We start from the raw sequence: 72,089 nt of genomic DNA on the forward strand, positions 1-72,089 counted from the left end.
TCCTCTTATAGTTATCTCCAAAACATATTGCTGAAACTGATTTGTAGATCTGATAAGTTATTTGAGTCATTTTTAAAGGGCCAATAAACCTTTAAAAAAATCTACAAGTAGCGTTTAGAGATATTTTTGAATAAAGTTCAAAAACCTAAAGCTGCAGACACTTGGGAAAATATCCTATTTACGTCAGTGAGGACCCACTGTGCAAGTGTCTCAAGCCGCATAGAAGATTTTAGCCGCAGTCAGTGAGCCAAAAGTCCTAATGAGTGTCTGCATTTTTGTAATTCAAGAATTGATTCAATAAGATGGTGAGGTAGCAATCCAGGGTGCAGTGTCTAAATTCCTTCTGATCAAATAATTGACTTCTGTTGAGCAGGGACAGCCACACACTGATCGAAATTCAGTGGCTTCAGAAGGAATTTCAATCAGTGTTTGGCCAGCTTAAGTCAAGAAAAAGTTTGTGATTCGGACAACATCTCTCTATATGTGGCCATCTTTTGGTGAAAATATAAATAGATTAGTGGTAACAGAGTTTTTTGCCATGCTAATTCATTTTGTAAGCAGACTGTACTTAAACATGGTATAGGTTGTTTGCATTATGTACTCCTTTAAATAAACCTTTTTATTTTTCAGATCCAGTTAAAAGCAGCTAACGTGAGGCTTCCACATCTACCACGGGGCTCTTACTCTGCGTCAGCGCCGCGGCAAAACGTGTATGAGATCTGCGTGTGTGCCAGTGGAAAACTGTTTTTGTCTCAAGCCGGCAGTGAATCCACCTGTCAGACAAATAACAACATCTGTCTGTAAGAGACTGGCAAGCCAAGCTCCAAAGTCCTGGAGCATGACTGTATTCAGACACAGGAAGCCTCAGAAACAATATGTGTGTGCGTGTGAATATATACAAATATATATATAGATATATATATCTGTAAATCTATTTTTCCCCCATAGAAGAGATTGTTCAGTACCAGAAGCTCAGGGTGACCATCACTTGTCTTCCCTTGTTCCCATTTGCTGTTTCTCAAGGACTGCAATTCAGAGGGGGCTACTCACTAAACCATAAGATACCCTAAACTGCAAGGTATAAGATGACATTGCACATAGTTATATATTGTGTAGGGTTTTATTTATAAAATTAGCAGATTTGCAAAGATGACATACAGAGTCTGGAGTGTAAGGGCTACTACAAGAGTTTATGTCACATAGTAAAGGTTTAAGTAGTCCTGTATTTAAAACAATTTCAGGGTTGGAAGGCGAGTGATGTGGGCAACCTGTAGGCAAGAGTATACCGTACTTACTTTTATACCCTAATGTGAAGATCCTGTTCCATAACGTTTCATCCGTTTCATCCTTGACCTGCACAGAGAGTCATTTGTCAGATGCAGTGATATTTTTTTAGGAATTCTCTTATGGAAACCTTCACAGAGATAAAAAAAGGTAGCAAGTATACTTTTGCACCCAGGCTGCCGTTCTCTACCAAAAGAGTATTAAAATGTATCTAAAGCTATAGTGAATGGCTAAAACGTCTGTCATATTTTTATTTCTGCATCTGTGTTCTTTTGTGAAGACTCCCCTTCACTTACTGTCCCAGCAGACACAAAAGGGAGTGAAAAGACATTTGGTGACAACTATAACATTTTGTATTGCTTATCACTTTCTGTCCCAGTACCAATGGTCACCAGGACAAACAGCGAGAGAGAATCTCTCCAGTGGGTGCACAGACAGCTGTAAAAACAGAAGAGAGACTTTAATCATGCTCCATCCAAAACAATAAAAATTTATATATATACATTTTTATATACATTTTAAGAGTTTTGTGACTGATTTTTTTACAATCTCGATTCCAAAAAAGTGGAAACGCTGTGTAAAATCTACATAAAAACATAATGCAATGATTTAAAAAATCTCATAAACCCATTGTGACAGAACTGACCCACACTGTGCTTGAGTGCTTCCATCAGTATACTGCTTTGTCCAGTCTTGAACATAGATATCAGATATTATAGCCGACAAATAGCTTGTATGAGATCTGGAACTGTTTATTGAGCAAACTCACACAGAATATATACCCCACAGGAGGACATCCTGATCATTTTACCCTAACAATACAAACTGTAACCAGAAACATAATTAACATAATTAACATGCGCTAGTTAACTAGTCACTTAACCCAGCCTGGATGACTAGACTATTCGGCCCCTAAAACAGTGAATACAAAGGACACATTATTACAAGTATAGACACATCCCACAAGAGTTTGATAGCAGATACAATAGGTGTTCCAAACAACAATTACCCATGGCATCCACATCTAAGCAATGCTTTTGATTAATCAGGAATTGCAGACAGTATGGCAACGGTCTACAACAGGCTATATGGCAAAGCTCAGACAATGTCCCATTTGAAGTAATCCAAACCACATTCTCAGTGTCCATTAAGTAGCTGTCCATCATTTTCTCGGTCACCCTGTGCCCCTAATAGACACAGGGTGACTTACACGTAAGAGGGGCATGGGGTGCTGAAACAAGGGTTTCCCAACCTCTCCAAGGGAATCTGGTGGCCACGGGCCGACCACCCAAAGTGACTCCCATCACACCCATATTTTATTTATAATAGATAATAGAAAACATAACAAATGTTTAAACTGTTTTAAGAAAAAAATGGGCATGGGGTGCTGAAACAAGGGTTTCCCAACCTCAACCTCTCCAAGGGAATCTGGTGGCCACGGGCCGACCACCCAAAGTGACTCCCATCACACCCATGTTTTATTTATAATAGATAATAGAAAACATAACAAATGTTTAAACTATTTTAAGAAAAAAATGAGGTAATTTTGAAATTGACATGTGTCTACAACATGTCTCAAAAAATTTTGGGACAGGGCAAGAAAAAGCTGGCAAAGTACAACCCCAATTTAAAAAAATATTGGGACATGTTTTCCACAGTGTAGAACTCCCTCTTCTTTTAATAACACTCTTTAAATGTCTGGGAACTGAGAAAACCCGTTGCTGGAGTTTTGGGAGAGGAATGTTGTCTCAAATATGCCTGAGCATATACTTCTCTAAAACCTGGATATACAGTATCTTTCAGCTTGATGGGGCTTTTCCAGATGTGCAAGGTGCCCATTCCGTACGCACTAATGCATCCCCATACCATTAGAGATAAAGGCTTTTAAACTGAGCGCTGATAACAAGCCAAAAGTTCCCTCTCTTCTTTAGTCCAGAGGATGTTGTGCCCATGATTGCCAAAAAGAATGTACATTTTTTAAATCATCTGACCACAGAACAGTTTCCCACATTGTAATAGACTATTTTAAATTTGTTTTTTCTCAGGGAAGACAGCGTTGTTTCAGGATCATGTTCAGATATAGCTTCTTCTTTGCATGCTAGCACTTTACCTTGCATTTTGAATGGCACAGTGAACTGTGTTCACAAACAGCCATTTTTAGAAATATTCATGCAATGATATCCATTAAAGAAGCATGACTGTTTTTAATGCAGTGCCGTCTAAGGGCCAGAAGATCAGGGGCATCCAGTATTGCGAATTGGCATATCCGATTTGATTCTGCCCGCAAAATCCAATTTTCTATACGTCTGGTGGATTGGATGAAAACAGACTGACGGTCTGTTTTTACCCAATTTTCCCATAGAGGAGAGCGAGACGGTGTCCATCTCCACTCTGCACAGTGAGTGAAGACAGACCTGTCATCCACCTGCTCAGCCGGATCAGCGGAGTGATCTCCCGCTGAGCAAGCAGATTTCACAAAACCGAGGCGCACATGTGAATGGGGCCTAAGATGCTCTTTTTATACCCAGTCATATTATTGACCTGTTGCCAATTCACCTAGTTCAAAATGGCCTCACTTTTGTATATTTCATCAGTTTGATTTGTTTTCCATTTTTAATAAAATATGGGTTTTTGAGGTTTGTAAATCATTGCATTCTGTTTTTTGTAGATTTTACACCAACTTTTTTGGAATTGGGTTTATATTATACAGGTATCTAAGGCAGCCAATTAAAACAGCCACCCAAAGAGCTTTATTAACTTTTAAACTTTAGGTATATGAATGCTTGTGTTTCAGTAGGCAACATAGCAAGATGCCAGATAAATATTTCTATTTTAATAATAGGAAAAAATCCATTCAAAAACAAAGGAAATCTGTATAAAGGTTGGTAAATTGGCTTTAAAGAATTGGCATCCATTGACCCACCCATATGTGCCCATTTACTGTCCTGAATTGCAAATACAAAACTTCATATCTTGCTCATAGTGGGGAAGCAAGCACATACATTCAAGTGGGCCATTGGATGCAAGTTTGCTATGGTGTGTGCAGATTGACAATCCACATACTGGTATTTGCTTAACAAGGTTAAGTGACACTGGACAGAGACATTTTGTTTTTGTACCTTTTGTGCCACCACAGCCACAAGACTGCATATAAACTTACTACTAGCAATTTGCTAGGACAGAAGTACAGGAGTTGACACTGCTGGTCTGATTTTTGAAATTCAAGTTCCAAGGCCATCATCTTTATCCTTGCTTTACAATACACTGGGTAACTGCCCCACAACAACCTTGCAAGTCAAGAGTCCTGATTCCAATCCCTATGTGCTTGTTCTGGGTCGAACTTACTAATAGCGAAGAAAGGATGAGGATGACAGCCCTTTATCTTGCACCTTTAAAAACAAGTCGGCAGTGGCAACTTCCATGTTTCCTACCTGCTATTTTCTTTTTAATAATAAAAATAGTTTAATGAGGAATATCTAACAAGACCTGACCACAGTTGAAAATACCACTCGAACAATATAGCCAATGCGACTTCCAGATTTGTTGCCTCTTTTTGTCTAGCACAGTCTTGACAATGTACAGTGACAGAGCCTATATTGTTTCCTTTGTGCGCTATTGATCGTCATTGATTTCAGTTGCACACAAGTTTCCTCCTTATCTCTCTAATGTTATAGTGGTTTAAATCTGATAGGCATTTTATTTCTTTCTCAAAGGGTTATTGTCAGACCAAATACGTGGTTTAAACCTGAGATTTTATCTAATAATTAGCGTCAGTATAATGGCAGATGTTAATAGGGAGCATAGAGAAGCTTTGGCCTATTTCTTGCTTTTATACAGTGCCCTGATCCGTGCTGTTGGAGAACCAAGGGAATTAGCAGGGAGCATAGAACGCTCCTCCTCGCGTATCATTAGCTGGTCTCTGTGCCACTCATTTATGTATAGAGCCTGTAGTACCTGTCAGTAGCTTCCAGATCCTTCCCATGTTAGTCTCTTTTATTGTATAATTTCTGGTAGCTTACATTGTCAAGCATACAGAGTTTTGTACATACTAGGAAATATTACTGGGAAAACAAATGGAGGGGGCTTAGTACACGGGCATGGTCATGCTGGAACAGAAAAGGGCCTATACTAAACTGTTGCCACAAGGTTGAAAGTTCACAACTGTATAAAATGTACATGTAGGCTGTAGCATTAACAGTACACTTCACCGAAACACCTGAATTAAAAAATGTGGTTGGCCAGGTGTCCGCAGACAAATACAATAGGGCCAAATACATACAGATTCATTTCACCAGAGTCCAGACATTTTTTCTGAGGGTGGTGCTCCTAGAGAAGCAATGTACATCTGGGCTTGGCATTACAAGGTGTTACATGCACCATTTGAACTAGGGCATGAAAAAGCCATGTTGCCACACGTGGCCATATATACTGAAACAGGTCAATAAATTACGGTATATGGTGGCCACTTGTTGAGTGTTGAAGCCACCCAGGAAGCACTTCTTTTTGTGCTTCCCTATGTGTTTCTATCTGTCCTGGTCATGTATGTAACAAAGCATCACAACAACAGATTTCGTATGTGAAAAATACCTCTAACAGTGGGGTACATGAGGAAAAGGGTAAACTGTGGCCATCTCTTCCCATCAGCATGTCATCTGAATCAAGAAAAAAACTTTCTGCGACCTTAATATATTCTGTGTTTGCCAATCAACATAATGTGATGAATGATAAATGGCCACTGGCCCATCAAGCACTGGACTGCAGGAAAGAAAGCAAACATTTAACTGGGTATATGCAGACATTTTGTTAAATACTCGTAAAACAATCTGATGATTTTTCATTTAAATTTTATTCATTTAATTTCTTTTTCTAATATTTTTCTGGGATTTTCATGTATATGTAACTCCCCTTATCGCTCCCTAATAATCTCTTCAATCTGCTCCATAATGCATAAGGTCACCCAGAGCACTGTAATACATAGAATACTGGACTGAACCATCTCTTATCAAAAAAGGGGGACATGTGCCTATGCCTTAAGACAATGCACTCTGCAAGGAAAAGCACAGAGGGGAAGTTTCAAATTTAACTGTTTGCTGTCTATGTTTTGTTTATTTTTTTGTTTTATGTTATTTGGGGTGGGTGTTACATATGGAGTACAATGAATGGAGTTTGAGTGATGTCTGAGTGGTGTGATTTCTTATGAAAAGATGCTTATTATTTTTTTTTTTTTTTTTGTATGTTCGATAATGTTACAGGTTACTAGTTCAAAATGCTGCTACAGTCTTATTACATGGCTATGGGATACTTAGAAAATGGCTCACTATCATGTGACCTGGTTGGGGAACATGGCATAAGTCACATGACCTGTCCTTCATTTGGCTTTGTCTTTTTGGACAACTCACCTTGCCTTGTTTACTTAAAATATAAGTTCTCAGCAAACGATAAAGGTGAAATTAAGTACAATAAACATTTCACAACAGAGCACCGACTGCAATCAAATCATAACCAATCCATAAAAAATAAATAAAAATATAACCAATAGGCAAACCAAAAAAGTCCATACGATATAAAAGTCCAACAAAATGTGATAGAACTGGTGGATTATTAAAATAAAAAAACTCAAAGCTATACACCATATATCCTCCACCACAGTGTTCAGTGCAGGTTCCACTCCCTAAGGAATTATGCTCACCAGATAGTATTGCCATTCACTCTCTTGTCTGGCTAGTATCGCTTATGCTGATCTAAAGCCGCTCATAATCACCAATCTCCGTCCAGATATTGTGATCGATCTCCACATGTGGGGAAAGAATCAAGACAGAGCCTCTGATAGTGTGAAATTATTATTATGAATGTAATGCACTTACATCAAATATATATAAAAAAATAAATAAATGTGGAGATCAATCGCAATATCGGGACGGAGTTTGGTGATTATGAGCAGCTTTAGATCAGCATAAGCAATATTAGCCAGACAGGAGAGTGAATGGCAATATCTGGTGAGCATTTTTCCTTAGGGAGTGGAACCTGGACTGAACACTGTGATGGGGGATATATGGTGTATAGCTTTGAGGTTTTCTTTATATATAATACACCAGTTCTATCACACTCTGTTGGCCTTTAAATCCTATGGACTTTTTTGGTTTGCACATTGGTTATTTTTTTATTTCAATTACATGGTTTGGTTTTGATTTGATTGTAGTTGGTGCGCTGCTATGAAATGTTTGTTGTACTTAATTTCACCTTTATTGTTTGATTTTATTTCCATAAAGCAGCAGCACATAGAGATTATTCAGTATTATTTCAGAAGCGCAGTGCACATATATTAAGAATTTCTCAGTAGTTAATACAAATGCTAAGTGGACTTTTTTTACAGGGCAAAGGATAGCGTGTGAAAAAAAGTGACCCAGAAAAGACCGATAAACTATCACCTTTGTTCTGACTGCTATATACCGATAAAAGGTGATGTCTGATTGGTTGGTAGAGATCACTTCTCACCACATCCTTTTCCAGTGTTTCAATAAATAGATTTGAACATATTTACAAGTTTTGCCTGACAGCTTTTAAGTGATTTTATTGATTGAGCCCATTTTTTACACTGGATTTAGGCTGCTTTTCTGGTAATCCAAGAATGGCCAAATAATCAAAAGCAGAAAGAGGGCCTCAATACACTGCTGTTGGCTTCTGTTGGCTTCATAGGCTTGAAGGCAAACTATACTGTTTTATCAGCTAGCACACATCTTAAGTTCTTACCGTAATGTTCACCAAAAAGTTATTTTTAAGAAAATGTCAGCGTTTTCCCATGCTTGCGCTTGAATATTTGGTCTTATTATTTCATACAAGGATTTGTAGTTGCACCCTCTAGAGGCCATCTGTATATCAGGGAATGTGGTCAGCATTTACCTAGAGAGACACCATCATCTGGTTAAACAAATGATGTCAAATATTTTTAAGAAAAATTTAAGTTGTTGTAAACCTTCTCATATAGCCAGTGAAGTGACTGGCCTCAAGTGATACACAGATATGAAACAAATTGAAGATAAAGTTACACTCTGCAGAGCTCAGTGAGGAGAGCTCTGAGAGCTAATTGGAGGGAAGGGACACCCCCTTTCACACAGCACACAGGAATAGAGCTGAGGCTGTCAATCAGCTGGTGCTCCCTCCCCTTTCACCTTTTTTCTCTCTGTGTCAGGAAAACTTGTCAAAAGTGATTTGTGCTAATAGAAGGGGAAAGAAGCAGCAGAGAGAAATGGCACTGCTCTAAACTGAGACCAGTACACACTACACAGGGCTATGCTTTGTTCATATTTCATGTCTGAACTTTACAACCACTTTAATCTTAGCACCTGTATTAATAGCTGCAGGGACACATTAATCACGTAGCAGAAAGGTGGGGTGGTGGAAAGGGTACAATGAGGGCATGTAACTGTGTGGTAACAAAGGCATCTGACACACCCAGATGTGTCAGATGTTAAGATGCTTACATCAGCTGTAGGCCTGCAAGATAGCAAAGATTGGATTTTAACAATGCTGTACCAGTTTGAATTTGTTTAACCTAATGATTCTCTGTGTTTATCTAAAGGAACTGTAGAAAAAAAAAATATGGTTTCCCTTGAAGTCTGACCTTTCCAACATAATGGCTTCCATGAGCACCGCCATTTAAATGAGTGGACTATAATATTATGTTTCATTGATAGTAGCACTGTGTTGGACCTTGCTATATGAGTGTTACAACCTTTGTAAATACATTTATAAATCTTGTTAGCTTTATACAAAATTATTTTATAGTTAAATTTACCAGATTCTAAAGAAAGTAAAGTAGAGGAGGTCAGCCTTCTTTATGTTATGAAACCAAAAGTCACTTTTTCCAATGTTCTGGAATCCAAAAGCAATGAGGTTACACCTATTCATCTGGGAGTAACAAACATTTGATTGCGAGACCTCTTTTGCGCACTAGACCCAAGGGGATGCCCCATGACTATGTAAAGGAAAACTGAGACACAATGAAATTATCTGTATAGGTGTTTGATTTATCCATTTTTTAGCATGTTTTTTGACACTTGTTCCCATAAAAAATTACCTATCCAGACAAATGACATAAACAGAAAGTGCAGCAGGACCCATTAAATCATAGAATACCTACAGGCTTTTTTTTACAAGGTAGCACAAAGATGATTAATGTGTAACCTATAGTGACCAATTGGATTTGACCATCATAAATGTAGGACAGTCAGGAAAAAAAAAAGAAATAATCAAATTGCACTTCGTTACCAGTAGGCTTACGTTTTAACAATCACTTTATTCATTCAGATAGATCACTGTTTGCCAATGGCTCTGCATTCCATGTGTTAGGTATATCTTAAACCAAAGACTAGCAAAGGCCAACTTGTCATAAACGAAAGGGTTGTCCAATACTTCTAAGGTGAAGATGAAACCAAGCAATCTCTTTACCTTTAGAAATGTCAAATGAGAATTCATGTCCAATTTGTAGTTTTTTTTTTACATTTATCATAAATCCAGTTTCGTTGGATATATTGACATTGCCCTTCACATAAGTGACCAGAAACCAGTGTTTGCAATATGAGCTATTAGAGCCTTCCAGCTCACTTTATATTTGTAGCAAGATACCTGCTTTGCATATAATATGTTCAGCAGACTATGTGAGCCATCATCCCTGCCTCCAGTCCACCTCTGGTTCCCTCATTTCACCCAGCCTCCCAACTTCACCACTATGGACCTCCAGTATTGCCAAGTCCAGCTCTCTATCATAAATGGTTGGGGAATAGGCACTGAAGGAATTAAAAGCAATTGTTTTTTGAAGTACTTTTGAATTATATTCATCAAACCATTTAATTTACCAATGAGAATTTTCGTACGGATGTCTGTTTGAGAATATTCTAGTGTATGGAGTTCTTTATTGGGGTGAGCAAAGGATAGTGATAACCAAGAAAGCTGGCTAAAACAGACATAGATTCTTCAAAAAAATTCCTCACCCTCCTCTTCAAGGTCAGGGAAGAAAAACCCCAGCTGATTCAGTTCAGAGCTATCCTATCAGTCTTGATTTTCTTAGGCCCATAAAATACTATGTTAATTGTGTTAATAAAATGGCTACTCTGTAGCAGTTACAGAATTTACATACGTATGAGGGAAAAAAAAGAAAAGCATAAATGTTAATTAATTTACATAAAAATGTGCTTGCATTAAAAAATACTACAACTAGTTCTCTAAGTAGATAATAATGATTGTGTACCTTTAACAAAATCCCTGCTTGAACTTGTCTTTGAGTTCTTACCAGGTGAAGGAGGGAATTCTGTTTGTTTAACTACTGCCATATGTTTCTCAGCTAGAAAATGCTTTTATTGTATTTGGATATTATAGTTGACAGTAAAATCCATAAGTACAGCTGGTAAGTGCCGACTTGAAGGATTAGGCTATACTTTGGGCCATAGAGGCTTGTCTCTCGTCCATCACTCTAACGTCTTCACATTTTTTTTTTTTGGACATGATTGACAACCTTTTTCCTATTTACTAGTTTCATCTTTTTAAGCATCCATATGTCCGCCACTTCCTGTACAAGGCATTTTATGCTGTTGCCGTTGGATCCAGCAGTTTAGCTGAGTGTTGTGGATTTCAAGGTAACCATAGAATAGAGTCAATTTATGGAGGGGGACGGGGGGCTTTTGTTCTATTCTCCTTGGATGCTCGAGGGCCTTGTCCCTGAACGGTCTGTCATTAGAAACAAATTATTTCAAAAGCCACCTTGTAAAAGAAGTGTAATAACACTTACCAGTTCTGCCTCTTATTGTCCTGATTATCGCTCACTTGAAGATCTTCATTGACCAAAAAATATTCAGTATGCAAACCTTTCCAGATTTGTCAGAAGCCTGCTCCCCCAGCTCCAAACTGTGGTCTCCCCACTGGTCACTATATCACTACAGCTGTGCAGGGACACAGTAGTGACCTTAAGGTGGAACCTGTAGAGAGGGCGTTCATGCATCTGACACCTGAAAGTCTTGGATGCTGAGGTAACTCTGGCCATTGTGGCTCTCAAAGGGAGTGAAGATGAGAATCACGGGTGGCGGTACTGGTAATATTACTGGTTTCTTACAAAGGGTCTTTAGTTTTTAAAGTGACAGAGTACATTTAACCTTTTTACTACCACCAATGTATGCCATTCGCCAGCAGCAGCGGGAGAGTTTTAAACACTCCAGGCTGCTTAAGATTTAAAATTGTATTTCATTAATTAAATGAATGCTGCCATATTGAAATTCTGATAAGCAGAATTTCATTTTGGTCGTATTCATGATCATTAGCCACTAGATATTACTGATGTAATTTAAATCTGAAGAGGTCAATGATCACAAATTATAACCCGTATTTATTGAAAATTCAAAGGAATTTTATTTATGTCAATTATGCCCTCAAGATGCACCCTTTTAGAGGTGTAGATTTAAATTGCCCAAAGCTTTTAAAAAAAGGAATTTCAAAGGATGGGTCAAGTTTAGTAATCTATGACAACCAATCAGTTTTCATCTTACCCTCTTGAGATTATAAATAGATGGAATCTGGTTGGTTGTTGTGTATTTCTGTACTTTGGCTTTGGCTTAGAGCAGGGATCTCCAAACTTTTCAATACAAGGGCCACATCATATATTTTTGAAACACCTGCCGGACAAAAAAAATCCCCATCAGAGCCCCCCTTTTCACCGGTTTCCCCTCATATATCAGGGTTTCCATTAAAGTCCTTCCTACATCTGAGTTACCCTTCACATCGGAGTCCCTATCATATTCCACCCCTTACATCAAGTTCCCCATCAGAGTCCCTCCTTAAATCAGAGGCGGAGACCATAGGCAGCCTCTGCTGACCTTAGTACCCCAATCTGTGCACATTGAGGATTCACCACTGACCCTAGCTACAAGCCAGATAAAATCTTGTAATGGGCTAGATTTGGAGACACCTGGTCTAGTGTGAGGCTTATAAAACACGCTCCGTAATCGTTACCTTAGTTAGTACATACTATGACTTGACAAGGTGCCATAAAATTTACAATGACATTGATCTTGAAGACCCATAAAGACGTAGAGCTTATGAACAAAACAATTGTAGATTTATCTGTGTGGGCCCCAAGGGAATTTATTAAAGCTTAAAGAAAATCACTGAACTCCAGCATAACATTGTATAGAGAAACAGGGGAGTTTGTGTGTCTGTGTGTATGTGTTTGTATTCAAATGTTGATGCGCGTCCAGTATTTTGTCCATTTGGTATTGGGGTTCGAAATCTTGACATTACTACAACTTGCAACCCCTTCCCCTCGCATCCCACAATGCACTAGCACATTGTGGTGTCTTCTTTCACCCAGTAATCATAGTTCATAAAAAAGAAAAAAAAAACCTTACATTGGGTTCCTTGTAAATTAAATCCAGTCCCATCTATTAGTCACATTGGACAATATGTTTGCTTGAAATTGATTAATGTCAATTCATAAAGTTGTCCTAAAATATTACAATCCAGACAATACTTCTAAGGACAGTACCATTTGTCTTGATGGTTTCTTTGTCACCTGCAAACAATAGTGCGACCGTTATGCTCAAATAGCTAATATTTAGGAAAAGCAGCGGAAGGTTGAATGTAATTGCCAAAATAAAATGTGTCAAAGTTTAACCCTAATGATGTGGTACAGCCATTTTAAAAGGATGTTTGGTTCCTAAGGCCTACAGACAATTGTGTAGCCATTTTGAGGTGTCAGTTCATTGTGAGTTTGTTTGAACTGTCTGTAGACCAGTAACTTCACTCAATAATAAATATACAATATATTTATAAAGCACTTAAATCATAAACAGAGGAAGTCCCCTTCTTTGTGGTGCCCCCTACCATAGTTTTGAAGGTCCACACTCCCAAAGAATGTGGTCACTTTTGCCTCCTGTGGACACTGGGGAAACAACATGGTGATACAGAGTCAGTATTAGAGTACTGGTACCCTAGTGTTTATAGGAGGCACCTGAAGACCAAGATGAAAGGTTAGATCTTGTCTTAGGCCACCAAAAGATGGCACCATCTAAGACAAAACTCTCATTCGTGGTAGGTATTACCCTATTTTTGAATGTTTCTGAGATACCCCAAGCATTTTCCCAATACATTTCTGTGCATGTCTGAGTTATGATTGGACTGTGTGAGTGCGGAATGAATACGGAGAAACATATACAGCTTTTGGGGTTGTTTTGTATTTGGGTTTTCTGTGAGTCTGTACTCACTCTATGCAAAAATTTTGTAAGCATTTGCAATAATGCTCCGTATAATAATAAGATCTTTTAACTTTATTACACTTTCTGTACAAGAATAAAAAAGTGATTTGTATTTAAATGATTTCAATTGCAATCTTGTAAGACCTCTTAATAAAATAACAGTTAATAAGAATCTGTCTGGTTTATTGTTTTTATGGGGGAGTATGATGTCATGCTGTGTACAGTAGTCATTTTTTTATGTATGTAAAATTCAGGGCATTCAGTATCACTGTAAACACACATGTCAGTGCTGGATCTTGAAATGTATGTCCACTTTTGCAGCCAAATCGGAATAACACCTACATTATATTTGTTACATATCATAAAAAAAAAAAAATCCTACCCAACTGTTGCTACCCAACTGTTGCTTTCTATGCAATGTTCAGGTCATATCAAATTATAAATCAAACATGTAATTTTTTGCAGCTTGCAAATCCATAACTGTTAGGGCTTCATTTGTTTTCTTTTTTTTCAGGCATATTTCCTTTATTTTCACCTGGTGGTCCAGCCAGGAAAACACTTCTTGTCTTCAGGGGTCTCCACACTGGGAAGAGGAACAGCAGAGACACCTTTGGACAGCAGCTTGTCAATCAGGGGAGAGGGGAGTGTTAAATGGACTTGGAAATTAAGATGGACTTGAGTAACAAATTAAAACTGAATTCCGACTAACGTTTCTTTTTTTTAAGAGGTTGTAAACCTCCGATTTTTTTTTTTTTTTAAACGAACATCTGAAAGAAAAACACATAATGAATTAGTATGCATCGCATACTAGCTCATTATGAAATACTTACCTAAGAACGAAGCCCCCGCAATGCCAACCGCTTACCTGTCCATGGGCAACATGTTCTTGTCGCCCTTCTTCCGGGTTTGCGGCATCCGGCCATCTGATTGGCTAGAGCCGCGATGACGTCATTACCACGCATGCGCGCAGGAGCCTGCGATAACGGCACGGGGCTCTGAAGGAACGGCACGAGCAGCCGTTCCTTCAGAGCATGCAAAGTAAATATCTCCTAAACGGTACATGTTTAGGAGATATTTACAGTACCTATAGGTAAGCCTTAATATAGGCTTACCTACAGGTACAAGTTGTAGAGGAGGGTTTACTTCCTCTTTAAGCAGATTAAGCAACAGTTTTGTCTTTCCTTTTAGGATAAAGGTTTTACATACAGTAACATAATAAATGCTGAGCATTATAAGCACCCTTGTTAGTGTTAAATGGTTTGTCTCAACCCTCTGCCACTTTTTCTAGACATCTTGGTCTGTTGAAAAGCAACAGACTTAATGTATACTTGAAGTGTAGTATAGCTGCTGACTTTTAATATTAGGACACTTACCTGTCCTGGAGTCCAGCGATTTCAGCACTGCAGCCGATGTTTCCATCAGCTGTCGGGTGCTCCTGCCGCCATTGCCGGTCAGGGAACCCGGCAGTGAAGCCTTGCGGCTTCACGGGCGGGTCCCCACTGTGCATGCGCGAAGCACGCTGCGCACTTGGATTCGCTCAAAGGTGAAGGGTAGGAGGAGGGGTCCTCACTTGGCCGCTGCGCCGTCCCAGGAAGTGGGAAGGGTAACTGTCAAAAACAGGTACCCGTTCCCCCTCCTAAATGTGGCACCGGAGGGGGGGAGGAAGCAAATGAGTGGAAGTTCCACATTTGGGTGTAACTCCGCTTTAACACACAACCATAAAATATTGTGCTTGTGAATACCCCAATTTAAACTAAAAGCTGCATCACTAACGTGAGATATTTTTCACAATAAAGAAATGTGTACATATATGTGTTGCGCTGTAAGTCAAACTAAACAAAATGATTTACTTCCTTTCGTTGATCTCGCCAGTAAGTATCCAGTAAAACAAAAAAGTCCAAGTGTCAAAGGCAATTCATAAACAATAAATCCCAAAAAAGTGAAGATGGGTGAAAGGAGATCTTGCGTTGCAAAATGAAAGTAGAACCCCTCCACCATGTGAATTCACCACCACATGTAGGAATGTACTCTTACCAAAAAGCATGGTCCTCCAATTACGGAAGATCACACAAGCTATAATGTCTCCTCCAGCACTAGTCACATATGGAAGACAAATGGAAGCAGTTCCAGACAGGCCATGGGGTAACGTCAGTCCTCTGTCCTCAAACCACCCGTATCATTGGCAACAATCCCATTATAGACCCAGTCTGTTCAAACAGTGTTTTTACCAGCTGACTTGGCACCATCCACAGGCAGCTAAAAAGTTGTATCCAGCTTAACTTCAGTGGAGTACAGGGACATTTTTTTCAGTCTTTTGAAGTTTAAGAACTTACTTCTGCAATGACTAACACTGACTGACTGAGTCTCCGTATCTGGTAACAATACAGTTTGAACATAATCTTTGATAAGAGTACATCCTTACATGTGGTGGCCATGAATTCACATGGTGGAGGGATTCTACTTGACACTTGGACTTTTTTGTTTTACTGGATAAAAAATATAAAGGAGAAAAACCTAAAAAAAAAAGATAAATAACATAGTCACCACACCTACAAAAATGGCTAAGATGAAAAATATTACATTTTTGTTTTAAGGATTATTTCATCTTTAAGCACTTCTGGGCCGGAAGGATTTGCCCCCTTAAAGACCAGGCCTATGCAAGGTATGAGAAAAAACATTTTATTTAATTATCTACTTCAGCTCCGAAAGGTTCACCCACCTTAATGACCAGGCCATTTTTTGCGATACAACACTGCGTTACTTTAACGGACAATTGCGTGGTCGTGCGACACTGTACCCAAATAAAATTGATGTTCTTTTTTCCCCACAAATAGAACTTTCTTTTGGTGGTATTTGATCACCTCTGGGATTTTTATTTTTTGCGCCATAAACAACAAAAAAACAACAATTCTGAAAAAAAACAATATTTTTCAGCTTCTGCTAAATAACATTCCCCCAAAAAAAAATGAAAAATATATATTTTTTTAACATTTTAGGCCAATTTGTATTCTGCTACATATTTTTGGTAAAAAAATTGCAATAAGCATATTTTGATTGGTTTGCGCAAAAGTTAGCACGTCTTACTAACTACGGCAAAGATTTATGTCGTTTTTATTGTTTTTTTTTACTAGTAATGGCGGCAATCTGTGATTTTTTTGCGGGACTGCGACATTGCGGCGGACAGAGTGGACTCCTGACATTTTTGACACTTTTGGGGGGACCAGTGACATTACTACAGTAATCAGTTCTAAAAGTTTGCACTGTTACTGTAATAATGAAACTGTCAGGGAAGGAGTTAACACAGTGGGTGATCAAGGGGTTAAATGTAAGCCTAGGGGAGTGTCTCTAACTGTATGGGGGTTGGGCTTTTGAAATGATCACAGACACCTGTGATCCTATATAGAAGGATCACAGGCACTTTGTGATCATTCCAGAGAGAAGAACGGCCGGCTGTGTTTACAACAGCTGACCATCCTTCTCTGTCAGCGGGGAACAATCGCAGGTGCCCAGCGGCAATCGGAGCCGCCGGCCCCGTGCATCGGAGTCCCCGCTGCCGAGTGGGGGCGGGAGCGCACCGGCGGTGGCACGTGCTCGCCCTCTAGCTGCAGGCACGCGACCAACGTACATTTACGTCAGTTCACGCAGGAGGGGCTGCCTGCCGAAGTAAATCTGCGGCGGGCGGTCCTTAAGTGGTTAAGGAGGGGTCTGTGAAGTTATGGTTTTTTTTTTAATTCTTTTTATTGAGTTTAGCACAAGTAAAACAAGGCCTTGCGGGGGGCATACCCCGGCCAACAAACCAAACACAGAAAAAACAGAAGAACATAAAAACCCAACCCAGAAGGAGATCTCAGCCTAAGACCTCCCACAACCGAACTGCTCAGTGCCCAATATAAAATTACATCATTAGAAAATTAATACAAAGCTTAAGTCAGGAATCTTAATTCATCATTCTCTCTCCCCGCGTGCTCCCCCCCCCCCCCCACACCCAGAGCTCAGGATGTGAAGTTATGTTTGACACAATTTTTCTTGTCTGTACTGTGCTGGAAAATGTCATTGTCAGTTGTAAATTAGATGTGCGTCTGTTCTAACAAATGGTTAAAGGTTTGGGCAATGCATTTGGGGGAATTTATCAAAACTTTAGCAGCTGTGCATAGTAGCCAATCAGCTAATCTTAGTAACCAATCAGATTCAGTGTGTTAAGCATTGCAAATGAAAGATAAAAGCTGATTGGTTGCCATGCACAGCTGCTCTAAATTCTGTCTGATCCAGTTTTGATAAATTCACTTTTTTTTACAGCAGCAGGATTTGCAGCAGATAACAAAAGAAAGCATGACTCTATATATGTATCTAACCAATGTTCAAGTCATTTGCAAGTTACATTTCCAGAAAATCCACAGAAGGTTACAGCATTATTTATAGCCAAACATGGTGAAAGGATCTGGTAAAAGTAAACAGTAAGGCCTCCGTGAATTTGAAATAGGCCACAGAATAGGAACCTATGCCTAGAAAACCTCAGAGCACAATATATAGAAATTTACAAAAGTCAAATATGACTATGTGTGCCTGAATCCGCGCACATCCAAGAGTATTTTAATATAATACAGCGGGAGGATAGAAAAAGGAGAGAGAAAGTGAGAAAAAGAAGAAGAAAAAAAAAAAGGGGGGGTCGCCACTGCGGGAGCCCGAGAAAAGCAAGTTAGCACCATAACTCAATAAAGAGCAGGCACAAAGACACTGTGTGGATCAAACGTATTGCAGGTATTCATCAGAGAAGCAAAAGAGATTCTAATAGAACCACCTGGTCTTACGTTCCTCGGTCTTGTCTCGAAGGGCCAAGGTAAGGTCCTCTAGTTGCTCGATATCATTCACCCTTGCGAGCCATTGTGCGACTGTTGGAGCCGATCGTTGTTTCCACATGCTAGGAAGGCAAGCCCGTGCTGCGTTTAACAGGTGTTTAAACGAGAAGTATGGCTTTTGGAGTCTTTCCCAATTTATACTTACCTAGATGGATGCAGCATCAGTCCGATGCTGCATCTGTCCGATGCTGCATCTGTCCCCTGGCGCCTCTACACTGAGAACCGAGCGATTGAACACTGCCGATCACTCGGTTCTTACAACTCCGTGAGCAGACAGCTGGTGACTGCCAGTAACAGCTCTCTGCTAAAGCCCCTCCTCACTCACTGGAGTGCTGGGCTGTGGAGGGGTGGGAGCAGCCGGCTCAGGCTCTCAGCGGCTCACTGAGAGGCTGAGCCGGGTGTCGGTTCAGGCACCTGGCGGATCATAACTTCCATTGTTGTGATGACGTGATGTCACTTCTGTGACATTAGCAGAGAGTGGACTTCAGCCCACTCTCTGCTGAAAATGGGTCACAGGAGTGAAAAATGAACTGCACCTCTGTGATCCATAGGAGACGTACAGCCAAACAAGCTTTGGCTGTACTTCTCCTTTGAGTAAAGATTTGTGGTACCGCTTCTTTGACAGTGGAGTGAGATTAAGCAGTATTGCAGCTGGGTCATCCTGCTAGGAAATGTCAGTAAATTTGTGAATAAGTTGCAGCACTAGTTGCAAGAAAGTGAAAAGCTTAGGGCATTCCCAAAAAATATGTAAAAGAGTGCCTTCAGACAAGCCACATCTCCAGCAAAAAATTCACTTTATTAACCGGTTGCCGACAGCCGCACGACTATTTACTGCGGCGGTCAGCCCCGGCCAGGCAAAGTGACGTAGATCTACGTCGCTTGCCTGTCACTTCCTTGTGAGCCAATAGCGGGCGAGCGCGCACCCGCAAAGGGCCCGTGCCTGCCACGGCTCGTTCACAGGGAAGTCAGTGTGTGTGACCGGCGGACCCGATGTCCGCCGGTTACTCGCCGATCATCGGTGCAGAGGGAGAAAGTCAGGCGGCTGATGTAAACAAGCCGTCTGTCATTCTCCCCTGTGTAGAAACAGTGATCATACGGTTCTACTATGTAGGACCATTGATCACTGTTCCTACACTAGTAGCCACAGCCAATCACAGTAAAAAGCAGGCCCCTAGGGACACACTTAACCCCTCCCTCCCCAATAAAGTTAACCCCTTCCCTGCCAGTGTCATTTTGCAGTAACAGTGTATATGTATAGCACTGATTACTGCAGTAATGTCACTGGTAGCCCCAAAAGTGTCAAAAATGTCAGTCAAGGGTCCGATCTGTCCGCCGCAATGTCGCAGTACCGCAAAAAAATCGCAGATCGCCGCCATTATGCGTTAAAAAAAAACACCAAAAATGACCAAAATCTTTCCCTTAGTTAGTAAACGCAATAACTTTTGCGCAAACCAATTAAAATATGCTTTTTGCAATTTTTTTTACCAAACATATGTAGCAGAAAACAAATTGGCCGAAAATGTTAAAAAATTTTGATTTTTACATTTTTTGGGGGGGGAATTTCATATAAAAAAATTTGAAAAATATTGTTATTTTTGCAAAATTTACGCTCTTTTTTTGTTTATAGCGCAAAAAGTAAAAATCGCACAGGTGATCAAATACCACCAAAAGAAAGCTCTGTTTGTGGGAAAAAAAGGACGTCAAATTCGTTTAGGTACAGCGTCGCACGACCGTGCAATTGTCCGTTAAAGTCACGCAGTAAAAAATCGCAAAAAAAACCCTGGTCAAGAAGGGGGTAAAATCTTCCGGGGCTTAAGTGGTTCAAAAAAGTTTATCCCCTAATTGCACATTGTAATGTATTCTAAGCAAATAATCAGTTTACAGATTCCTATGCAAGGTATGAGAAAAAAACATTTTATTTAATTATCTACTTCAGCTCCGGAAGGTTCACCCACCTTCATGACCAGGCCATTTTTAGCAATACTGCACTGCATTGATTTAACTGACAATTGTGCGGTCGTGCAATGCTGTACCCAAATAAAATTGATGTTCTTTTTTCCCCACAAATAGAGCTTTCTTTTGGTGGTATTTGATCACCTCTGCAGTTTTTATTTTTTTGCGCTATAAACAAAAAAAAGAAACAATTTTGAAAAAAAAATAATATTTTTTACTTTCTGCTATAAACAACATCCAATAAATAATGTAAAAAATCAAATTTCTTCATCAATCTAGGCCAATATGTATTCTGCTACATATTTTTGGTAAAAAAAAAAAATCCCAAAAAGCGTATAGTGATTGGTTTGAGCAAACGTTATAGCGTCTACAAACTATGGGATAGATTTATGGACCTTTTTTTTTTTTTTACTAGTAATGGCAGCGATCAGCAATTTTTAGAGGGACTGCGACATTGCAGCATACAAAACTGACACTAAGTGATGCTTTTTTGGGGACCAGTGACCCCAATGCAGTGATTAATGCTAAAAGAAATGCACTTTCACTGTACTAATTACACTGGCAGGGAAGGGGGTTAACATCAGGGGCGATGAAATGTGTTCCCTGGGAGTGCTTTCTTACTGTGTGGGGGATGGTTTAACCGAAGGAAGATAGAGATCTGTGTTCCTGCTTAGCAGAAACACATGATCTCTGTCTTCCTTACTAGCAGAACGGCGATCTGCCTTGTTTACATAGGCAGGCGGCTGTTCTGTCACTCTCTAAATGATCCTGGGTTTGCGGGGGACATCGGGTCTGCCGGACATGCTGATTGGCTCCCACTGTGTCAAATCACAGCGGGAGCAGAGCTCCAGCGGCACGCACACGTGCCCCAGAGCCAAGGAGCGAAATCACGGACAGGTACATATTTTCACGCTCAAGGGCTGCCCTGCCGCAATATATTAACGTGGGATGGTCCTTAAGCGGTAAATTTAGTTACTGTGTGAATGGGAACTCCCTGGATAGGAAGCTATGTTAAAAAAAAGGGAAGCAGATGGCAGTACCAGGTGTGTGTGAGGTCATCTAAACCTAAAGCTGGCCATTTATTAATCTTTTCTTTTTTTTTTTTTTCAACCAGTGGGTTAAATAAAAAAATTATTCAATTCCCTACTCCACACATTTGAGATCTATGGGGGAATCACTCCCGCTGTGCTTTTGTGTTCTGACAGCAGGGAGCTTTCCACGCCGTCAGATCACACTGATCACTGTTGCCAGCTATAGCCGCGGTGCTGATTGTTCAGGAAGAACCTGACAGGTTGGTTGTACAGAAGTCAATCAATATATCAACTTCTGTACAACCACTCTGCCCATACATAGAATCAAATTCAGCCAGTCCCCGAATTTCGATCCATATGTGGTCACCCTAAAGATGTTTTAATGGTTTAAGGTTTCTTATGATAATGCATTCTCTGCATTAAGGTATAACACCTTCATGAGACCAGGCAGGACCCAGCCCCCCAAATACTAAGCCTGATCTTGATCCAGCTCCAGCTCTGTGCCTGAGAGCAGGGGCTCTTTCAGCTCCCTGCTCACAAGACAGAGAGGCAGCAGCGGAGCCACTGGATGCAAACAGCGTATCAAGCCCGCATAAGTGCCTCTATAGGAAACAGCTTCCTATGGGGGCACTCGCTGAAGAGGGGGAGCGCCAGTGGGGAACCCTAAAAGAGAAGGATTGAGGCTGCTCTGTGCAAAAGCACAGAGCAGGTATATGACACGTTTATTATTTAAGTTGAATATATACAGTATTTTTTTTTAATTTACATTTCTGAACAATACCGAAAAAGAAAAGGAAACATAGGTAAGGACCAATGACTCCACACTAAGAGTGTATACCACAATATAAATGACTAAATGTAAGCATACACATATGACAGAGTCATCTCAAAAAAATCCAGGTCCCCAAGGACCTCAATAGGACATAATGTTGTGCAGATACAACAACCAATGATAGGATAAGTTTAATATTTATTTTAAACAATTAGGAATTTAGAATCACTATAAGACTCTCCTGTATCTGACAGCTAATATCCGGTGATTTTAGGGGTTGATTCACTAGAAGTTAAATGATGGCAAATAAAATGCGGTAAAATACCGCATTAAGTAAATTAGTTGTGAAAGTTCAATTACCGCATGTGGTATATGTTAGATTTAGCAGTAATTATTTCATGCGTTAATTTACTGCTTGAGCTGGTTGCTAAGGGGCGGACCAGGATTTGTCAACAAACAGCCTGAGGGTCGGGGAACCCCCTGCCCCAAAACACTTCAACCCCATGTTGGTATGGCCTGGTATGGATCAACCCCCCTTTTCTGACCTGCCGGGCTGCATCCTCGGATAAGAGTTTGGTATGGATTTGGGGGGGGAGGCATGCTGTTTTTTTTTAATTTTGGTGTAGGGGGCCTGGTATGGACTGGGGGACCCCACGCCATTTTTTTTCATACTTTTTTATTTTCTGCTTTTTTTTACGATCAACTGTGAGCGGGGAAGCCGCTGACAGCTGATGAGTCATTGGTTGTTAAGTACATGGCAGCCGGCTTTGTGAATCCATCCCTTAGGGGTGAGATTAGGTATTACTGCAACAGAGTGATAGTGCCACTCGAGTGAAAGCTGTCCCACCCTCAACAGTCCGATCCACAGTCCGAGTAACATCCAAATAAAAGAGAAAGGTTTGAGGTTGTCCATGATAGTTGTACTGCTGTCAAGAAAATAAAGTCTACTTTTCACCTTCGATGTCGAAGTGCGGTCAAACCTTTCTCTTTTACTAAGATTTGGTATTACTAGTAGTGTTGAGCGAACACGGACTGTATTATTCGTGTTTAGGGTTGAGCGAACACCTAGATGTCCGTGTTCGACGGGTTCGGCCGAACTTTAAAAAAAAGTCCGGGTCCGTGTCCCGGACTTTTACCGAACTTTTCCCGGACACCGAACCCCATTGAAGTCAATGGGGACCCGAACTTTAAGGCACTAAAATGGCTCTAAAACACCAAAGGAAAGGGCTAGAGTGCTGCAAATGGCAGCAAAACGTAATTAAGAGCATGGCAAGTGCTCTGCAAACAAATGTGGATAGGGAAATAACTTAAAACAACAAAAAAAAAACAGAAAAATAAAACAATGTTCTTCTTCATCTCTGAAGGACGAGGCCCATATGGAGTAGGAGGGAGGTTGAGGTGGTGGTGGATGTGGCGGTGACATAGGCGTGCGCACAGGGTGTGCTGGGTGTGCCTGGGCACACCCTAATCACCTAGGGCACATAGCATTGCCAGTGAGGAGATGGGAAAGATCTCCCTGGGACCTGCTCTGCTCTATTTCTCCTTGCCTACAGGTACATGGCCCCGATACATTACTCTCCCTGCTGGCAAACACATGCATGTGTATTTCAACTTTGGGGTGCACACCTTAATGCAATAGGCTGCGCACACCTATGGGCGGTGTAGGTGGAAGCGGCGGTGGAGGAGGACCAGGGCCGGATTAACAGCATCATGGGCTTGGTGCTGAGGATTTTGAAGGGCCTTAAGGGCCGTGCCTTGCCATGCACCCAGAGGAGGAAGGGTGCAGCCATGCATGCCTAATTCAACATGGGATGCTGTCTCTGAAGCCCATAAACACATCCATGCATCGCCAACTGTCCCTCCTTGTCCGGCCTTCACGCTGTGTGGGGAGGTTCTGAGGGTGCTGCCTGGGGAAGCGAGCATAGAAGCCAGACTTCTGTGTTTACAAGTGACAGAAGAGCGGTAACAGTGAATATGGCCAACCCGGGGCCTATATAAAAGGTAGGGGCCTGGAGCTGCAGCTCCAATAGCCCCTACATTAATCTGGCCCTGAGGAGGAGGACGAGGTAGCCAACACTGCTTCTTTTCAAAAATTTTAAATGAGGGTACACCCCAAAAGAGTGAGAAAGAGCAAAAATGGAACAATGGGTGGGTAAGGTCGGTATCCATTGCTATTCTGCATAAGGTACGGAAAAGTCCCGTGGGATCCATGCCTGGTTCATTTTAATGAACGTGAGCTTGTCCACATTGTCTCTGGACAGGCGGCTGCGCTTGTCTGTTATAACGCCCCCAGCCGTGCTAAATACCCGTTCAGATAATACACTGGCTGCAGGGCACGCCAGCACCTCCAAGGCGTAAAGGGCAAGCTCAAGCCATGTGCCCAATTTGGAGACCCAGAAGTTGAAGGGGGCAGACCCGTCATTCACTACATGTAGGCGTGTGCACACATACTGCTCCACCATGTTGGTAAAATGCTGCCTCCTGCTAAGACGTTCCATCTGAGCTGCTGGTGCTGCTGTTTGTTGTGGCGTGCTGACAAAGCTTTTCCACATTTCGGCCATGCTAACCCTGCCTTCTGAGGTGCTGGCGGTGCCCTGGTTGCGTTGGCGACCTCCTCCTCCTCCTCCTCTGCCTTGTGCTTCCACTGTGGCCCCGCTGTCAGATGGGAATGCCAGCAGCATGGCGTCTACCAGCGTGCGCTTGTACTCGCGCATCTTGCGATCGCGCTCCAGTGAGTGAATTAAGGACGGTACGTTGTCCTTGTAACGGGGATCCAGCAGCGTGGCCACCCAGTAATCAGCACAAGTTAGAATGTGGGCAACTCGGCGGTCGTTGTGGAGACACTGCAGCATGTAATCGCTCATGTGTGCCAGGCTGCCCAGAGGCAACGAAAGGCTGTCCTCTGTGGGAGGTGTATCGTCCGTGTCCTCTGTATCCCCCCAGCCACGCACCAGTGAGGGCCATGAGCTGGCCTGGGTGCCACCCTGCTGTGAACATGGTTCCATCTCCTCCTCCAGCTCCTCCTCCTCCTCATCCTCCTCATCCTCCAGAACTGTGCCCCTGCTGGACAATTGCGTCCCTGGCGTTTGCGTGTGCAGGAACCCACCCTCGGAGCCCCTTGCGAATGACTGCCCTGAAAGCCTTGGAAATGTTACCTCTTCATCCTCCTCCTCCTCCTCATCCTGTGCCACATCCTCTTCCATCATCGCCCGAATTGTTTTTTCAAGGAGGCATAGAAGTGGGATAGTTAAGCTGAGAACGGCGTCATTGCCACTGGCCATGTTGGTGGAGTACTCAAAACAGCGCAACAAGGCACACAGGTCTCGCATGGAGGCCCAGTTAAATTAAATAGCGGAATAGAAAATATGATCCAAAAAAAGTGTATGTATATCACACGTACACAACCACACTGGGCCCCAATTACTATTGTTTGTACCCCTAAAAGGCTAGATGAGGAGTAGGGGGAGTATGGAACAGGCAGCACCCTCAAACCTTCAGAAGTATGAGATGAACCCCAACAACTTGGAAAGGTGGATCTCTCTCACACGTACCGACACAGACTATCCCGCAATTCAATTGATCCTCAAAGGTTTTTATTGAATAGCGGAATAGGAAATATGATCAAAAAAAGTGTATGTATCTCGCACGTACACAACCACACTAGGCCCCAATTACTATTGTTTGTACCCCTAAAAGGCTAGATGAGGAGTAGGGGGGGTATGGAACAGGCAGCACCCTCAAACCTTCAGAAGTATGAGATGAACCCCAACAACTTGGAAAGGTGGATCTCTCTCACACGTACCGACACAGACTATCCCCCAATTTAACTGATCCCCAAAGGTTTTTGATTAAATAGCGGAATAGAAAATATGATCCAAAAAAAGTGTATGTATATCACACGTACACAACCACACTAGGCCCCAATTACTATTGTTTGTACCCCTAAAAGGCTAGATGAGGAGTAGGGGGGGTATGGAACAGGCAGCACCCTCAAACCTTCAGAAGTATGAGATGAACCCCAACAACTTGGAAAGGTGGATCTCTCTCACACGTACCGACACAGACTATCCCCCAATTTAACTGATCCCCAAAGGTTTTTGATTAAATAGCGGAATAGAAAATATGATCCCAAAAAAGTGTATGTATATCACACGTACACAACCACACTGGGCCCCAATTACTATTGTTTGTACCCCTAAAAGGCTAGATGAGGAGTAGGGGGAGTATGGAACAGGCAGCACCCTCAAACCTTCAGAAGTATGAGATGAACCCCAACAACTTGGAAAGGTGGATCTCTCTCACACGTACCAACACAGACTATCCCCCAATTTAACTGATCCCCAAAGGTTTTTGATTAAATAGCGGAATAGAAAATATGATCCAAAAAAAGTGTATGTATATCACACGTACACAACCACACTAGGCCCCAATTACTATTGTTTGTACCCCTAAAAGGCTAGATGAGGAGTAGGGGGAGTATGGAACAGGCAGCACCCTCAAACCTTCAGAAGTATGAGATGAACCCCAACAACTTGGAAAGGTGGATCTCTCTCACACGTACCGACACAGACTATCCCGCAATTCAATTGATCCTCAAAGGTTTTTATTGAATAGCGGAATAGGAAATATGATCAAAAAAAGTGTATGTATCTCGCACGTACACAACCACACTAGGCCCCAATTACTATTGTTTGTACCCCTAAAAGGCTAGATGAGGAGTAGGGGGGGTATGGAACAGGCAGCACCCTCAAACCTTCAGAAGTATGAGATGAACCCCAACAACTTGGAAAGGTGGATCTCTCTCACACGTACCGACACAGACTATCCCCCAATTTAACTGATCCCCAAAGGTTTTTGATTAAATAGCGGAATAGAAAATATGATCCCAAAAAAGTGTATGTATATCACACGTACACAACCACACTGGGCCCCAATTACTATTGTTTGTACCCCTAAAAGGCTAGGAGTAGGGGGAGTATGGAACAGGCAGCACCCTCAAACCTTCAGAAGTATGAGATGAACCCCAACAACTTGGAAAGGTGGATCTCTCTCACACGTACCAACACAGACTATCCCCCAATTTAACTGATCCCCAAAGGTTTTTGATTAAATAGCGGAATAGAAAATATGATCCCAAAAAAGTGTATGTATATCACACGTACACAACCACACTAGGCCCCAATTACTATTGTTTGTACCCCTAAAAGGCTAGGAGTAGGGGGGAGTATGGAACAGGCAGCACCCTCAAACCTTCAGAAGTATGAGATGAACCCCAACAACTTGGAAAGGTGGATCTCTCTCACACGTACCAACACAGACTATCCCCCAATTTAACTGATCCCCAAAGGTTTTTGATTAAATAGCGGAATAGAAAATATGATCCCAAAAAAGTGTATGTATATCACACGTACACAACCACACTAGGCCCCAATTACTATTGTTTGTACCCCTAAAAGGCTAGGAGTAGGGGGAGTATGGAACAGGCAGCACCCTCAAACCTTCAGAAGTATGAGATGAACCCCAACAACTTGGAAAGGTGGATCTCTCTCACACGTACCAACACAGACTATCCCCCAATTTAACTGATCCCCAAAGGTTTTTGATTAAATAGCGGAATAGAAAATATGATCCCAAAAAAGTGTATGTATATCACACGTACACAACCACACTAGGCCCCAATTACTATTGTTTGTACCCCTAAAAGGCTAGGAGTAGGGGGAGTATGGAACAGGCAGCACCCTCAAACCTTCAGAAGTATGAGATGAACCCCAACAACTTGGAAAGGTGGATCTCTCTCACACGTACCAACACAGACTATCCCCCAATTTAACTGATCCCCAAAGGTTTTTGATTAAATAGCGGAATAGAAAATATGATCCCAAAAAAGTGTATGTATATCACACGTACACAACCACACTAGGCCCCAATTACTATTGTTTGTACCCCTAAAAGGCTAGATGAGGAGTAGGGGGAGTATGGAACAGGCAGCACCCTCAAACCTTCAGAAGTATGAGATTGTGTTCACTGTACCCCACAAAGATTGAGTTCACTGCACCCCACAATGATTGTGTTCACTGCACCCCACAAAGATTGTGTTCACTGCACCTCACAAAGATTGTGTTCACTGTACCCCCCAAAGATTGTGTTCACTGCACCCCACAAAGATTCTGTTCACTGTACCCCACAAAGATTGTGTTCACTGCACCCCAAAAAGATTGTGTTCACTGCACCCCAAAAAGGATGTTGTTCACTGCACCCCAAAAAGGATGTTGTTCACTCCACCCCAAAAAGATTGTGTTCACTGCACCCCACAAAGATTGTGTTCACTGCACCCCAAAAAGATTGTGTTCACTGCACCCCAAAAATGATTTTGTTCACTGCACCCCAAAAAGGATTTTGTTCACTGCACCCCAAAAAGGATGTTGTTCACTCCACCCCAAAAAGATTGTGTTCACTGCACCCCACAAAGGATTTTGTTCACTGCACCCCAAAAAGATTGTGTTCACTGCACCCCAAAAAGGATGTTGTTCACTGCACCCCAAAAAGGATTTTGTTCACTGCACCCCAAAAAGATTGTGTTCACTGCACCCCACAAAGGATTTTGTTCACTGCACCCCACAAAGATTGTGTTCACTGCACACCAAAAAGGATTGTGTTCACTGCACCCCAAAAAGATTTTGTTCACTGCACCCCAAAAAGATTGTGTTCACTGCAGCCCAAAAAGATTGTGTTCACTGCAGCCCAAAAAGATTGTGTTCACTGCAGCCCAAAAAGATTGTGTTCACTGCAGCCCAAAAAGATTGTGTTCACTGCAGCCCAAAAAGATTGTGTTCACTGCAGCTCACACACAGAAAAATGGATGTGGATCACTGACACCTGCCTATCTCCAATCCCACACCACACAGCAATATCGATTGTAGTTTGTAGAACACAGTTTCCCTAAAATTCAGCAGACTCTGTCCCTAACAGGATTGAGAAGAGATCGTAGATCAGGATTGAGTGCAGATTCACCCCACCCCCCACACAGCAATATCGATTGTAGTTTGTAGAAGACACTGACCCTATAATTCAGCAGACTCTATCCCTAAAATGCCTACAACTCGCCCTGCCTAAACACTCCGACCTGTCCCTCAATTCTATCCGGACACAAATGTTTTTTTCCTGCCTATCTTTCCCTAATCAGCAGCCAGCACGTTGATGTGTGCTCTGTCCCTGAATCTAAGCAGCATAATGACGCCGCTGCGGCTGCCTCGAACTTATAAAGACTTGGTCACATGCTTCAGACGGCCAATCACAGCTACTGAGACATTTGCAGGCATGGCTGGGATGGCTTAAGGCACACCAGTTAAACGATTGTTGATTGGCTGTTGAAAGCCCGCCATGAAAAGAGCGCCAAAGCATGCAAAACCCGGAAATAAAACGACCGAACACGGATTTTTACCCGAACATACAGTAAAGTGTCCGTGTCCGTGTTCGGGTACAAAAAATCCAATTATTCGGTACGAACACGAATAATACAGTCCGTGTTCGCTCAACACTATTCGTGTTCGTACCGAATAATTGGATTTTTGTTACCCGAACACGGACCTGAAAACTTTACTGTATGTTTGGGTTTAAAATCCGCGTTCGGTCATTTTACTTCCTGTTTTGTATGTAATGGCGCGCTTTTAGTGGCGGGCTTTCAACAGCCAATCAACAAGCGTTTAACTGGTATGCCTAAAAGCCATCCCAGCCATGCCTACTAATGTATTAGTAGCTGTGATTGGCCATCTGAAGCATGTGACCATGTCTTTATAAGTTCGAGACCCAGCGCGCTGCGTCATTCTGCTGTAGTATTAGGGAGAGAGCACACATCATACGTGCTGGCTGCTGATTAGGGACAGACAGTGAAAAATTGTATTGTGTCCGAAAAGAATGCAGGGTCAGGTCGGAGTGCAGGCAGGGCGAGTTATTAGGGCATTTTAGGGCGAGGCTGGAGAATAGGCAGGGTCAGTGTTCTACATCGATTTTGCTGTGTGGGGGGTTGGTTGTGCAGTGCCAGTGAACGATCTTATCAAGAATATTAGGGCGAGGCTGGAGAATAGGCAGGGTCAGTGTTCTACATCGATTTTGCTGTGTGGGGGTTGGTGCAGTGAACACAATCGTTTTGCCCTCAGTTAAGCCCGCTGAGGAGGAGGAGGAGTAGGAGGAGGGAGAAAAAAATCTATTTTTATCAGTCAGTTGTGTGCAGCGTTTTTGCTTCAGTGCTGACTGTGATAAGACACTGCTGTGTTCACATGTGCTATTGAGTGATTTTAAATTTTATACACTTTTTTCTATTCCACTATTCAATATACACCCTTTTGGGTTAAAAAAATTAAATTGGGGCATAGTCTGTACTAATCTATTTAAAAATTACAAACTTAAAGGGGAATTTTCTTTTTTTTTTCCCTTCATAGCCTGCAGCAGAGCTGACTGACATAAGACACTGCTGTGTTCACATGTGCTATTGAGTGATTTTCAATTTTATACACTTTTTTCTATTCCACTATTCAATATACACCCTTTTGGGTTAAAAAAAATTAAATTGTGGCATAGTCTGTACTAATCTATTTAAAAATTACAAACTTAAAGGGGAATTTTCTTTTTTTTTCCCTTCATAGCCTGCAGCAGAGCTTACTGACATAAGACACTGCTGTGTTCACATGTGCTATTGAATATCACCAATTTTATATCATATTTTCTATTCCGCTATTCAATCTACACCCTTTGGGGTAAAAAGAATTAAATTGCGGCATAGTCAGTATCGGTACATGTGAGATACACCTTTCCAATTTTTGGGGCTCATCTTACACCGCCGAGGATTGCAGGGTGTTTCAGTTTGCCTCCTGCCTGTTCCGAACTCCTCCTACTCCTCATCCTGCCTTTGGGGTACAAAAAATAGTAATCGGGGCCTAGTCTGGGTCTGTACGTGTGAGATAGATACACCTTTTGATATCATATTTTCTATTCCGCTATTCAATCTACATCCTTGGGGTAAAAAAAATTAAATTGCGGCATAATCTGTATCGGTACGTGTGAGATACACCTTTCCAATTTTTGGGGCTCATCTTACACCGCCGAGGATTGCAGGGTGTTTCAGTTTGCCTCCTGCCTGTTCCGAACTCCTCCTACTCCTCATCCTGCCTTTGGGGTACAAAAAATAGTAATCGGGGCCTAGTCTGGGTCTGTACGTGTGAGATAGATACACCTTTTGATATCATATTTTCTATTCCGCTATTCAATCTACACCCTTCGGGGTAAGAAGAATTAAATTGCGGCATAGTCTGTATCGGTACGTGTGAGATACACCTTTCCAATTTTTGGGGCTCATCTTACACCGCTGAGGATTGCAGGGTGTTTCAGTATGCCTCCTGCCTGTTCCGAACTCCTCCTACTCCTCATCCTGCCTTTGGGGTACAAAAAATAGTAATCGGGGCCTAGTCTGGGTCTGTACGTGTGAGATAGATACACCTTTTGATATCATATTTTCTATTCCGCTATTCAATCTACATCCTTGGGGTAAAAAAAATTAAATTGCGGCATAGTCTGTATCGGTACGTGTGAGATACACCTTTCCAATTTTTGGGGCTCATCTTACACCGCCGAGGATTGCAGGGTGTTTCAGTTTGCCTCCTGCCTGTTCCGAACTCCTCCTACTCCTCATCCTGCCTTTGGGGTACAAAAAATAGTAATCGGGGCCTAGTCTGGGTCTGTACGTGTGAGATAGATACACCTTTTGATATCATATTTTCTATTCCGCTATTCAATCTACATCCTTGGGGTAAAAAAAATTAAATTGCGGCATAGTCTGTATCGGTACGTGTGAGATACACCTTTCCAATTTTTGGGGCTCATCTTACACCGCCGAGGATTGCAGGGTGTTTCAGTTTGCCTCCTGCCTGTTCCGAACTCCTCCTACTCCTCATCCTGCCTTTGGGGTACAAAAAATAGTAATCGGGGCCTAGTCTGGGTCTGTACGTGTGAGATAGATACACCTTTTGATATCATATTTTCTATTCCGCTATTCAATCTACACCCTTTGGGGTAAAAAGAATTAAATTGCGGCATAGTCTGTATCGGTACGTGTGAGATACACCTTCCAATCTTTTGGGGCGCATCGTCCACCGCCGAGGATTGCAGGGTGCTTCAGTTTGCCTCCTGTTCCGAACTCCTCCTACTCCTCATCCTCATCCTTCCTTTAGGGTACAAAAAATTGTAATCGGGGCCTAGTCTGTGTTTGTACGTGTGAGATACACCGTTTTATACATTTTTTTCTATTCCGCTATTCAATCTACACCCTTTGGGGTAAAAAGAATTAAATTGCGGCATAGTCTGTATCGGTACGTGTGAGATACACCTTCCAATCTTTTGGGGCGCATCTTCCACCACCGAGGATTGCAGGGTGCTTCAGTTTGCCTCCTTTTCCGAACTCCTCCTACTCCTCATCCTCATCCTGCCTTTAGGGTACAAAAAATTGTAATCGGGGCCTAGTCTGTGTTTGTACGTGTGAGATACACCGTTTTATACATTTTTTTCTATTCCGCTATTCAATCTACACCCTTTGGGGTAAAAAGAATTAAACTGCGGCATAGTCTGTATCGGTACGTGTGAGATACACCTTCCAATCATTTGGGGCGCATCTTCCACCGCCGAGGATTGCAGGGTGCTTCAGTTTGCCTCCTGTTGCGAACTCCTCCTACTCCTCATCCTGCCTTTAGGGTACAAAAAAATGTAATCGGGGCCTAGTCTGTGTTTGTACGTGTGAGATACACCGTTTTATAAAATTGTTTCTATTCCGCTATTCAATCTACACCCTTTGGGGTAAAAAGAATTAAATTGCGGCATAGTCTGTATCGGTACGTGTGAGATACACCTTCCAATCTTTTAGGGCGCATCTTCCACCGCCGAGGATTGCAGGGTGCTTCAGTTTGCCTCCTGACCCGAACTCCTCCTACTCCTCATCCTCATCCTGCCTTTCGTGTACAAAAAATTGTAATCGGGGCCTAGTCTGTGTTTGTACGTGTGAGATACACCGTTTTATAAAAAAATGTTCTATTCCGCTATTCAATCTACACCCTTTGGGGTAAAAATAATTAAATTGCGGCATAGTCTGTATCGGTACGTGTGAGATACACCTTCCAATCTTTTGGGGCGCATCTTCCACCGCCGAGGATTGCAGGGTGCTTCAGTTTGCCTCCTGTTCCAAACTCCTCCTACTCCTCATCCTCATCCTGCCTTTAGGGTACAAAAAATTGTAATCGGGGCCTAGTCTGTGTTTGTACGTGTGAGATACACCGTTTTATAAAAATTTTTCTATTCCGCTATTCAAGCTACACCCTTTGGAGTAAAAAGAATTAAATTGCGGCATAGTCTGTATCGGTACGTGTGAGATACACCTTCCAATCTTTTGGGGCGCATCTTCCACCGCCGAGGATTGCAGTTTGCTTCAGTTTGCCTCCTGTTCCGAACTCCTCCTACTCCTCATCCTCATCCTGCCTTTAGGGTACAAAAAATTGTAATCGGGGCCTAGTCTGTGTTTGTACGTGTGAGATACACCGTTTTATAAAATTTTTCCTATTCCGCAATTCAATATACACCCTTTTGGAGTGTAAAAAATTAAATTACGGCATAGTCTGTATTGGTACGTGTGAGATACACCTTTTAAATTTGTTTGGCGCATCTCCTTCCACCGCCAAGGATTGCAGGGCGCTTCAGTTTGCCTCCTGTTCCGAACTCCTCCTACTCCTCTTCCTCATCCTCCCTTTAGGGTACAAAAAATTGTAATCGGGGCCTAGTCTGTCTTTGTACGTGTGAGATACACCGTTTTATATCCTTTTTTCTATTCCGCTATTCAATATACACCCTTTTGGGGTGAAAAAAATTAAATTTGCGTCATACTTTGCATATTTGACTGTGAGATACACCCGTTGTATTTGTATACTGTTTTTCTATTCCGCTATTTAATAAACACCCTTTTGGGGTAAAAAAAAATTAAATTGCGGCATAGTTTGCATATTTGACTGTGAGATACACCCGTGCGATACTGTTGTTGTTTTGTTCCACTATTCAATAAACACCTTTCTAGGGCAAAATCATAAATTACAGAAATATGAGGAGACCGTCAAATAGGGGCCGTGGCCTGGGTCGTGGTGCTGCTGGTAGAGCTCCTGTTGCAAGGAGAGGACGTGGTCGATCTGTGCCAGCTACACGCACAAGTGAAACACCTTCCTCAAGTGTGAGTAGGCGACAGAACCTGCAGCAGTATTTGGTAGGGCATCATGCGCCTCTAGAAGTGATGAGGCCAGAAGAAGTACAGGCGATAGTAGATTGGGATGCTGACAGTGCCTCCAGTTCCTTCACATTGTCTCCCACCCAATCTACTGCAGAAAGGTCAGAGTTGGCACCTGCAGCCAATGTCCAACTGTCTTTCACCCAAGTCATGCAGCAGTCTCTTCTTCTTTTTGATGACTCTGTCAGCAGGGTTTCCCAGGGCCATCCACCTAGCCCTGCCCCAGAAGTGGAAGAGATTGAGTGCAGCGATGCCCAACCACTTATTTCTCAAGATGAGTACATGGAAGGACCATCGCATCACGTCTCCGATGATGACGAAACGCAGGTGCCAACTGCTGCGGCACTCAGAATTGTGGAGACCGACAAGGAGGGCAGGGGTGAAGACTGGGTGGAAGATGATGTGGAGGACGATGAGGTCCTCGACCCCACATGGAATGAAGGTCATGCAGGTGACCTGAGTAGTTTGGAGGAAGAGGCGGTGGTCGCACAGAGCCACCAGCACAGCAGAAGAGGGAGCAGGGTGCAGAAGCGGAGCGGCCGTGCCCTAGACACTACGCCTGCTACTGCCCAACGCAGCAAGGGACCGAGCGCACCAAAGCCAGCTCAAAGGAGTTCTCTAGCGTGGTAGTTCTTCAGCAAATGTGCTGATGACAGGACACGAGTGGTTTGCACCCTGTGCAATCAGAGCCTGAAGCGAGGCATAAACCTTCTCAACCTGAGCACAACCTGCATGATCAGGCATCTAAGTGCAAAGCACGAGCTGCAGTGGAGTAGACACCTTCAAAACCAAGAAAGGTCTCTGGCTCCTCCTGCTTCCTCTTCTGCTGCAGTCTCGGCCTCTCCATCCACCTCTGTAGTGATACCGGCACCTGCCACCCCTCAAAAAGACGATCTGTCAGCAACACCACCACCTGGGTCACCAACCCTCTCCACAATGTCCCGTGGAAGCGTTCAGCTTTCCATCTCCCAAACACTTCAGAGGAAGTACCCCCCTACCCACCCGCGATCCCTGGCCCTGAATGCCAGCATTTCAAAATTCTTGGCCTTTAAAATGCTGTCATTCCGTCTGGTGGAGACGCACAGTTTTAAAAGCCTTATGTCGGTGGCTGTCCCACAGTACGTCATGCCCAGCCGCCACTACTTTTCCAGGCAAGCCATCCCTTCCCTGCACAACCAAGTGGGGGAAAAAATCAGGTGTGCACTGCGCAACGCCATCTGTGCCAAGGTCCACCTAACTACCGATAGGTGGACCAGTAAGCACGGTCAGGAGCGTTATATCTCCCTAACGGCACACTGGGTAAATGCAGTGGCGGATGGGCCTGAGGCGGATAGCAATTTGGCGCATGTCCTTCCACCACCAAGGATTGCAGGGCGCTTCAGTTTGCCTCCTGTTCCTAACTTCTCCTACTCCGCTTCCTCATCCTCTACCGCCTCCTCATCCGGTCAGCGTAACACCTTCACCACCAACTTCAGCACGGCCAGGGTTAAACGACAGCAGGCAGTTTTAAAACTTGCCTGTTTGGGGGAAAAACCACACACCGCGCAGGAGTTGTAAAGGAGCATGGAACAGCAGACAAATGAGTGGTTGCTGCCAGCGAGCCTCAAGCCCGGCCTGGTGGTGTGCAATAACGGGCGAAATCTCATAGCAGCTCTGGGCCTAGCCGGTTTGACGCACATCCCTTGCCTGGCGCATGTGTTGAATTTGGTGGTGCAGAGGTTTCTTACAAATTACCCCGATATGTCAGAGCTGCTGCAGAAAGTGCGGGCCGTCTGTGCGCACTTTCGGCGTTCTCACCCTGCTGCTGCTCGCCTGTCAGCGCTGCAGCGTAACTTCGGCCTTCCCGCTCACCGCCTCATATGTGACGTGCCCACAAGGTGGAACTCCACCTTGCACATGCTGGAAAGACTGTGCGAGCAGCAGCAGGCCATAGTGGAGTTTCAGCTGCAGCACGCACGCGTGAGTCACTCTGCGGAACAGCACCACTTCACCACCAATAACTGGGCCTCCATGCGAGACCTGTGTGCCTTGTTGCGCTGTTTTGAGTACTCCACCAACATGGCCAGTGCCGATGACGCCGTTGTCAGCTTAACTATCCCACTTCTATGCCTCCTTCAAAAAACGATTCGGGCAATGATGGAAGAGAATGTGGCACAGGATGAGGAGGAGGAGGATGAAGAGGTAACATTTCCAAGGCTTTCAGGGCAGTCATTCGCAAGTGGCTCCGAGGGTGGGTTCCTGCACCCACAAACGCCAGGGACACAATTGTCCAGCAGGGGCACAGTTCTGGAGGATGAGGAGGAGGAGATGGAGGAGGAGATGGAACCATGTTCACAGCAGGGTGGCACCCAGGCCAGCTCATGGCCATCACTGGTGCGTGGCTGGGGGGATACAGAGGACACGGACGATACACCTCCCACAGAGGACAGCCTTTCGTTGCCTCTGGGCAGCCTGGCACACATGAGCGATTACATGCTGAAGTGTCTCCACAATGACCGCCGAGTTGCCCACATTCTAACTTGTGCTGATTACTGGGTGGCCACGCTGCTGGATCCCCGTTACAAGGACAACGTACCGTCCTTAATTCACTCACTGGAACGCGATCGCAAGATGCGCAAGTACAAGCGCACGCTGGTAGACGCGATGCTGCTGGCATTCCCACCTGACAGCGGGGCCACAGTGGAAGCACAAGGCCAAGGCAGAGGAGAAGGAGGAAGAGGTCGCCAACGCAACCAGGGCACCGCCAGTACCTCAGAAGGCAGGGTTAGCATGGCCGAAATGTGGAAAAGCTTTGTCAGCACGCCACAACAAACAGCAGCACCAGCAGCTCATATGGAACGTCTTAGCAGGAGGCAGCATTTCACCAACATGGTGGAGCAGTATGTGTGCACACGCCTACATGTAGTGAATGACGGGTCTGCCCCCTTCAACTTCTGGGTCTCCAAATTGGGCACATGGCCTGAGCTTGCCCTTTACGCCTTGGAGGTGCTGGCGTGCCCTGCAGCCAGTGTATTATCTGAACGGGTATTTAGCACGGCTGGGGGCGTTATCACAGACAAGCGCAGCCGCCTGTCCAGAGACAATGTGGACAAGCTCACGTTCATTAAAATGAACCAGGCATGGATCCCACAGGACTTTTCCGTACCTTGTGCAGAATAGAGATGGATACCGACCTTACCCAGCCATTGTTCTACTTTTGATCTTTCTCACTCTTTTGGGGTGTACCCTCATTTAAAATGACTGAAAAAAAGCAGTGTTGGCTACCTCGTCCTCCTCCACCGCCGCTTCCACCTACACCTCCACATCCACCACCACCTCAACCTCCCTCCTACTCCATATGGGCCTCGTCCTTCACAGATGAAGAAAATTGTTTTATTTTTCTGGGTTTTTTTGTTGTTTTAAGTTATTTCTCTATCCACATTTGTTTGCAGAGCACTTGCCATGCTCTTAACTACGTTTTGCTGCCATTTGCAGCACTCTAGCCCTTTACATTGGTGTTTTAGAGCCATTTTAGTGCCTGAAAGTTCGGGTCCCCATTGACTTCAATGGGGTTCGGTGTCCGGGTAAAGTTCGGAAAAAGTCCGGGACACGGACCCGGAGTTTTTTTTCAAGTTCGGCCGAACCCGCCGAACACGGACATCCAGGTGTCCGCTCAACTCTAATTACTAGTACTGTGTTGCTTTTTGTTCTCCTTGCTGAAGGGGAAGCTGTACTTGAGAAGCTGCAGTGCAAGGACTTCCCTCCTTTTGCCCTATTTATTCTGTGGATTTGTGCTTTCTGACCCTCTGCTCTGCAGCCTAATTATTCCTGTATTAGTCACCAGATTACCAGTCATCTTGGGATAACTTTGACATAAGGAAGTAAAGATCTTCTCCTCTACCAATATAGATATCTGCACACAGACGCAGTTAAAGAACAAGGCATGGTAAGTCAGTAATGGGAAAAAATAGTAACCTATATAATAGAAAAATACAACATAGTTTTTGTCCTCTGAAAACCTTTTTTATGGGCACAGCTTCTACAGTTCAGGTCCTCATATGACTGCAAGCATATGCAATAGATGGCATCATGAATTGTGATTGCCTAAACTGGAGTAAAGAAAACTCTGCTTTAATCCCCTTTATCGTTTCTGAAATATTTTATAAATAGCTTAATTAATATGCAAATACTGACTTTAATGAGAGTCACAACTTAGGCACTCCCATCAGTCCTGCCTAAGTGACCTATTAACCCTTTCCCGGTGTCTGGTTTATATTCATGACAAGCACTGTTGTGAATTTCAATGCAAACAAACCGAATGCTCTCGGTTTCGCAAGACATTTAAGAACGCATTGTGTTTTCAGTTAGTTAATCATTGTGAAATGTAAAGGCCCTCCTCAGGGATATAATCAAAACTCGTGCTGTGCCAGCCAAAGATGTGCCCCTGGAATTATGATCAGTTTAGCAAGCCCAGAAGAAAAGCATCACAGGAACACTTTCAGCATCTGTTGGTGCAGGTGTTAAATGCTTCATCGGTTGCCATTACCTCCAGGGTGCCCCTGTCACACTCATTCCAGTGAGCGTGCCCAACATACTTATCTCCAATCTGTCTCATTGTGTGAAATCGCAGAGACCCACTCAGCGTTTAGTGATTATATTGTTTCTGCTTCATGTGAAAAACATTTTTTTTCACAAGGCTCCACCCCCAATTATGTCACCTTTATGTCACCAATTATATAATGTGATTATAATAGTAAAAATGAAATGGCAGATTGTGCTATAGGTGGCTGAATTATTCATTCAAAGCTATCACTGAACAGTTTTCCCCACTAATCAATTCCCAGGTAAAAAGAGATGAGTCAAGGTTTCCTAAAGTGGAGTTCCAGCCTGTACAAAAAAAAAAATTAAAAGTCAGCAGCAAATACTGTAACTGCTAACTTTTAACATGAGGACACTTACTTGTCCAGGGTTCCCATGATATCAGCCCCCCTGAGCCGATTCGTCCATTGGCTTTGGGTGCAGGCGCCATCATTGCAACCACGGGAAACCGGCAAGGAGGCCTTCACACTTCCTACTGCGCATGCATAAGTCCACTGCGCTTGCTGAGTGGTCCTGTCCTCTTCTGGGACACACACAGGTCCCAGAAAGCAGCAAAATAATCAAAGGAGGATAGAGGTTCCAAAGCAGTTGAGGAAATGGCGTACCTCGCTGTGGCGGAATACATAGGAAGGGAAGAAGAAAAACAATGGAAAAGAAGGTAAAACAAACCCCCCCCCCCCCAAAAAAAAAAAAAGTTTGCCAATACAGTTTTAAGATGCATGGATTAACTAGATAGCTCAAAGTGTTATATGTGGGTGGAACTCCGCTTTAAAGTGTTACTAAACCCAGAACCTGCATTCACTATATCTGATCTCCCACAGTACACATTTAGCGCACCCCCCAACCTCCAGAGGCCTGATGGTGAGCCCCAGAGACAGAGAGGGAGACATTCCTCCTCAGGGTGCAGATTACTAGGCATGGTGGGTGGTGAACAAGAAAGACAGATGGGCGCCAGTAGTTTTAAGCTTAAACAAGGAGAAGTTTATTTCTCAACACAGGAACAAAAATGGGAGAGAGGGGTAGGGCACAGGACACCCTTAGTGAAAAATGGCAGATTGGCAGACTCCTTAAACAAAAATTAGGTATAGGCAGACAGCAGTACAGGAAAAGATCCTTTGAGCTTAAACGTATCTGGGAGGCAACTCCTCTCCCCTGGGTCCAGTCTCTTGCAGCAATCTGTACTGGTAGAAGCAGCTGTCTTCTATATCAAAGGCAGGTAACTCACGGGAAGTGCAGGAATTCTGTGGATATTCCCGTCTTGATGCTTTCCCAGGCTCTCCATCCTATGGCATAGTCACTTCTGGTACTTCATCTCAGGTCTGCATCCTTCCTTCACTCTTCCAAGCAGTATACAGGCTCTCCCTTGCAGAGCCCTGAGCATATGGTTAGGCCTCAGACTTCAGGCCTACCCAGCAGTAGCAATTTCACAAACACACCCCAGACGGGGGTCTGTGTGGTAAGAGGCAGATCATCTGACTTCCTCCAAATAAATAGTCTCTCCCAGCATGCTCCATTACCAGTGTGATTGGCTGGGAGACACATACATATTCATAACCTAATTGACTGTAATGTATCACTCTAATGTCAAAGGCAACCGTGCCACCTACTGACAGAAGGGAGAACTATAGCCAAACCAGGATTAGGAGGAAATCCAATGACCACAGAACTAAAAATCAGCCAGGCTACTTACCACCTAGAACAGTGATGGCGAACCTTGGCACCCCAGATGTTTTGGAACTAGATTTCCCATGATGCTCATGCACTCTGCAGTGTAGTAGAGCATCATGGGAAATCTAGTTCCAAAACATCTGGGGTGCCAAGGTTCACCATCACTGACCTAGAACAACTAAATTTACTAGCAACCCTGCTTATGACAAGGGTGCTACACACAGAACATGGAAATGCAATTATTTTAGTAAATATAAATGGAGAAATACCTTTTATCATCGCCAGTTGTATAAAGCAGCCTTGTGACTTGTATCAGTTCCTAGTAGAGCTTGTAGGAGGAGTTTTCATTCTCCCCTGACCTTCTGTCTGGACATGTCTGGACATGTCTGGACAGTGCTGATTGGCCCTGTGCTGATCACATGCACTCTCCCAAGAAAAAGAAAAAAAAAACTCTCTAGCAATACACACCAAACTGAGCATGTGCAGCCAATCCCCTGGCTCTGTAAATATCAGGTTATTTTTTGGAGACAGTGAAAGAAGAGGGGGGATCAGAGAGACATGATCAAACAGTCTTTATACGCAATGCAAAGGATTAAACCCTTAAGCTCCACAGTAAGTATAACAAGCATGCTTTACTGCATATACAGTCTGATTTTACTGTGGTGGGTTTCGTAACACTTTAAGCTTCAAAGATTCTTGTGATTTCTCTCCGGCCATATCCCTTTCAGCCATGCTGATAGATTAACCCCACTTTAATACAGGGCACTTTCACCCCCTTCCCGCCCAGGCCAATTTTCAGCTTCAGGCAGGTGATGCAGTACATACGATACAGAGGGCTTGGATAGCCCAGGACCTTGGGTCCATATAACTGGAATATATGTTTGTATAAGTCCTTGTTTCCTGCCTGTAATACTTTCTCAGTTTGAGGAGAGGTTAACGCGGTCGTCATATTTGACCCGTATCCCGAGGATATACTTCTTACCAAGTGCACAGAGGAAGTTGTCTGGCTCCCGGATTATAATTATGGTGATTATCGTAATGTGAATGCTAGATTTATTGCATCTGGGAGTGAATGTGCATATAAGGACGAATAATTTAGGAAGAGGACATCCACCTGCTGAGGGGTGACTTTACCCCAAGAGGCTACAGTGGAACTATCCCCAGAAGCCTTGCCTTTGATGACGTAGTCGGGACCCAGCATATCGGACTCGGTGCAAGAAAAATATATCCTTGAGGTCTATTTGAGGTCTATTTTAGACTTTGTATGGGGAATATGGAAGCAATATCTTCCGAACGGCATATGTATCGCTGCAGCCCTGTCGCTTAATACCGGTCACTGCTAAGAAGGAAACATCGGTCTGTTATGGTCTCTCAGGCCCTGAGGAAGCCTTGAGCGAAACGCGTCGGCTTGCTGGGGACCTACCGTGACCGAACTCAGCTTGAGACCCATCTTCCATCCTATACAGGCTTTGTCTTTTGGCTTAAATCCCTTATGGGATATGTTTCTAGACCAACAGTGACATTATATGTTTTGATTTTATCTGTATGTTAGTTTGTTGCAATTATACATGCATGGTAGCCCATGCGTGTTTTTTATTCTCTTTATGTATCAATAAAATGTATTTTTGGTTTTATAATTAGTTTTGTCTCTGATCCCTCTACTCCCACTGGCCCGCAAAGCCCCGCCTTTTCTATCCCAATGTTTTTTCGCTGATCACATGCACTCTCCCAAGAAAAAGAAAAAAAAAACTCTCTAGCAATACACACCAAACTGAGCATGTGCAGCCAATCCCCTGGCTCTGTAAATATCAGGTTATTTTTTGGAGACAGTGAAAGAAGAGGGGGGATCAGAGAGACATGATCAAACAGTCTTTATACGCAATGCAAAGGATTAAACCCTTAAGCTCCACAGTAAGTATAACAAGCATGCTTTACTGCATATACAGTCTGATTTTACTGTGGTGGGTTTCGTAACACTTTAAGCTTCAAAGATTCTTGTGATTTCTCTCCGGCCATATCCCTTTCAGCCATGCTGATAGATTAACCCCACTTTAATACAGGGCACTTTCACCCCCTTCCCGCCCAGGCCAATTTTCAGCTTTTTGCATTTTGAATGACAATTGCGCGGTCATGCAACACTGTACCTAAACCAAATGTATGTAATTTTTCCCCACAAATAGAGCTTTCTTCTGGTGGTATTTGATCACCACAAGGTTTTTTCTTTTTTGCTAAACAAATAAAAAAAGACCGAAAAGTTTGAAAAAAAAAACAACATTTTTTTTGTTTATGTTATACAATTTTGTAAATAGAGATGTTTTTTCCTGCACTGATGAGCACTGATGAGGCCGCACTGACAGGCACTGATGGGGTGGCACTAATATGCGGCACTGATAGGCAGCACTGATGGGCACTGATAGGTAGCACTGATATGCAGCATTGGTGGGCACTGATAGGCAGCACTGCTGGGCACTGATAGGTGGCACTGATGGGTACTGATAGACGGCACTGATGGGCGGCACTGATGGGCACTGATAGGCGGAACTGGTGGGACATAATGGGCACTGGTGGGTGGCACTGATAGATGGCAATGATGGGCACTGGTGGGCAGCACTGATGGGGAGGGCACTGGCAGGCAGCACTGATGGGGAGGGCACTGGCGGGCTCCCTGAGCCCTAATTGCCATCCCTGGTGGCCAAGGTGGGCATCCCTGGGGTCATGGGTGGGCATCTCTGGGGTCATGGATGGGCATCCCTAGGGTCATGGGTGGGCATCCCTGGTGGTTCTAGCGGCACCCCGCCCAAGGGTCTGCACTGGTAATCAATACTCTGATTACCAGTGCAGACCCCCCCCCCCCCACCCTCTGTCAGGAGAGCCGCGGATCGGCTCTCCTCTACTCGTGTCTGCAGGCACGAACTGAGGAAAGCCGATCAACGGCACTTCCTATTTACTATGTGACCAGCTGTGATTGGACACAGCTGGTCACATGGTAAAGAGCCTACGTCAGTAGGCTCTTTACCAAGATCGGAGATGTGGTGTATCAGAGTGATGGGGGGGCGCGCAGAACGCATTATCCTGCCGCCGTCATATAACGTAGAGTCAGGATAATGCAACCATCTTCCCGCCGTCATTTGCCTATGCGCTGAATATTGCACCACACTGCCTCCTATCACAGCCGGCAACGAGGAGCTGCTGAAGTGGTAAATCGCTCCAGCAGGTCTCCGTTGTAGTTTGAATTCACCCTTAACCACTTCAGCTCCAGAAGGTTTACCCCCTTCATGTCCAGGCCATTTTTTGTGATACGGCACTGCATTACCTTAACTGACAATTGTGCGGTCATGCAGCACTGTACAAAAATAAAACTGATGTTCTTTTTTCCCACAAATAGAGCTTTCTTTTGGTGGTGTTTGATCATCTCTGCGGTTTTTATTTTTTGCACTATAAAAGAAAAAAGACCGACAAATAAAAAAAAAATTTCACTTTCTGCTATAAAACATATCCAATAAAAAAAAATGTAAAAAATCAAATGTCTTCATTAATTTAGTCCAATATGTATACTGCTACAACATGTCTTTAATTAAAAAAAAAAAACCCAATAAGTGACACTAATACAGCGCTAAGTGCACTGTCATTGTACTAATGACATTGGCAGGGAAAGGATTACCATCAGGGGCAATCAAAGGGTTAAATGTATTCCCTGGGAGTGCTTGCTAACTGTGTGGGGGATGCTTTGACCATGAGAAGACAGAGATCCGTGTTGCTGCTTAGCAGAAGCATGGGATCTTCATCTTCCCCTCTCACAGAACAGTGATCTGCCTTGTTTACATAGACAGGCCGCCATTCTACCTCTCTCGGGAATGATCGCCGGGTGCAGGCGAACATTGGGTCTGCCGGACCCGCTGATTGGGTCCTGCTGTATCCAATCATAGCGGGTTGGCAGTGGCGTGCATGCGCTCCCCAGACCCAGAAATGTAAATGACGTGCAAGTACATGATTTTGCGCTGAAGGGCTGCCCTGCCACAGTACATGGGGCAGTCCAGAAGCTGTTAAAGCCTAGTACACACTGGCCAAATGCTGGGCGACATCGGCCGGTTCAACAAAAACCAGGTGACATTTGACCCGTCTCCTGATCAGACCGGAGTGTTCCAGAACGGGGGGGCGTCTCCCTGTCAGAACACATAGGCACAGCAGGGGAGATTGCTGTACTAACATTGGTTTGTTAGTACAATGGTTTTGATCTGAGCTGTGAGTTTTTTTTTTTCATTCAACCCATTGTGATAAAATGAAGACATGGCGAATCGCATCATGCAGAAGCACATTGAAAGTACCGCAGTGAGGTGCTTCGCGCTGGGGTACATTGCTATTAATGAAGTGCATGTTTTGTACACTTCAAATAAAGTTTGTAAAAACAAACAAAAAAAGGGATGTGCTGAATAGTGTACCACACTGCCCCCTATCACAGCCGCTGAATAGTGCACCACACTGCCCCCTATCACAGCCGCTGAATAGTGCACCACACTGCCCACTATCACAGCCGCTGAATAGTGCACCACACTGCCCACTATCACAGCCGCTGAATAGTGCACCACGCTGCCCCCTATCACAGCCGCTGAATAGTGCACCACACTGCCCCCTATCACAGCCGCTGAATAGTGCACCACACTACCCCCTATCACAGCCGCTGAATAGTGCACCACACTGCCCCCTATCACAGCCGCTGAATAGTGCACCACACTGCCCCCTACCACAGCCGCTGAATAGTGCACCACACTGCCCCCTATCACAGCCGCTGAATAGTGCACCACACTACCCCCTATCACAGCCGCTGAATAGTGCACCACACTGCCCCCTACCACAGCCGCTGAATAGTGCACCACACTGCCCCCTATCACAGCCGCTGAATAGTGCACCACACTGCCCCCTATCACAGCCGCTGAATAGTGCACCACACTGCCCCCTATCACAGCCGCTGAATAGTGCACCACACTGCCCGCTATCACAGCCGCTGAATAGTTCACCACGCTGCCCCCTATCACAGCCGCTGAATAGTGCACCACGCTGCCCCCTATCACAGCCGCTGAATAGTGCACCACACTGCCCACTATCACAGCCGCTGAATAGTGCACCACACTGCCCCCTATCACAGCCGCTGAATAGTGCACCACACTGCCCCCTATCACAGCCGCTGAATAGTGCACCACACTGCCCACTATCACAGCAGCTGAATAGTGCACCACGCTGCCCCCTATCACAGCCGCTGAATAGTGCACCACACTGCCCCCTATCACAGCCGCTGAATAGTGCACCACACTACCCCCTATCACAGCCGCTGAATAGTGCACCACACTTCCCCCTACCACAGCCGCTGAATAGTGCACCACACTGCCCCCTATCACAGCCGCTGAATAGTGCACCACACTACCCCCTATCACAGCCGCTGAATAGTGCACCACACTGCCCCCTACCACAGCCGCTGAATAGTGCACCACACTGCCCCCTATCACAGCCGCTGAATAGTGCACCACACTACCCCCTATCACAGCTGCTGAATAGTGCACCACACTACCCCCTATCACAGCCGCTGAATAGTGCACCACACTGCCCCCTACCACAGCCGCTGAATAGTGCACCACACTGCCCCCTATCACAGCCGCTGAATAGTGCACCACACTGCCCCCTATCACAGCCGCTGAATAGTGCACCACACTGCCCACTATCACAGCCGCTGAATAGTTCACCACGCTGCCCCCATCACAGCCGCTGAATAGTGCACCACGCTGCCCCCTATCACAGCCGCTGAATAGTGCACCACACTGCCCACTATCACAGCCGCTGAATAGTGCACCACACTGCCCCCTATCACAGCCGCTGAATAGTGCACCACACTGCCCCCTATCACAGCCGCTGAATAGTGCACCACACTGCCCACTATCACAGCCGCTGAATAGTGCACCACGCTGCCCCCTATCACAGCCGCTGAATAGTGCACCACACTGCCCCCTATCACAGCCGCTGAATAGTGCACCACACTACCCCCTATCACAGCCGCTGAATAGTGCACCACACTGCCCCCTACCACAGCCGCTGAATAGTGCACCACACTGCCCCCTATCACAGCCGCTGAATAGTGCACCACACTACCCCCTATCACAGCCGCTGAATAGTGCACCACACTACCCCCTATCACAGCCGCTGAATAGTGCACCACACTGCCCCCTACCACAGCCGCTGAATAGTGCACCACACTGCCCCCTATCACAGCCGGAGACGAGGAGCTAAGGAAGTGGTAAATCGCTCCAGCAGTTCTCCGTTGTAGTGTGAATTCCCCCTTAATTAAGAACATACTCAAGTGAAAACAAAATGAAAATAAAGAAAAAAAAGTCTGTAAAAAGAAAACAAATGTAACCTCTGCGTCTAAGGACAGGTTAGATAAAATATATTACATTTTTGTTCTTGGTTTTAGATGTATTGTAAAATAAAACTGTCATAAATCTGAACTATTCACAACAAGTATATTCGGAAAGAATTCATAAGCCATAACTGTGTGATAGGGGCCCTATAGCTAAACCACCAAGGGGCCCACTGTCTCTCTAATATCTCTTTTAATGACAATTATTCTATTGATACAGAATAATATTCACATTTACCACCGTTTTAAAGATAAATTATGGTGTAGTCAGACAGCTCTGGGTTCCATAGCAGTTGCAAAACCATATCTTAAAACAATCAATAGATCCAGAGGTAACAGCAGATAAAGTTATATCCACATCTTGACTTTTCACATAAAAGTGTGAAAATAGAAAAAAACAGGAGTACATTTCTGCAATACATACACAGTTCTTCATGTTTTATGTTGAATCTGTTTTATTCAATTTTAAACAGTACAGAGCATAAACATGACAGTACTAGTCTATTTCCAGTGGATGTACAGGTATACTTTACGAACATAGAAATAAGAGGTCAGACATCATAGGGTTATGACAATATAAAAGTCCCTAAGGCATGAGCATAGTATCTGTATATAAAATAAGCTCAATAGTCCACTAGTAATATATTGTTAGAGATCACGACAAATATGACATGAATCTATAGTGGTGCTACAGTTAACAGTTAGCAAAACCATAACAGCATATCCCAGAGCGTAAAAAAATAAGAGAAGGCCAACAAAAAATAAAGGATAGCTAAAAGCAAAGTAGAAGAGAAAGAAAGGAAGAGAGAAAAGAAGATGTAAAGAGAGAGAGAAAAAAAAGGAGGGGGGGGGGCACCTACCCATGAGAGGTCCCAGGATAAGCAATGTTAAATGTATCTTCTACAAAAACTTCAAAATCGGAAGAGAACCGAAAGTGTAACCACACAGTCCACATAATGGTGTGGAATCCATTCTTATCAGCATCCCATGCCTATATACGTTCTAGATGTTAGGTCTTGTCCATTTCACAAGCCCAATTAGCTGAAGCAAGAGTCGGCTGGCCCCAAAACCTAGAGCGGGCAGCCGTAAGAAAATGACGAATTAAACTTTTTTTTTGTTTATAGGAACCTGGCAACCAGTGGCGGCCCGTCCATTTGGGGTGCATGGGCATCCTCCCACCCATGAGTCCGGCCTCCTAATCTACATGCAGGGCGCTGGATGCATGGATTCCAATGGGGGATTTTTTTATTTGTTTTTGAAGCATGTGATTAGAGCCAGAGGCTCTAATAGGCTTCAAAAAAGGGTGGGCTCGGGGTGCCCTGCCACTGCGCCCTGAGCCCACCCAGTTGTGTGACAATAGCGAATGAATATTCGCTATTGTCACACAGATTCTCCTCCTGGCCAATCAGGAAGTGGGTTATGAGACCCGTTTCCAGATTGGCTGAAAGGAGAAGGCATCCTATTAGCGAAGGAGGGAGGAGACGCAGGGGAAGCCCGACCAATGAAGGTGGACACGGAGGAGACTGAGGTGGAAGCCGCCACTGCCTCCACATGTCGGTCCAGGGGCAGCACAGGGTGAGTGAGCCGGCGACCGGGGGGGGGGGGGGAATGGTGTGTGGTGCGAGCCTGAGCTGGAGATGGTGTGGTCTGTGGTCAGGTGGGCCTGCCGCCTCCCCCCCCCCCCCCCCAACCCATGGAGCACCAGCTGCTATGGCTGGCAACACAGAAAAAATTGTTCTGTAAGGTTGGTTTAGCAATTTGTTCCCAACCATCCTGTCATATAGGTTTAGTATTTTATCCCAAAAAGGGATAATGCGCAGGCATGTGCCCCATATATGCGTCATGGTGCCAGGGGCCTGTAAACATGTATCTGGTACGGTGAGATCAATTTTATGCAGGATAGTAGGGCAGCGATACCACCTAGACACAATGCGGTAATGCAGTTCTTGGGCATGAGATGAAATAAACAGTTTAAAGGAAAGTGCCAGTGCCAGTGTTTCACGTTTCCATATAATCAGGGGATACATTCAGCTCCTGTTCTCATTTTGAAAGAAATGGTGGTAGAGCTGAATAAGAGGCCTGTAACAGAATCTAATAAATATGGGACAGCAAGTATTCCTGCCTACCTATGAGACTGGGATAGCAATGACTCTACTAAGGCTGTTTGTGGCCTAGTCAAAGTGTCATTGTTCAGCATTCTGTCTAGAAAGTGTGTCAATTGAGTATGTTCAAATCATGCTCCCAAAGGATTTTGACAGACGGAGAGCATTTGGGAGAGGGAAATTAGTTTTCCATCTAGAAGGGTATGGTTCAGGAGAGGAACATCAGATTTTCGCCATAAGAGGAATTTGGAACTAGTAAAAGTCAGAGAGAAAGATGCGATACCAAACAGAAGTGTTAAGGGGCTAGATCTTGAGGACTATAATCCTCTGGTGATGTATTTGTTCCAGACCCGTAGCATAGCAGCAGAGGTCAGGAGGGGCAATAGGTCACTAGAGGGTTTGTGTAACGGGTCTGTCCACAGGAGAGACGTAAGATCTGGGGATATCAGGTAATTTTCTAATAAGGTCCACAGTTTAGTGGATTTACCATGGTACCAATCAATTATCCGAAGTATCGCCGCTGCATGAAAGTATAACAAAAGGTGAGGAAGGGCAACACCTCCTCTGTTCTTAGGTAGCACTAAAATAATAGGGCCAATCCTAGGCTGCTTATGTTGCTGGATAAAGTTACAAATAGCCTTATGGACCAATAGGAAAAAACCCCTAGGAGGAAGGACAGGGATCGCCTGAACGGTATAAAGGATTTTAGGCAGTATGTCCATTTTGACAACATTCATACGACCAAACCAGGAAATACCAAGGTATTTAATAGCCTTTTGTTGCAATTTAAATGTGAAATTAGATTGGAGCTGGGATAAAGTAGTCTTGATAAAGATACTTAAAGGCCTCAGTTTTGTCATAGTTTACTTTGAAATTACTTATCAAGCCAAACTCCTTGAAAACTTTGACGATGGCTGATAGAGAGACATGAGGGTTAGAGACATACAGTATAACAGGAGGTCATCTGCATAAAGAGGTTTCTTCATGTTTTAAACACTTTGCAAGTACTGAAAGTTACCAAGTGATCCTGTCGGTAATCCAGGGAGCCCCTAATCTCCTACTATTGGCTGAAATCCCAAGCAGCAATGTCAGTCCTGTTCTCCCTTGCTAAACCACAGGAGTCAACTTATCCCCTTCCTTCTTCTCCACATGCATACATTAATTTCTTTACCAACAAAACAATGCTGCTGTTTTCATTTCAAAAGCCTTCCTACATACTGTGTGTGAAGCCTTGTACACACTAGTAGTTTTTTTTCCGTTCAACTCAGTAGGGCTGAACGGAAAACAACTGACAGCTCCGGAGGATCCACTGTACTAGCCATGGTATGTTAGTACAGCCATCTCCCCTGCTGTGCAATTGTGTTCTGACAGGAGGACGCCCCCCCGCCAGAACACTCCAGTCAGCACTCTCAGCCATTGGCTAAGAGCGCTAATTAGGAACCAACTGGCAGACCTTTTTTGGTCATGCCCCATTGACAGCTGTTCCGAATGGCTGCAGTATACAAGGGCCAAATGTCGGCCAGTTTCTATTGAATCAGCCAATGCTGTTCAACATTCTGCCCGTGTGTACTAGTTTTTGGGGGATTTCTTTAATGGGTACATGTCTACATCAGTGGAAAACAACCCTGATGTTCACTTTCCCTAGCAGTTACCTCTTCAAAATTGATAAAAGCCTGGTTATGACATCATTTAAGCAATAAAAGCTGTTTCTCGCTACAGTAACAAAGTAAAGAAAAAAATATCATGCTGGAACATGCACTAGAGAAAGAGGGAGGTTTGGGGGTAAATTTAGGTTATGCCTACACAAATCTTTTGGGGCTTGGCCCCATTCTTTTTTTATCCTCCTATTGGCCTGAGTGTCCTATTGTAACAAAGGTTCCTGATCAACAGGAAAGCTTGAGAGGCTAAAAGGAGGGGGACCAAGTTCAGATATACAAAGAACTTCAGCTGTCAAACACAAAAAAGGCATTTGTTGGTAAGCACCTTGCAGAAACACATTCAGATACAATTACAACTAGTATTCCTGCCCTAGAGTGACAACACTGCTCTTCTATGGATAAAGTACAGTGTGAGATCATTGTCACCCCAGGACAGGAAGTGTGTTACCAGCAGGATCGCAGGACGATAAAGGAAATATAAAGGAAATAAAGCCACCACTTCTAAGGACTGGTAACATTGCTACAAATATTTTCAGCTACCACTTACACCCACCATAAATTAAAAGGAAACAAGTATATTGGACTATAACGACCTACAGGTGGAAGTCAAACAAGTATATTGTAAAGGGGTATTAAAAAATATATTATTTTATTAAATAAATCGTTAAAATATCAAAGGCATAACAATATGATGACAGAATAACGTAGAGAAAAACGTCGAGAAAATTGGATACAAATTGATTGTTGACATGGCAAAATGATAGTAAACATGTAGGAAACATACATAACTTATATATAATTACAGTGGCTCACAAATGTGTAAATGCGATACAAGGAGAAACCCAACGCGTTTCGGAATGAAATTCCTTCTTCGGGGGTAGCAGATGTCTTGTAATCACCTAAAATGTTATAATTTGGACAAGTAGTAAGTATCTTTTGTTTATAAATGAATAAAAGTACGACTAAATGGTAGTCAAACTAAACATAGCCAAATCCAAGGCCAGTAATGGCCCAGATAGTATACTTACATTGTGGAAGCCAATGAAAGATCTAACAATCAGAGTTTTAAAAACAAAGAACCGGATATAAGAAACATATATATATATATGGGTAAGAGACATGTTCTCTCTCTCTAATGAGATACTTATATTATGCTGCTCCAGGCTCCTCTGACCACCAGGGGGATAGCTAAAGATAAGCAAGCCCATAGACTTTTCTGCAGACCGCTAAGAATCCTGGGAGCTGTAGTTTGAAACGGCAGCCATATAATGGGACAAATAGACTCTTTTCACTTAAACTGCTCAGGAAAGTTCTTCCTCTTAGCAGTGAGAGAGATTACCTCTGTCTGGATATTTACCTGCCAGCCGGAAACCATACCAGTGGAGATCTGAGCCTGTGTAACGCTCCTGCGTTTCATGTATGGTGTGGATTTTCAGCTGCAGAAATATTCCACTTCAGTAGTCATGTAAGAGAGATGCTGAGATACCATTCCCAACCTCAATGACTCATAATGTGTGGAAGGTCTTAATTCAGCTAGTAAATACACACACTCAACAAGCTGGTTCCTAGAGTGACTTTATGTATGTAGTAACACAGTGATGGAGATTTAAGAGACAGGTTGAGTGGAGGTGGTAGGTGACAGACACTTGAAGGTAAGACAGTAGCAGATGGATGCAGGTAGGTTTAGCAATCATGTATGGTAGCAGATGACAGAGTAGCAGGTGGACATACAAGAGAGATCAACCCAGTGCAGGAATAAGTAGCAGTAGTCTTAAGAGCTAGCAATCTAGATATGCAGATGTGATAAATAGTCTTTACTATGCAGAGCTAGATAGTGTAAGCTTAGTATAAGTTTATAGAGGGTTCCCCTGCGGGGTACTTAGCACTAATAGCAATACAGCCGAAGGTTGGTTCAGGAGGAGCGGATGATCCGGAAGCGGGATGCAGGGATCAGCGCAGCGAGGTTCCGTCAGCGAGGTATGCTTGCAAGCACGAAAGCTTCAAGCCAAGTTAGCATCCAGGTAAGGGTGTTTGAACGAACACATGTGAGTGAGAACCGGCGATTTAAATAGCCATCTAGTCCGGCGCTGAGTGATGACAGCTTCAGTCTTAAAGGTGTATGCGCACCTTTCCAAAAGAGAATGGTGGGGCGCATACACTTGTGAAAATTGTAATTTAGGGTACCAAAGGTACCGGAACATTACAGCCTGAGACTGGGAATGAGGACACCCAAGGGCAGTGCAGCACCGCTCACATCACAACACCTGCATCCCTGAAGAGAGATTAGAGCATCCACTCACCCTATGCATCCCACTGCTGATCACTGGAGCCTTTCAGGAAGAGATTAAGGGGGCCCCCCTTCTACAGCGAGAGATCACTGCAGCATCCTGGGGAGTGATGAGAGGGCTATTCGCCCATTGTTTATACTGCTACAAGGGACTAAGCCACTCAGAACAGGACACCGAGTGTACCCAATCTATACCACACCCATACTGCACTGTATACGGTACCTATTCCAAGCATAGACTGCACATATACAAACCCTATACAGCATTATACGGAAGCCCGTCCACATCTACCTTGCACCTGTGCCTAGACTATACTGTTCCTATACTGCATGCAGGTTAACTGGGACTGTTGTTAAGTGCACCAATGCTTTTAAAGGGCCCCAACAATAGCTGGAAGAAGAACATCTCAAATAACTGCCCCTCCTGTAATAATTGATTTACAAGCCTCCTTTGACCCCCCTCCTCCCTCCTCTACCATCTTCTTTTTCTTTTGTACAGTGCATACCCAGTAGGCTAGGACTAGTGTCACCTCCATAAATGCACTCTGGCAGTAAAGTTCCAACACTTGGTAGATTAAACGTTACTTCTGCTCACTGCTGCACTTTATGTGGACTTGCTACTATTTATACTGATTTGGATGCCAAATGTCATCTATCTTATGCCTCGTCCCTACTGTTAATCACTTTGTATGCTATATTGGATGATAATACATTAGGTTTGCCTTTACTACCTGATTTGGTGCCTGTTTTCTTTGATAAAGCACTACTTTTGGGTACTAAGTATTATTTTCAGTGAATTCCTGTGATATTGTATGTTTGTAAACCCCACCAGGTGTGTCAGAGGTGCTGAGGTTCTTGAGAAGGTTGAGGCAAAGAACAGAGGACCATCCTATTCTGCGGCTCCTACGAGGGTAGCGCTACGTTTGATAACTATGCGATATGAGCCATAGTATATATTTACAATACTGTCTCCTGTCTCTCAGAGAACAAAGCTGTTGTTTTTGTGTCTTCAGTAGTAGGCTAAAGCCAAATGTCATGCATTGTAATTAGGACTGCCCCTTTTTTAGAAGGCTGGTGAATAAGGTGGAGGCCGTTACCAGAGGTTGTGGCTCCATGGGTCATATGACTTTAGTATGCTAATGCTAGGTACAACCTATAAATTGGGCTGAACTAAAAAAGGAGAGGTTTGTCTACTAACTAAGCAATGTTAGTGCTGCAATCTCCCCCACTGTGCTACTGTGTTCTGACAGGGGGACACTGAGCAACCTCAACCCCCCCAGCAGAACACACTGCCAATGGCTGAAACCGCTGATCGGATACTGGCTTTCCAACATTCTCAGTCGACAAAAGCCGGTTGTTAAATTGGCTTCTGTCAGACAGGCTGCTGTACACTCTGGCCGAATGTTGGCTGGTTTCTGCTGAAGCGACCCGAAATCGGCTGATATTTGGCCCGTGTGTACCAGCCTTCAGTTGGCTGACTGTTTAATCAAATGTCCAGGTATGATGGCAGATGGAGAAGATTAACATAAGTTGACCATACATGGCTCAGTTCCCCCATCCACATATTCGAAGTGCATGGGGGGAATCTTCCCCGCTGCGCTATTGTATTTTACAGTGGGGGACTCCTCCACTGTCAGCATATACAGATCAGTGCAGCAGCTGCTGATTGAGCAGCTTTTTTCCAACAGATCTGTTCAACAGAAGTTAATCGATAAATTGACTTTTGTTTAGCGGCAGTGGCCACACGTGGATCGAAATTCAGGCAGTTCCTGCTGAACTGGCCGGATTTCAATCCATCTGTGGCCAGCTTAACAAATAGTAACAAGAGATTTAATTAAATAGAAATATTGATAGGCATCATAGCAAAGAGGACTTAAGGTCTATCCAATCACTTGGAAAGATATGATTGTGCAGGTTGGACCAATCAGAGATAGGGAATGGAAAGAACTAGTATGAGGAGGATAGAAAAAAGGAACTGTGAGGAATCGTGGGTTGGAAAACCAAACCACAATTGATTCTTTCACAAGGACATATAGCTGGACTTTCTAAGGCACATCATAGAATGAATCATAGCGAATCATATAGTTAAAAAATATATTTATTTATTGATTACAACCAACATAAAAATGAGGACAAATGAACATATTTTCCTCATTGAGACATACAACATATATGACTAGCAACTAGATAGAGTTAAAATCAAATAACCCAAGACTATTTTTTACCCATATAGAGTCAAAGGACCATGGAAAAAATGTGTGGGTTATTAATAGTTTCACAATACGGGATACAGTATATATTAAGTTCACCTCATAAATAGGCCATGCCAGCAGGGGCAGTCAGGGGGTAGATGGAGATGTAGTGCTGTAGGGACTGTCGGTGACCCTCTAAGCTACCCCCTAGTCTATGGGGGTGACCTTGGCCCGGGGATGGGGTGCTGGAAGAATGCCACAGTGGGAGTAATGCAAGCTGATCGCTGTAAACTGCTACAGAACAAGGGGCTTCAAGTTCCTACCTGCAAAAGGCCATTGCTAAATACCTGACTGCCTGTCAGATCCACAAACACTGTTTCAGCTGGAACTGCAAGCAAGTGAAGTGCTGGAGGAGTGTTGACGGGCTGTATATAGACTGTGTATAGGAAAGATATCCCTGAAGTTGTTGTTAAGTTTGTTGCTGAAGTCAAGTAGGTATCCCAGAACTTCTCATCCCCATCCAAGTTATTAACCCTTAATAAACCACAAAAACAAAACTATGGACTGTTCTCCGTCTCTGGAGTGCCTGTGAAAATTTGGTATGCCTGGCTGTGCAGGGCAGGGGATCTCAGTTTACTTATGGCTCCTTAGGGGGTGCGCTACATATTATTTGAGAGTATTGGGTATTGTGGCTGTTAATCTTTTAATGTAAATTGTATGCATAGAATTGTTTCTATGTAATTTTTCCCTACCAGTGTTTGAGCTGTCAATTTTTAATTCTTTGAACAATATATTTTTTTCACCTACAGTTTGTGATGTGTTTTTCATTGCTGACCTACCCCTGCCGAACAGTGAGAAGTGGCTGTACATTAATAATATTGTTATAATTCCTAATGTCCATATTACTATTTGTTAAATCAACCCCATTTTCTTACACACTGAGCTGGGCACTTGCAGCACACTGTACAATTTCAGCATCTGCTGAGATGATTGAACTCTTGTGTATGCACCGGAATGACTACATCTTGTCCTGGGCAATGAAAACGTCAGAAGATCGGTACCCTGGAGAAGATCTGGAGAAGATCCGTAGATGCCATTGAGCAGTGATGGCGCAATGGAACAACGCAGTGCCAGAGTGAAGGTGAGTAGAGTTATAGTTTAACTACTATATTTGGCAAAGTTGGTATTTTGACTTGTCATGTTTAATTTTTTGGTTTTGTTGTATGCTGTGAAGATTGGTACCCGGGAGAAGACCATCTGCAGATGTCATTGAGCAGCGAGGGAGCAAAGGGACAACGCAGTTCCCGATTGGAGGTGAGTATAGTTCTAGTTCAACTACTATAGAAGTCGAAGGTGGTATATTGACTTGTCATGTTTAATTTTTGGTTTTGTTGTATGCTGTGAAGATCAGTACCTGGGAGAAGACCATCTATAGAATCCACTGAGCAGTGAGGGAGCAACGGGACACCGCAGTGTCCGTGTGGAGGTCAGTAGAGTTCTAGTTAAACTACTATCTTAGTCAAAGTTGGTATATTGACTTGTCATGCTTAAATTTTGGTTTGGTTGTATGCTGTGAAGATCAGTACATGGGAGAAGACCATCCATAGATGCCATCGAGCAGTGAGGGAGCAACGGGACAATGCAATGCCCGAGTAGAAGTGAGTATAACTCTGATTTAACTACTATATTATTTAAAGGTGGTATATTGGCTTGTCATGTTAAATTTTTGGTTTTGTTGTATCCTGTCAATATTGGTACCTGGGAGAAGACCATCTGTAGATGCCATTGAGCAGTGAGGGAGCAACGGGACACCTCAGTGCCCGAGTGGAGGTGTGTAAAGTTCTAGTTTAACTACTATACTAGTTTAAAGGTGGTATATTGGTGGTATATTCACTTGTCATGTTTAATTTTTGGTTTTGTTGTATGCTGTGAAGATCAGTATCTGGGAGAAGACCATCGGTAGATGCCATTAAGCAATAAGGGAGCAACGGGACAACGCAGTGCCCGAGTAGAGGTGAGTATACAGTAGTTCTAGTTTAACTACTAAATTATTCAAAGGTGGTATATTGACTTGCCATGTTTAAATTTCGGTTTTGTTGTATGTTGGCCTAATCTGTTATACGCAAAGTCTAAATAAAATGTTTTAAAAAAAAAAAATTTCAGTTACTTTTAAAAGTCTCATAGTGGTGAATTCTGCTCAGATCTTTTTTGTATAAACCATCTTAAATTTTAGACTTTGGTTTTTCTTTAAACTCTGGGAAACATGAATAGCATATTGGCCAGTGTATTACGCGCCCTCTATGTCAGTAGGGCAGGGGAAAGATCAGCATAGGTAGTCAGTTAATTCTAGCGCACAGACCTCCGGGTCAGAGTGGAGACAAGCCCTCTGTGGCAACTGGAGGTTGATGGAGAGCTCCTTATAAATATTTTATGTTGTTATGATAAGATTTCATACCTGCAAAGAATCTTGTTTACAATAAACTGTCACAGTCTATGGGCACATTGATTTTTCATTCTCTCACTAACATCTGTTCTCTGAGAACAATAATCCCTCTCCGGATGGAGAACAGGGTGTATAATGCTGGATATCTGTAGCCAAACAGTAGAAGGACAATATACAAACTCCCGGCTAGCTTAAAGGAAAACCATATCAACGTTTTAGTTCCATTGTTATTATTTTACTGTGTACCTGGATGTTATATTTTTAGGAATTTCACATTTTATTTTGCACATGGGGTTCAGAGCTGAGCGGTGCAAAAAGGGGTGCAAAGCTGGGTGCTGCAGGATGGTGACTGGTGTGCAGATGTGAGCAGTAGACAGAGGTGACCTTGACTTCTATTTTTTCTTGGGGGGTTACTGGGAGGAGATTTTTGCTATTAGAGTGGATTTTTTCTTGGTGGAGATTTTTGCCTAAATGCTAGTACTATGTGCTGTGTGTTAAAGAATATGTTACCCAGAGGCGTAACTAGAACCTTCAGGGCCCCCGATGCAAGAAACCATGAAGGGCCCAACGAACCCCTGGCCAGGGCCCTTCCCTTCAAGCCTGTGGCTCTTCTAACTGACCCTGGGGCCCTTTACTCCTGTTTCGGGGCTCTTTATTACGGTCCCACAGTCGGACCCTTTCACAAGTTCTGCAGTGGACCCCCTTCCTGCCATCTTGGGGCCTCCACACGGTGGTGGAATGCCAGGGCCCAGTTGCAAGTGTGACCTTTGCAATCCTGGAAGTTCACCCACTGGTGTCAGTAGGTTTTATTTTTTGGTATTTTAATTGTATTATTTTTTTATCATTTTATTTTATTTTTTTTACAATATCACTGACTATGACTCTGTCCATTCAGAAAAGGAAGGAACTGGTAAATTACATATTTACCAATCCCTTCCTGGTTCTCTATTGTGACACATCCCCTGCAGCAGCCGGCAGGAGAGGGGAGGGAGCACAGTGGGGGGGGGGGGGAGCACACAGGGGCCCAGAGATAGCAGAACACAAGTGAAATGAATAGGAGGAGTGGCGGGGGCAGCATGCAGAGGAACCAATCTCATCAATTTTCCTCCTGAAGCTCCAGGAGGAAAAAGGAGGACAGTGATTTCTCTACATGCTGCCACTGCCGCCCCTCCTACCCCTGTAGTTATCCACTTGATGTTACCCCAACCAGTAGCGGAACTATCAGGGTCGCAGCAGTCGCGCTTGTCCATCCACCTGATGAGTCCTGACTGTTCTGCTGGTGGCTACTAGTACTGTAACTGCCGTCCTGCTCAATCGTTGTGCGGGGTGGGGGGTGGGGGGGGCGGGGGGGGAGGTGTCTACAGCGGCCGGTTGCTCTGTAAAGCAATCTGCTGCTGCCGGCACCGCCCTCAGCCCTGCCGATCCTCCAATAAACAGAGGAGGCTGATGCGGTGAGGCAGGGGTGGACAGTGAAAGAAAGTCAGCTGACCAGCTGACACCAATAGAGTGCAGGGGGAGGAGGAGTTCTATCCTCTGCGAAGAGAACACATACTGCCTGCTAGAAGCCTGGAGTGGAGTTGCTGAGTGAGGGGGAATCGTCTGACTCTGTTATTGCAAGGTCATTCTATTTGACATAAGTTATTCCATGTGCATGACTTTTCTGTGTGATCTTTAAGCTGTGGATGTGACCTAAAAGCTACATAGCTTTCTAATAGCAGCTGCTGAAAAAAATTTACAAGGCTCCCTGTGCTCCATCATGAATGACCTGTAACTGGATCCACCCCAACTGGATCTGAGGCTAACAAGGTTATATGGCAGCAAGATGTGCCGAGGGTGTAATATTCATTCTCCCTGTTCCCTGCATGAGGTCTGTCAGTGTGCAACATGTACATAGTGGAGACTTCCCTGAGAATTCAATCAGAGCTTGGGGCCAAACCAATAAACTACAACTTAAATAACTCTGTGAACTGTTTAAATAATTTGTAAATCTGTTCAGCCAGTCCTGTGATTGGCATAGCACTGTCACTTTGCATTACCAAGAGGGTGACACAAATGCTGAGAGACCACAGCTTTGATTTTACTCTAGTTTGACCTGTCAAGTTGAAATGTCAAAGTGCAGTGGGAAAAAGGGGTAAGGAATTTAAAAGTACCAAATCAAACCAAACCTATGACACCGGGAAAATTCTTTCTACAATTTTGGTGGCATAAATTGCACAGAAAAGTTGATTTAGCTTGTTGTACTTGGGCACAGGCATTAGAATGAGAGTGCTTGTATTCAGTACTGAAGCTTTCACTACCCCATTAGGAAATGTCTTTGTTTTTAGTGGTCTAATCCCAACATGGCTGCATATTTTCAATCTTTTTACCTTTATTTGTACCTGGTGATCCTACCAGTAACACTCCTCTCAACACCAATGATTATGCTAGCTGTGTGTAATGGTGGCGCTTTCCACTGACCATCAATATAAGCGGAATTCTTCCCACTGACCACAAAAGTAAGGGGGCATTCTTCCCACTGACCATCAATGTTAGGGGCATTCTTGCCACTAACCACCAATGTTAGGGGGCATTCTTCCCACTGACCATCAATGTTAGGGGCATTCTTCCCACTAATCACCAATGTTAGGGGGCATTCTTCCCACTGACCATCAATGTTAGGGGCATTCTTCCACTGACCACCAATGTAAGGAGCATTCTTTCTACTAAGAAAAGAGAAGAGAAGACCGGGTGCCAATCTAAGTGTAGCAATGCAAAATTTTAATAACAATTAAAAGAGTGTTACTCACAAGAGTACGATAAAAACAGGCATCTTAAAGTAATGTAGGATCTAGGCAGTGTTCATCCAGGGGGTCCTTCCGGAATCCTGACGGAGCTGGTGCTGTGGAGGATGAGCTGCTATCTCCTGTGGAATGGCAGGGGACGTGCTGATCACTCGGCGGTGGTAGAGCAGCGTGGGTCTGCAGAAGGGCCATGATGTCACTTCCTGGAGACACTGTGTAATCGAACGGCGACGCGTTGCGGAGCATGTGCTCCTTCTTCAGGCCGTGCAGGGGCCATTTTGCGTTTTCTGTGGATGAAAATACCTTGTTGATGTCAGATGAGAAAGGTTTGAGATGATAGAAAGACAACAGTAACTCAAATAACCACTTGGAGATTCGTGATGCCATCATGTCAATATGGACCAAAAACTCTGAAAAATGTTTCCATCACCTTGTTGAATCTATGCCACAAAGAAATAAGGCAGTTCTGAAGGCAAAAGGGGGTCCAACCTGATACTAGGAAGGTGTATCTAATAAAGTGGTCAGTGAGTGTATATGTATATATATATATATATATATATATATATATATATATATATATATATATATGCCTTTCATTTCTATTGTAAACTAAATTGTTTCACAAGGTAAGGGTTTACTTTAAGTACTCTGTATTCCTGCAGCAGATTACAAACCTAGTGCATTTTGAACGCAGTGCAGGAAAACACGTATGAATGGCAGAAAATGTCATAGCTTTGCTTGATCATATTGGCCTGACATTCAGACCCAGAGTGGGCAGTAAAAGCTGCTACAAGTATATAACGTTTGTGACAGTTACTGTATGCAACAGATATGTCATTAATCTAATTTGGCATTGTTCTGGCACTTCCTAGTAGTGGCAAGGTATAAGTGACAGGTGCACTTTAAATCCAGCTATTTAGTTAAAAAAACACAACAGCATTTTGTCGCAGCTTTCCGAAAGAGTATTAATGCGTGGATAGAAGAAATGCATGGATCATTCCACTGAGCTCACCTCATTCTTCCCAGATGGTTAATGGACCTTTAAAGCCATCAAGACAGACCCACGACAAGAACTATTGCAAAATAAACTTTATCTTAATCTTCGATCTCGGTCCAATCAATAAACCTTCCAAGATCTAAGCTGGATTAATGCTATTAAATTACAATAAGTAATAGTTGGTAGCCTGCAATGACTGATCATTAGACGGCAGGAGTTACAATGCAGGGATGCACCACGTGTTCTTGCAGAGGGCTTCAAAAAAGTTTTGTCTCTTTGGTTCATTTAGAGCTCATTAATTTATTCGAGATTAGAAATATTGATTTCCTGCAGAAAGGGAAGCTTCATTTCTCTCTTCGGAGAGACACGGTTATGCGGCGATTCGTCGGCTGTCCGCTGCAAATTGGAACCGTTTGGTTAACCTTGACATGGAAAATTGAGATTCCCTCTGGTACTTTATACCGTGCACATAATGGTTCCTGATAAATGTGTAGATATTTCTCTGGCAGTTCAAACACTTTATTTGCTAAAAAGATGCAGCAATATTTAGGGAGCAAAACCATGCCTGATAAAATAGACTGCAGCAAATTTAATATTGTCCACATCTAGCATGGGGGAGCTAATGCTATGGACCTTTCAAAGCCTCACCCACTGCACTTAGTAGGTTCTAAATTGGTCTAAGCTTCTGGTGCCCAACCTGTGGTCCTTTAGAAGTTAGTGTGTGACCCAGCACACAGTAGTCCATAGTACAAAATTCAGCCTAGCGCTCACTCCGAAGGGGAAGACTGGCATGCTGCTCTCCTCAGACAGGGATCTCCAACATGGGTACATAGAAAAAGAGAGAAAGGAGGCGCAAACACCTAGTGCAATACCTGTGGTCACCGTTTGCAAAATTTTAATAAAATGCCAAATGCATACTCACAGACATAAAGATGATAAAATCGTGTTACAAGAATCCACCATGTGTGAACTGGAACAAGTTCTTCAATCAGGACCGCTAACGCTAACGCATTTCAGAGCCAGCTCTGAAGAAGGGGGCTTGACCCCCGAAACGCGTTAGCGGTCCTGATTGAAGGACTTGTTCCAGTTCACACATGGTGGATTCTTGTAACACGATTTTATCATCTTTATGTCTGTGAGTATGCATTTGGCATTTTATTAAAATTTTGTAAACGGTGACCACGGGTAATGCACTAGGTGTTTGCGCCTCCTTTCTCTCTTTTTCTATGTACACAGTAGTCCATGTTTTGATGTTTAGTCAAGCCCTTGAAGGTGGTTTGCTCAAAGCGAAATTAAGCTTACAAAAACCAAAAACACTGACAGGTATGTGGGGAGGTGCAGTGTGGCGCAGTGGCAGAAAACATTCAGAGTCCAGGTGAAGAAAACAGAACTGTATTAAAATTGAAGTTCAGCAATATGCAACAAGCCTGGAGGGAAGGCAACCAGACTGGGAGCTTTCTCAGGATATAAAAGCGATGAGGAGTAGCAGAAGGTCTCAGGTGTGCAGACAGCATCTGTCTCGAGGGGTGGAATGCGGTCTGGCTGGTCCGTATCCAAGTGAAGAAGTTTCCAGGTAGGATGGAACTGTCCGGAACCTCTCCCAGACGCTAAACACTGTCCCTGACAGATGGGTGACCTGTCCCTACTCTAGCCCCATATGAAATGCATGCAGTGCCGGGACAAGGTCATCTAGAGCCCAGGGCGAACATGCCAAACTGCACCCCCCCTCCCCGATATGTGAGCATTATGTGTCAGCAAAAATTACCCCAGAAAAACAATGGGCACTAATCTGTATGCTTACCCCCTTAACCATACATTCCCCCTCCTCCCCCCCTGCTAAAATCCCCCCACTCTTGCCCCATCCCCCAACCCCCCCCCCCCCCCAGCTCAAATGCTCCCCCTCCCAAAAAAAAATTCCCACCTCCTAGCACAAATCCTCTACCCCTAAAATTTCCCCTCGTAGTACACATCCCCCCCCCTCCCACTTCAAAGCACACTGCCAGCACAAATTCCCCCCAAATCCTCCTTCCTAACACACATTTTCTTCCCCCCCAACACAAATCCCCCTAAATCACCACTATTACCACCCCCCCCCCCAAATTCCCCGACTAAAATAATACTTTCCCCCTGCTACCCCTCAAATGACCCCTTCCAACACAATTCCCCTCCCCTTGATCTCTTTGTGGTGCCCGTCTTCTTCACATGATACCACAGTGCCCAGGGCAGCCGCTCCTCCTGCCCACCCCTTGTCCCGGCCCTGAATGCATGGCAAACCCAGGACCCAGGGTCTTAAACAGAATCATGGATGCAGCTTCTCTCTGAGGAATTAGGGTCCTCTCACCTTCATCCTCCACTTGTATTGTGGATAAGCACCACCTGCAGTGGAGAAAATAGACTGTCCCAGCCTACAGGTAGGATTTTTGTGTCAGAAGAGACCCTAGTGGTCTCCCCTGTCCTAAACCATTCTCTCTGCCCATCAGCATTTGTGCACTGTGCTGCGCATGCACGCTTAACGTACATTTATGGCATGGATCTGTGCAATGAAGATCATCAAAGCCCGGCCAACCAAGGGGGCAATGAGTCGGAACTAAACAAGCAAAAAATTGGGGGAGCAAACCCTGAACATGTATATCTAAAGCCGGTGCAGCTATGGACCAAGCAACATGTATATTAAAAAAGAATAGCGCAACCATGCAAAAGAAATGACTATTAAATATGGAGACAATCCATAAATAAAGATGGGGATTTAGTCCCACCATATGGCCATATCGTGCTCAAGCCCACCACTGCGTCAAAGTACCCCATTATCAGTGGGTCCTACACTATCCATAGAAAAGGGGTGAATCCAGCCTCTCCAACCCTTGGAGACAACACTCCTTGCTGGGATGGATGTGCTAATGCACTACAAAGGACTCCTCCTGTATCTACTTGATGGTGGACTCTGATAGAGTACAGGTGTGTGTGGGGGGTGGGATGGGTTGCTCAACCACAGAAGTCTGGTCAGACCGAATACATAATAAACAAGCAAAAAATTGGGGGAGCAAACCCTGAACATGTATATCTAAAGCCGGTGCAGCTATGGACCAAGCATAGCTGCACCGTCAAAGTACCCCATTATCAGTGGGTCCTACACTATCCATAGAAAAGAGGCTGGATTCACCCCTTTTCTATGGATAGTCATTTCTTTTGCATGGTTGCGCTATTCTTTTTTAATATACATGTTGCTTGGTCCATAGCTGCACCGGCTTTGGATATACATGTTCAGGGTTTGCTCCCCCAATTTATTGCTTGTTTATTATGTATTCGGTCTGACCAGACTTCTGTGGTTGAGCATCCCACCCCCCACACACACCTGTACTCTATCAGAGTCCACCGTAAAGTAGATACAGGAGGAGTCCTTTGTAGTGCATTAGCACATCCATCCCAGCAAGGAGTGTTGTCTCCAAGGGTTGGAGAGGCTGGATTCACCCCTTTTCTATGGATAGTGTAGGACCCACTGATAATGGGGTACTTTGACGCAGTGGTGGGCTTGAGCACGATATGGCCATATGGTGGGACTAAACCCCCATTTTTATTTATGGATTGTCTCCATATTTAATAGTCATTTCTTTTGCATGGTTGCGCTATTCTTTTTTAATATAATGAGTCGGAACTCAGAAGGAAGATTGGGAGAAGATGGCAGCACCTGTGACCGACAGCTGTGCTGACAGTGCATCACTGGAGGAAATCACTAGCCAGGTAAGTAAGCCATAATGTGTTAATACATGCATTTTAGCACAATATGGCTAAAGACTCCTTTGGCTCAATGTATTTATTTTTTTGTGGTAGTTTAATTCCATTTTAAATTCTTTTGTACTTTCTTACTTTTTTGTGTTGTTCATCCTTTTTCTCTCTTGAAGTTTTTTTTTTCCGCCTCAGAACTTTTATAAAGGAACTTGCTGTGGCACAGGTCACTTTTTGTGGGGCTGTAGAGAACTCAAATATGAAAGTGTTGAGGGTTGTAATAGCTGTGATCTCTAGCAGACTCATATAATGACTGCCTATGACTGTCTCCTGAAGCATGTCCTCAGCCCCTCAATAATTCCTATAGTATGTCCCTAGTCTCTGACCATCACTTGCAGCATGCCTATAATCTCTGGTCCTCTGCTGTTGCAGATGAAATATGATGTAGCATTCCATTTACTAAATATATGGTGGCAAATAGCAGAGGCTATAATCGAGGCTTTATATCAATTTAGTTGATCCCCACTGATCAAAGTGGAGTTGTCATTTTATTTCATGCTTCTGATCACATGTTACAAACAAAAGGCCTGCGGGCCAAATCCGGCCCACCAGGCCAATTCATGTGGCCCCCACACCTCTCCTTCAGTTGTGGCACCCCCTTGTGTCAGCAGTCAGCAGGAGGACAGAGCTCCTCCACCAGATCCTGGGCTTTTCAATTCAGCACTGGAGAGGCTTGTCTCTGCCCCCCCCCCATCTTAAAAGTCACCAGCAGAGAGGACAAAACTCCTTTAACAGATCCTGCACACCTCTGTGCAGCTGCAGCACCCCCTCGTGTCTGCCTGTCCTGATCTCGCATTCAGCAGATTCTAGAAGCTGACTCCAGTCCTCCTCTGGTCCTCCTCCAGACTCTGTACTTTCTGCTTCCCAGTTCCACCCACTGTTGTATACAATAGTTGTACACTTGTAAATTTGCTTGCTATTATTTTTCCTGGACTTATACTTTCAGAGCTAGTTATCAGTTAAAGTGGCTGTAAACCCCAGTCATGAAACTTTAGCAAAGCACATAAATCTGTAGTGTTTACTTGTGTCTCTCCAAAGCTCTAAGTGTCGTTTCCCTCTGGTGGAGTCCCTTCTAAAAGTTTTTCCAACACAAGAGATAAAATTTGTGTCTGGGAGGAGAGCTCAGCACATAGCTTGTCTAGGGTGTTTTCCTTTCCTCCATTCAGCTCTAATACAGTGTCCCAGAACTCTAACTGCAACTCTCCACCCCATCCTCTGTGATACTGAAACATGCAGAAGGATTTCATCTAAAATCAGCACTTTTGAAGGGATTTACAGAGAAGAAAAGACTGCAGATAAACAAATAAAACTTATGTAGAAGGATTTGTTTCTAGGGATGGGCCGAACACCCCCCTGTTTGGTTCGCACCAGAACATCTCGAAAAGGGAAAAAGTTCTAGCGAACATGCAAACTCTATTAAAGTCTATGGGACATGAACATGAAAAATCAAAAGTCCTCATTTTTAAGGCTTATATGCAAGTTATTGCCATAAATAGTATATGGGGACCCGGGGACTGCCCTGGGGGACATGTATCAATGCCAAAAAAATTGTTTTTAAACTATCGTTTTTAAAGGAGTAGTGATTTTAAAGATGCTTAAAGGGAAACAATAAAAATGAAAAATTCCTTTAAATATCGTGCCTGGGGGGTCCCCTTGACTTGCCTGTAAAGTGGCGCATCTGTAAGAGGTATGGAGCATGCTGCAGCAATACTGACATTTCTAAAGGAAAAAATGTAATTTAAACTTGCTCGCGGCTGTAATGTATTGTCGGCTCCCGGCAACACCCCTTCGGGGCGTCACATGAGGTCACATGATGTCAGAAGGGGGCGTAGCCACCAGGTGATGTATCCCCACCCCTTGCCTATAAAAGAACTGTCAAAGCTGAAGATCAGGCATATGGCAGGTAGCCTCTTAAGAGGCGAAGCGTTTTGAAATTTTTTTCTATTTTTCGAGTCTGGTGGGCATCGTGATTGATGGTGGATTTACATCGAGGGACACTATTTCTTTTTCTTTTTAATAAAGGACTTGTTATAAACTTGTTATAGTGTTGTGTGGTTTTTACTTTTTTATACATTTTTGGTGAATGGGTACAGGTATTATATACCTGATACTCATTCACATAGGGGGGCTTATCTGGATCTGGGGGCCCCCTTTTTAAAGGAGGCTTCCGGATTCCGATAAGCCCCCCACCCCCAGACCCCCACAACCACAGCCCAGGGTTGTCGGATGGAGGCCCTTGTACCCATCAACATGGGGACAAGGTGCTTTGGGGGGGCCTGATATGGTTCAGGAGGTTGAGTTCTCCCTTGCCCCCTTCCGCCTTTCCTGGCCTGCCAGGCTGCATGCTCGGATAAGGGTCTGGTATGGATTTTGGAGGGGATCCCACGCCATTGTTTTTTTAAAATTTTGGTGTAGAGTTCCCCTTAACCACTTAAATACAAGGCGCTTTCACCCCTTTCCTGCCCAAACCAATTTTCAACTTTCAGTGCTCATTGGCATCTATGGAAAATATTGGTCAGCTTGACATGGCACTGCTCCCAAACCATAAGCGACAGGGACACCAAGCTTGGGAAGCACCGAGAGGGGACCCAGGACTACAACATATCCATACATTTTAAAATTAGAGTATGCCTGTACACTACACTGACTGCACTAATCTGACGGAACACACTATCCACTAACTACGTGCCTAATCTCTATTGTCACACACTATACACGGCTGTCGTGTAAGTAGCCTTATATAGTGTGGGGTGTGGACTTAGCCCCTGAGCCATGATTGGCCAAAGGCACCCTGCCTTTGGCCAGTCATGGCTCTTACAGGACATTGTGCTGTTACTGGCCAAAGCATACAGGTTAGGTGTATGCTTTGGCCAATCATCAGCAATCAATGCACTGCAACAGCGCAGTGCCTTATGGGGCCCTCATCGGCGGGCGAACTTCCCCCGAGTGCCCCATTTGTTCGTGTGTTCAGCGAACACACAAACAGTTGATGTTCGACTCAAACACAGAGCCCATCTCTATTTGTTTCATCTCTGTGTGTCATCTGAGGCTTTTCACTTCACTGGGTATATGAGAAGGGTTACAACAACTTTAAGTTATTACTAAAACCAATGAGCAAAAAAGAATTCTGGTTGGCCACACGTCCAGTAAAATCACCTTTATTTCAGAAAGTTTATAAAAACATGTCCAAAAACACAAGTAGAGGGGAACAACATCACCAGCTAACGCGTTTCACACTTCCCTACCGCTTAGTCAAAGCGGTAAGAAAGCATAAAACGCTTTAGCTAGTGATGCTGTTCCCCTCTATTTGTGTTTTTGGATATGTTTTTATGGAGTTGCTGTAATGAAGGTGATTTTACTGGAAGTGCGGCCAACCAGAATTCTTTTCTACTCATTGGAATTGGTGATGGACGGGGCCAGTGCCTGGTCTGTGTGTTAGTGGAGGTGGAGATGGGAGACTGACCTAGAGCGGTGTTTACACACATCTATTACTAAAACCAGTTATGACTAAATGCAGAGGCAATTTTTTAAATATGATAAAGAGTAAATAAATTTTTATAGTCTTATAGATACAACCGACCCTTTGAGGGCAACCATATTGCTGATGCGGCCCACAATAAAATTCGGTCTGACACCCTTGCTTTAGGTGAATCATCAAGGTATATGACAGTATTACCAAACTACAGTTCATTATTATCTGGAATAAATTCACATTACTATTTCAGTAAAAACAATTTAAGTAATAAAAAAAAAAAACAATGTTACTGCCAACACTCCACGTAGGGACTCAAACAACTATATAGAAGACTTAAATGGGTCTAATTTTCACTCTGATTCATGAATATGTATTAAAGAAAGAATAGGAGCCCCAGTGTAAACACAAGGAGAAAGGGTTTTCGGCAATGAGAGATACTTAGCAGCCCAGATAATGATGTCATTACAGAAGGTTTAATAGGGAGGAAGAATGCCTGAATTAATCTGCTTTGAAAGGTTTACTTTAAAGGGTTAAATATTGTATTATGTTTACATTGTAGCGTTAATATCTATAAAGATAGTACAGAGAATAAAAATTATTTTTTTATTTCACAGGCCTTGTTTATATTTTCTCTCCATTTACATGCAGATCAAGCTGTCCAGTAAAAGTGACAGATAGGACAAACCATACAATGCTGTTTAAAACCTTTTTTCCAGATAGCAAAAAACAATTATCCGGTAATTGTCTAAAAATTGTCAGCTGCAGTTGAGTTCTAATTTGTTTGTCGCTCAAATTTAAATTATATAATTTTTATTAAACTTCTGGAGTTTTTCAACAGTTAAGGGATCGAAAAGAAAAGAGTACAGTCTGTTCCAGTTCACAAGCCCAGAAGAATTTTTGTCGCTCAATTTAAAATAACATGTTCATCAAAGACTATATTGTCCCCAGGTTGACAACTCTGCAGTGATTTCACTACTGGATACACAGGGTTGTCATCCTGTTACAGGAACTGTAAAATAAATGGATTTGCTGTTAGATGATCAGTAGGTTATTAAACTAGGGGGTAGTCAGAAAAACAAACTAAACTGCTGTGTTAATGCTAGTGATGGTGTATATCATCTATGTTATTTTTGCCTATAGTTCTATTTTAAGTGTCACTGAGCATGTGCATTGTTGTGTGCATTGTTGTGTGCATTGTTGTGTGCATTGTTGTGTGCATCGTTGTGTGCAATGTTGTGTGCATTGTTGTGTGCATCGTTGTGTGCATCGTTGTGTGCATCGTTGTGTGCATTGTTGTGTGCATCGTTGTGTGCATTGTTGTGTGCATCGTTGTGTGCATCGTTGTGTGCATTGTTGTGTGCATTGTTGTGTGCATCATTGTGTGCATTGTTGTGTGCATCATTGTGTGCATTGTTGTGTGCATTGTTGTGTGCATTGCTGTGTGCATTGTTGTGTGCATAGTTGTGTGCATCGTTGAGTGCATCGTTGTGTGCATTGTTGTGTGCATCATTGAGTGCATTGTTGTGTGCATTGCCGTGTGCATCGTTGTGTGCATTGTTGTGTGCATTGTTGATTGCATTGTTGTGTGCATCATTGAGTGCATTGTTGTGTGCATTGTTATGTGCATTGTTGTGTGCATCGTTGAGTGCCTTGTTGTGTGCATCGTTGATAAAGTAAAACATTGCAGTTTTAGGGTCGTAGACCTTAGAGAAGATTTACTAAAACTGGTGCATTTATAATCTGGTGCAGCTGTGCACGGGAGCCAATCAGCTTCTAACTTCAGCTTTTTCAATTAAGCTTTAGCAATAATTTGTTTTGTTCTAATTTGTTTGTCGCTCAAATTTAAATTATATAATTGTTATTAAACTTCTGGAGTTTTTCAACAGTTAAGGAATCGAAAAGAAAAGAGTACAGTCTGTTCCAGTTCACAAGCCCAGAAGAATTTTTGTCGCTCAATTTAAAATAACATGTTCATCAAAGACTATATTGTCCCCAGGTTGACAACTCTGCAGTGATTTCACTACTGGATACACAGGGTTGTCATCCTGTTACAGGAACTGTAAAATAAATGGATTTGCTGTTAGATGATCAGTAGGTTATTAAACTTTGTTACAGGGGGTAGTCAGAAAAACAAACTAAACTGCTGTGTTAATGCTAGTGATGGGGTATATCATCTATGCTATTTTTGCCTATAGTTCTATTTTAAGTGTCACTGAGCATGTGCATTGCTGTGTGCATTGTTGTGTGCATTGTTGTGTGCATTGTTGTGTGCATTGTTGTGTGAATCGTTGTGTGCATTGTTGTGTGTATCGTTGTGTGCATTGTTGTGTGCATTGTTGTGTGCATCGTTGTGTGCATCGTTGTGTGCATTGTTGTGTGCATTGCTGTGTGCATTGTTGTGTGCATCGTTGAGTGCATTGTTGTGTGCATAGTTGTGTGCATCGTTGAGTGCATTGTTGTGTGCATTGTTGTGTGCATCGTTGAGTGCATTGTTGTGTGCATTGCCGTGTGCATCGTTGTGTGCATTGTTGATTGCATTGTTGTGTGCATCATTGAGTGCATTGTTGTGCGCATTATTATGTGCATTGTTGTGTGCATCGTTGAGTGCATTGTTGTGTGCATCGTTGATAAATAAAACATTGCAGTTTTAGGGTCGTAGACCTTAGAGAAGATTTACTAAAACTGGTGCATTTATAATCTGGTGCAGCTGTGCACGGAAGCCAATCAGCTTCTAACTTCAGCTTCTTCAATTAAGCTTTGGCAATAAAACCTGAAAGCTAATTGGTTTCTATGCAGAGCTTGACCAGATTTTGCTCTGTGCAGTTTTAGTAAATAACCCCAATGTATCAGCTTTGGCCCCATCCTTTTGATTGACATTGATAAGCATAGGTACATGACAAGCTACCCCATTTGTATTGTCTGTAATTGCATGGCCCCATCATACACTCACTGTCCACAAGTTTATCCTCCCTCATAAAGTGACTGGAAGGTGTACAACAGGGGTCTCCAAACTTTCTAAACAAAGGGCCAATTAATTGTCCCTACAGAGTTTGGGGGGGGGGGCAGGCTATGGCCAGGGGGAGTGAACATTTTCCTAGCATCAGTGGGAGTAAACATGACCACATTTGGTATTATTAGGAGGAATAGTGCCCCATCCTTGGTATCATTGAGAGGAATAATGCCCCATCATTGGTATCATTGATAGGAATAGTGCCCCATCGTTGGTATCATTGGGAGAAATAGTGCCCCATCCTTGGTATCATTAGGAGGAATAG

The 72,089-nt window shown here is 43.6% G+C and overlaps 1 protein-coding gene across 5 annotated transcripts in view; it reads left to right on the forward strand.

The window, feature by feature from the left end:
- SGCD (sarcoglycan delta) overlaps positions 1–1,157 on the forward strand; it is a gene marked incomplete at its 5' end in the record, with an annotated part of 1,184,416 nt that extends 1,183,259 nt beyond the window's left edge. For all 5 annotated transcript variants that reach the window (XM_082254622.1, XM_082254623.1, XM_082254621.1 and 2 more), the window contains one exon: positions 631–1,157. In XM_082254622.1, the coding sequence (XP_082110748.1) occupies positions 631–804 (174 nt within the window). In that variant the 3' untranslated portion in view covers positions 805–1,157. The remainder of the gene's footprint in view (positions 1–630) is intronic.
- Between the last annotated feature and the right edge of the window lie 70,932 nt (positions 1,158–72,089).

Source organism: Pelophylax lessonae (genome assembly GCF_965119305.1).
Source record: "Pelophylax lessonae genome assembly, chromosome: 4".
Lineage (NCBI taxonomy): Eukaryota > Metazoa > Chordata > Amphibia > Anura > Ranidae > Pelophylax > Pelophylax lessonae.